General features: G+C 45.1%; 1 protein-coding gene across 1 annotated transcript; it reads right to left on the minus strand.

Moving 5' to 3' along the window:
• Positions 1-593: 593 nt before the first annotated feature.
• Positions 594-32,242, minus strand: TFCP2L1 (transcription factor CP2 like 1). The gene is made up of 15 exons (XM_086615477.1): positions 32,181-32,242; positions 27,631-27,782; positions 13,679-13,755; positions 11,987-12,092; positions 11,608-11,714; positions 10,687-10,839; positions 9,695-9,805; positions 7,914-8,005; positions 6,530-6,578; positions 6,340-6,433; positions 5,358-5,448; positions 4,578-4,678; positions 3,424-3,566; positions 1,084-1,135; positions 594-631 (listed from the first exon to the last, which is right to left on the minus strand). The coding sequence occupies exons 1-15, from the start codon at positions 32,240-32,242 to the stop codon at positions 594-596; spliced, it is 1,428 nt and encodes a 475-aa protein (XP_086471603.1).
• Positions 32,243-57,118: the final 24,876 nt, after the last annotated feature.

Consider the following 57,118-nt stretch of genomic DNA (forward strand, 5'->3'; position numbering starts at 1 on the left):
CTCATCTACAGGTGGAGAACAGTTAAAAGCAAGCTTCCAGCGTTGATGTCATGGGTGAGGACTGGGCACCAAATCCATCCACTGCCTTGCCCAGTCTGGTTTTGGATGTAGCCCCAAGCCTTCCACCTCAAAAAGTAAAAAAGGAGCCCCAGGGAGCCTATGTCCATCAGCAACAGGGTGTGTGTTGAAAGCAAGAGAGCATTCAGAACAGTAAATAAATCTATTCACCCAACCATGAGGGGTCTAGAGAATTGGGTTTTGTTTATCTTTCATTTCCCTTTAGTACAAGGCAGATGTTTCTAAGTAATAAGCAGAAACCTCGACAATTTTTAAGACTGAAGAGGAGAGGAAGGAGGAAGAAACATGTACAAGCTTTGAGGATGTTCTCAGCTCCAGCTTAAAAGAAAAAAACAAAACCACACATCACCAGAAATGTATATCTGTAAAAGTAAGTTTTTCCTTAAGCTGTTTGGTGATTCTTAGTTCACAGGAGCATTTTAACCAGAAGGTTCTTCATGTTTCCAGTCTAGGTTGTAGCAATCTCAGTGAGGCACTAAATTTTAGGCTGTTAAAAGTCTTTCTGTGCAGCACGGTCATTTTAAAATGATGTGGTAGCCATCATTGCTTTCAGCTGTAAAAAAAGAAATGAAAAGCATTTTTTCATTGCTTTTAGAAAACAGCACCGATACAGAACTCCAGACTTTCTTCTTAGGTAGTTTGCAATAGTTTGTACTTTTGTTCCACAACCCACACATGAAAATCAATGTTGAATGTGTAGGTCAATGTATTTACATAAAAAAAATACAAGATAATAGCTGTTATCTTTATCATTTTACTAGATCGTTTTCTGCTCATTTGTGTCAGTGGCATCAATGGATTTATGGAAGTTTTATAACGGTGTAATTGAGGAAAGCATGGATCAATCAGTCTATCACAGTGTAAGCTGATGCAACACCTTGACTTACACTGAATTAGACTACTTATCTTCTCAGGATAACAGCACCGAGTTTGTGATAATGTTTGGTGCAAGCGAAAGGAGAAATTATCTTTAGAGCTGCATGTAATAGTGGCAGCAATACATACCTTTTAATGTGCTGATAACAAAACAAGATTCATCTTGGAAGTTTTGCACCATCTGAAGGGCAGAAGGAAAAAAGGCAACACAAAATATTTTTAGAAATCAAATTTAAGTTTCTTTCAGTGACAGTACAGACTTTAGGTCAGAGGTATCAAACACAATTTGGTGTCCAGTCCTACACAGTCCTGAGTAACCCTGCTCATAGGATTATTAAAGTACATGACTGATTCATTAAGATCCTTGCAGCTGCTAATGTGCTTAAGAGAAGCTCATACTAACACGCTTGCCTGGAACTGATCTACCTTGTTCAGCATTTTACCATCCTCTTTGCAGCTGTTGATCCTGCAAGTTCTTATACTGCTCCAATTAGTCTATTAAAAAACAAGCTCTTAATTGTCTTCAGTGAAGCTATACTAGTTTAGACAGGATGAAGACAGTTCCTCTCCTAAAATCTAACAACGGAAACAATGGTTCTTCACTATCAGGGTGGTGAGGCACTGGAAGAGCTGTGGATGCCTCATTCCTGGAAGTGTTGAAGGCTGGTTTGGATGAGGCTTTGAGCAACTTGATCTAGGGGAAGGTGTTTCTGCCCATGGCAGAGGGGTTGGAACTAGATGATCTTTAAGGTCCTTTCCAACCCAAATCATTCTATGATACACATTCATCTGAACGATGAAGCTCAGTTGAGCTTACTTCAGCATCTGAAATAGTATCTAGAGGTCGTCAGCCCTGAGAAACAGACTCCTTGCCACACAAAGGAATATTGCTACTGAAACGTCATCTCAGCAGCGTTCACCTGGTTCTTTTGACCAGACAGTAGTATAGATGCTGTGCTTGCAGGAATCATTTACCTGTTCATATTTTGCTGAGGCACAGGAATCTTAATTAAACTGCTATGAGAGGCAAGGCAGATCATGGGAAGCAAGATCGGTATCTAAAGCTATTTGAGTTATTCATGAGAAATAACTAGATTTTCAGAACACGTGCAGGTTCTAGTGAGGCCCCTAACTAACAAGGTGAGTTAAGAGATTCAGCTGACTTCAGATCCAATCTGAAATGCTCATTTAAGCTTCATTCTTTGTCAATGCGTCTTCTCATCTTAGAGTAGCTGTGTGGGACAGAGGAAGTTAATTACGTTCAGGAGGAGTCTCATACAGTTGAAGCAGATGCTGGACACCTAACTTCAGAGAGGAGGTGATCAGAATCTCTCTGATCAGCCCAGAAAAATCCAGATTTATGCAAAAGTCTTCTCCTAGCTATTAAATATCATTCAAGTAGAGCACATTCCAGCTCTAAGTTCTCACACCAAATATCCTTTTCAACTTAGACTAATCTCCCTATTCTCTTTTGGGCTTAGCATCCACCCCCTGCTCCTGCAAATCAAACTTCACTAGCTAGTCTGTGTGTCTGTGCCTAATGATGCATGCAGTACGTTCATATAGCGCCTCACTCTTGCCACTATAGTACTAGAACAAGAAAAAAAAAATATTAAAAAACCAATAGACATTGTTAATAATTGACTTAAATAAATACTTAAAGCCTTATACCCAAGCTGGTTCAGGCAATTCCCCTACCAAGAGTTGCCTCCAAGCACTTTACATCCATAAAGCATCAAGGTTTCAGATTTAATCAGGCTGAAATAGAAAGGAGACTTCAGGAATATGCATTACAGCCTTCAATTTAGGCTCCAGTTGAGACCTATGCTCTGCTTCATTTGCTTTAACAACGTTTCTTATAAATGAAGCTCTTTAAGTGATTCTGGTGCATGAATGAGTAAATAATTTAGTGGGGGGAAAAGAGGAAGAAGGGCAACTCACTATTAACCTGCAAGTTAATGGAATAAACTAAATTAATCCATCATATAATGGGACACAAACAGCTAGCAGAGGTCCATTAAATTATAGCGTGCACTTACACAGAGCTGACTGACCCAGTGGCTGTAATCACTGGCCAAGAAGTGAGACTAATTGCCCTACAGATTTTCAAACTTGCCTTCTTTAGGAAACTTTCCTATTTAATTTTAAAGGTTCTCACTTTAGATCCTCACTTCAAAATTTGTTTAAGTAGCCAACATGAAAAGGAAATGACTAATTTTGTTGTGCTTTGTTGTGTTTTGTTTAAAAGAAACAAACAACACAACTCTTTTACAAAGCAAAGATCTTAACACCATACCAAAATCAATGGTATGCATGAATGATTTGCTTTAAGTGTTTGCTTTAACTTGTTGGGATTAGTAACTTTGCAAAGCTTCCTTGAAGATTCATTTCATAATTTAAAAGGTCATTCTAACCTCAAGAAGTCAGACAACTGTTACAGCTCTGACAGAGTTTGCATTAACCCCTTACCTCATTGCTCACTAATACATGGATCCCTGTGGGTCCCTGCCGATAGATTCGATTTATCTGCTGTGGAGAAATGCTGTACAAGTTTGCAATTTTCTCGATTAATTCCAGCGTGGTCAATTCTTCCAAGAAGATTGCATGATATACTGCAACAAGTTGAAAGTAATTACAGAATTCTAGAGTTATTATAGAATAGCAACTATGGATAACACCAAAATGCTCAATATCAACAACCAAATGGGTTTAAAATCAAGGTTCAAATCTTGACAAGAAATAAACAAGCTTAGTACCTTTAAAGCAGCCACCAAATACCCAGTTTGATGATTTGTAGAAAAATACCCAGTATTTGGATGCAGCGGGCAAATAAAGCACAGGTCACTCTGCCCAGAGGAAAACACAGGGACTAACGACAACATGTATCACGGGCACTACAAAAACCCTCTCATAAATATGCTAATTTTTTTTTGATAAAATACTGTTACTGATTTTGACATTTTAAAGTAGATCAAATCAAATTGTCAAGCATATGATATTATGTTACATAAAACTAGTATGTTATTAATGTTATCCCACTGATCCCATAGACACAAACTAAAGACTATGATGTACCAAATAACTGTAGATGACAGTGTTATTTTTTAAATCCAATCCAAGTGGTAGAAACAACCAGGCAGAAAAGCTGTGCCTGGCTAATACTTTGTTCAAGAACTAAGGACAATTTCTAGTCTCATTTGATCGTACATCATGTCATGAGGTATAGTTAAGAGTAGTGAGTCCCCAAAAGCTTTGAACTTCCAAGAATTAGAAACTCACTTTAAGATATATCAGCCTCCTATTTCCTAGAACATTTTCAAGCAAGCCATAATCTAAAGCAAATTGTGGATTGGAAGGTAGTTTTTAATGCTATAGTCGCTATTAAGAACTGAATAGAGATTTTGCTGTGGTGTTCTGCAGATAGCTTGTAAGTTGGGTTTGTTCCCCAGGCCAACAGTACCAGTTCAATCCTGTAGCCCTGAAACTAACCAAAGTGGCAGAACTGGGATAAACAGGACATCTTTAAACACTCAGGACACCAAGCTGTCCCACATAGGAGCTCAGGCAAAAAGCAGCACTCTCATCAGATAAGAGTTTAACAAAATCCATGCATACAAACTTACCACAAAGACTGCCATCTCCATTTTCTCGTTTTTGGTGGAGATGAGACCTGTTTTGCTCTGGTTCTTGACAGACATAAATTGTCATCTTGGGCCTTACATTTCTATGAATTATTAAAAAACAGTAGTGAGTTACTTAGTAGATCTAAAATTGTTCCAGTCAGCTACCAAACAGTGAGATGGAATCATTCAGGCTGTGCATAAATAACCAATTAAGGGACAGTCTTCATGCTGGTGACTAGATGTCTTATGAGGTCTAGTAAGAGCCCCCTGCCAGGTGGTGGTACAGTGCAGAGCACTTAATCTCTTCAGGATCAGATAAGAATAAACAGTTTACAGCACTTGCCAAGCAGCTTATCATATCTGCCTTTACTGATTTGAATGCTGCCCAACTGTAGGATTTATGATGTTATTGTAATAAAAGTAAGTTTAAGAGTCATTTGAGGCTCCAGCAGTTGGTTGGTTGGTTTGTTGTTTGTTACTTCTGATGGAGATGCAACACAGGGTATTGTAGGCTGTGTCTCATATGAAGTGGATGGAAGCTATCAGCTGGTAGCATATAAGCCACTGGAGATGCACACTATGCTGCTCCATTTCAGCAACATTTCTGAGCTGTGCTTGGATTTGAATACCACTGTGATCTCCAGTTTCTGAAATTACCTCTCTGAAGTGTTAAAAGGAAGTCTAAATGCTACAGCTCCAGGATTAACTTCTAGTTATCACTGAAATTACCAAGGGATGCCACCGTAACAAAAAAAAAAATAGGAAGGAAGAAGTACAAACCTTCCTTTGATTGCATTAAAGAGCCGAATTCCATCAGCAGGCCCACAGATTTGAACAAAATCTTCTTTGGACATCTTCAGTAAGTCAGCACCTACGTATTTCAAATTGATTTTTTTTCAGAAGTTAAGCAAATCTTAGCTTCCAGATTGTGCGTATGGACAGCAGGAAAGGGCAGAGGGAGAGAATTCACAAAGCTACATCAGACAGATTTGCCCAGAGAAGTTGCAAACTCAGAGAGGTGCACACTGCAAATCAGTCATTGTGAAACAGAGAGCTAGAAGCTGCCAAAAGAGCAGTGCTGCACTGGACGATATACTAGCCAACTCAGACACAAGCTAGGTATTTAACATTGGCCATTAAATGGCCTAATTTTCTATAAATGCCATGTTCACCAAGCTACTTAATCACATTGCAAGTCAGAGGGAGGCTCCTCAAGGTTTCAACATCTTTAACAACTCCCTCTTCCACCATCTTACTGCTGTGTACAACTACCTAATGGGAGGACCCAGTGAAGATGGAGTTGCAGGCAGAGTCAGATTCTTCTCAAAGGTGCACATGGACAGGATAAGAGGCAGCAGACAGAAGATGGAAGATGGGAAATGAGGTATAAGGAAAAACTTTTTCACTGTGAGAGTAGTCAAGTATTTGAAGAAGTCACCTAGAGACATTGTGGAATTTCCAACCTTGAACATACTCAAGCGCAACTGCACAAGGCCCCGGACTTGCTTCAAGTGGAGGGTTACACCTAATGAACTCAAGAAGTCCCTTCCATCTTAACTTAGTCTCTTCCATCTTTGCTTATTCTATGTTTCTACAAACTGTTCTGGCAAATGCTAACTAGTCTAAAACCAAAAGAACAACCACACTGGATCAGACCAATGATCTTATTAATGATGGCCAGCAGCAGATGCTATTGATATAAAGCATGAGCTGCGCTTACACAAGAGAATAAAGACAAAATAATTGGAGTGTTTAAACTCACCCGAAAAACTTGAGAAGAGTCTACAGAATGGAGAGAACCTATTACGATGAAGCCACTGCTGGGCATCTTGAATAGAAGCAGAAGGAAGGAGATGCTACATTGCAAAAAGAATAAGAAGGTCTTGAAATGAACTGTTCACCAGAGTCCTAAAAAAGAAAAGCACCACATTAACATGATCTTGAGTACTTACATCATTGCTGGGAGGCAGGAGCTCCACTTGGTGGGTTGGAGAACTGTTGCTAAAAAAATTATATAAAGTTGAAAGAGAAAAAAAAATATTATTTTAAATTTTACATTGCAGTGCCCATCCTCTTTCCCCTCCTACATTTGACTCAACTATCACAAGTTACGTACCAACTTGGCTTTTTTTTTAAAAAGGTGTCCAAAATCTGGACCAAGAAAAAGAATTTAAAAAAAAAAATCCCTTCTTGAGCCTTTTATTGGTCAGTTGAGGTCCAGCTGAGGTTTTGAGAGAAAAAACTCAGTGTACTGACCTCATTCAAACTTTTCTATACAGGTGACTTAGAAATCCCCTAACTAAATCCACTGTCTAATAACAATTCTTCACAAAAACTGAATAAAGAACCTTATAATTCAACTCTGGTGTTACCTTAAACATGGTAAATTGCAATTTAACTGTATTACATAAAACCACATTTCTATTAAATCCCCCTAAAACATAGACAGGACTTCAACACATTAAGGATTTTCCCAGAGAGTTAATACCCCTGGAAGAAAACGCTCAACAGATCTCTCTACTAACACCAATTTTTATCATTTCAGTCTCTGTCCTTATTCATAGGTTGAGGTCACTCATTGAAAATTTGTGATACAACATTGATTAATTAATACACTGTGAGGGAAAGGCGACAAGGCTTCAGAGTACTAGAGGAGGAAAAGAAAGGCCTATGCCAAATTCCGAGGGGAAAGCATGCTGCAGGGAAGACTCAGAAGAACCAAAGGACCCTGCTGAATACTTCTGTCATCAGCTATCATCTTGGGTGTTTCAGGACCACTAAAACTATTCCTTTATGATGGCTATATTTTGAACTAAACATGCTTCCTGTTAGTTCTTTGTTCTGGAATAGCTTCTCAAAACTCAGGCTGTTTTGTCCCAGACAGGACTTCTTTACATCCAATTCAACTGGGAATTCAGCACCTCAGACTACCTCAAGACAGAAAGGAAGAAATAACAACTCTGAAGAGGTGCTGAAGGCTGAAAGTCTCTAATGTTCTCACCAGAAGCTACTGGGAATTTCCAGTATGGGGCATGGTGTGTTCTCTGATCCCCACAGAAGAGTAGAGAGGAAATTCATGGCAGGAATTGCCCTGATAGTCCTCTGATGCTCACCTCCCAGCCATCACATAAGCAGCGGACATACAGAGAGTACTCTGCATTACAGGGAATTCCTGGATGGAAGGTCATAAAAGGCTTTGTGGGAAATATTTTCCCCTCTCTAGGAAGGGTGGTCCTCGACCTCTTCTTCCAGAGTATGAAATGCATGGACACAAAACACATGCACACAAAAGCTTCCACATCAACAGGAAAGATAAAGCATTTACTTGTTACATACCCATCTCCAAGGTTGAAGCTGTTGGGAGAACTGTTGTAGCTTGGAGATGGAGCATTGTTCATTTGATAAGGCACATCTGGCCAGGGAGAGCACTGTTGGAAGAAAGGCAGCGGGGATACTTTCATAAGGATGGAAATAAAGGATTTGATTCTCCTCTCATACCACATTCATGCTGTTGCCACGCCACTAAGTTCAGCTCATCACTCCTGCTGGGAGGAGAAGATGGGCCATGGATTTTCTACGCTGCTCTCCAAGTGGGCTGTCAGGGGGCCAGATTGATTCCAGTTGTGCATTCCACATTTCTCCCATTTCACAAAGCCTGTCCCCAAATAACACTGGGCCAAAGTGTGCACAGCTGTAAGTCAGAGCAATGCCAGTAAGTCAACTCAGACTGAAGGCAGCAACGACACAGAAATACCCCTGGTTTCAATTATAAATCCATAATTAAATCCAGGCAAGAGTGACAAATATGCTCCAGTGGCATTGCTTCAGGTTTATACCGGTGAAAGAGCAGAATTTGAACCAGCCTGCTAAAACCTCTGGCGAAGAGCTTGAGTTGTAAATAGTTATTACATGGAGAAAATTTAAGATAGACAGATACAAAGCTACTAAAAGCCTTCACAAATATAGGTCAAACTCCATATTCCATTACAGTAGTAACCAGAGTAACCCAGCTAGAGTTGGTGACTATTCTGAATTTAAGCCACTGTAATCAGTAGGAGAAATCTAGCCCCTTCAAGAGCCCTTCAAGCCACTGCCTTCAAGAGCTCAAGAAGATGCTCTGTAGTATCCTTGTTTGCAATGATAAAAAGACGACAAGTGTAGCTTTGGAGTTTTATCATCTCTACAAATACTAGCAAATATTTAACTCTTTGGCAACTCACATTTCCCCATGCAATATGTCAAAGTGCATCAGAGCTCATAGGGAGAGTTTGGGATCTGCCAACTCAGTAGAATTAGGTCTGGGTACACAAGAGCCTCGTTAATAACCACCATGTTGAATTAGAAAGCACGCTGGTCCCTCCTGGCAACGTGAGGAAAATTGAGTGGGAGAGACTGGATCTCACAAACAGGAAGTTTATTTAAATTAAGAAAAAACCCTCATTTTTGGAAGTCCAGCAAGCCACTTCAAAAACAACAAGAACTAAATCAAATGACAAGACATTCCCACAGGGAGATGGAACAGCACTTTTAAACCACTGTCTTGAGCCCTGTTGCTTAGTAATTTTGCAGCCTCGGGGAAGCTTATATATACATCTTAGTAATACACCTCTACACCAGATGCAAGAGAGTAAAAGACATTCAAGATATTCCTAGAGCACAAGCTAGAATCTTCTGAGATCTTGTATGTAACAGTAGCTTCATAGGCATGTTCATAGAAAAACAGATTAATAATTTAATCAGACAGCCTATTCATCTGTTCAAGTGTCCCATCTCCAACATGAGCCTTTGCCAGACAGTTCTGAAGAAAATGCCTCATACAACTGGCATCTAAGTGCCATGACAAGTGCCTGGGAGCACAGCAGAAGACATGAAAAACATTTCTTTTAAAGCTAGGCTGTTGAGGGTTGGTTTATAACCTGAAACATAAGAAACTTTGGCATCTTTTATTAATTTCAACAGTGAGAAATATTTTATAATTTCACTCTACTCTCAATTTTAACCAGATCTAGGCATACATGTCTCCACGAGACAATCTCCAGGGCTCAGTTAGACTGCATTTTCTATCAAATCTCTCTCCCAACATGCTGAAGTGCTATGATGTGTCTAAAACACTTTACCTCTGTGAGAATAGTTGTCTCATAGGAAGGCTGATACTTCTCCTTCTCTTGGGTGGTCTTCTTCTCCATTTTTTCCCTGTCAGTCTTCTGTTTTCTGTCTGCTCCTTTAGGCTATAAGCACAAGCATAAGCTTTCCCTTATGCCAAGTATTAAAAGTTTGGAGACAGAGGCCAACAGATTTTTTTTCCTAATCTCTTCACAAAAGTGTCCTTAAGATTTATGGGGACTCTACATATCACACAAATCAGATCTGCATTTTCTAGACAAAAAAATTAGGCAAACATCCCTACTGTTTCTATAACATCTCCCCATTAATGCGTATCGTAATTCCAAAATAGGCTGACCACAGTCCTGAGATTTGATACCAACTATTTCAGACCATGCCCCCATGAGTTATGCACCTCAACTGGTATTTGTACCATCTCTCCAGGAACAGGAAAGACATTGCTCACAGGACCAAAACTGAATCAGCAGATCCTTCGAGAAAACAGCCTTTTGAAAAGCTTGTTATGTGGCTATAGGTCTGCCATGACCAGATTAGGAGCTTCAGAGATGCTTTCTCTCCTCCAGGTAGCATGGAGAGGAACTCCGCTGCAACAAGCAAAGGGTATTTAAGGTCTCCAAGATATACTCTAATTGTTCATGGAGGATTGAATCAAAGAAACTGGGGATGCCATAACATCTTGATTTCCTAAGAGTACCAAAACACAGTGGATACTCTGAATATCCCAGTATTTGTATAGTGTTCAAGGCACAATGGACTGGCATAAATCTGGATGCAGCACCTGGGTCATTTGAATTGAACAAGAATTGCTGCGTAGTTCAGTGTTCATGTCACTTTGTGAACAAGGGTCCTGTTCAAGATCTTAAGCATACCCGGTTAAAAGTCTGTTCTTTTATTCCACTGTTTGCATCACTCCTACACAATTTAAAAGCTGTGCACGTTCTTGTGTCTTAATCTATTTGAAGACAAAGTCAAAACTACCTCATACCTTGAACACTTTGATCTGGCAGCTTGCAGAATGCAAGTGTTCTGTGTATTCACCATTTTCATTCTGCTTAAAGGTGTCAATTTGCACTCGGAAGGGCACCCCTTTCTCTCCTCCATGTTTCCGTGGAGTAAATTCTGTGCTGATGCAATGTACCTGGCAAAACAAAAGCTATGCTCATCTCTGGAGATAGTTAGAAGCCATGCAAATCTGTATTTCAGATTTTGCCTAAACATAAGGTTTTGGCTCCTCCTGAGAAACTAAGAGAGGCAGAAGAGTTCACATGTTTTCGTTCTTATTCCTCAGGACAAAACCATTAGAAGATCAAGAAAGAAACAGGGCATCAGGAAGAGCATCCTTTGACTTCAGTATATACAGAATATACAGAATATTACAGATATATACATATCTGTATACAGAATAAAAACAGATAGTTGGCACTTGGGACAAGAAATATTCATGAAAGAGGAAAGCAAGCTAAACCAACAGGTTGTGAACAGTTTCCTTCAGACAAAGCCCATGCTTAGAAAGCAACATTATTTTTTTTTTAAAAAAAGAAAATCCTAGATGTACCAGGTGATACTCCAAAGCTAGCAAATAGCTAGCAAGTTGGTTTAGCAAGTATCCTACAATATAGGCTGCCCAGGGAGGTGATTGAGTCCCCATTCCTGGATGTGTTTAAGAATAGGGTGGATGATCTACTTAGCGATACGGTTTAATGGGGACTAGGGACGGTTGGACTCGATGATCTCTAAGGTCTTTTCCAACCTAGAAATCTATGAATCTATGAATGAATGAATATAATAATACATGATTGTCACTTGAGTTTGTATATTATCATTAGCATCTTTCTCTCTTCATGTTCTGGCTACCTTAACTCTCCAGGTCTTTTTATTTAGCACAGGAATATCAATTCTCCCTTACCTGAATAAATGCTGAGGCTCTCTTTGATGGATCCCACAGAAATTCAACAGTGTTCAACTGGGTTGGGCTGGCCCTGGGATCCAAGATACCAACTGACAGTGGAATATCTGTAGAAGAAAACACCTAAAATTTTAAAAATACTAAATTGAAGAGAGAAAGCATTTCCATACAATTACAAGATTCATGTGAAAAGACAAGCCACCAATGATACATCTATTTGGGACCTATAGTGCTAGATCTCCTTTCCACCCAAAGACAAAGGATTCCTAAAAGTGTAGGATATAAAAAAAAAAAAAAACCCACACATGCAAACACTCCATACATCATTCAGCATCTCACTTCCAAACACTGCACAGGAACGATAATGAAATAGTCTCACCTATATCAAGGATGCGGTCCCCAGGCCGACTCCACCTCCAGCCCTCAAGCTGCTGATGCTCTGTGTACTGCAGGCGTCGATCGTGGAAAACTACACGAATTATGCTCTGTTAAGAAAAGACAGCAAGATGAACAACGTGATCCAGAGGCCCTTCTCTTGAGATGACTTTGGTTTTCCAGCGTAGAAGCAAAAGCTGATCTGTTATGTTTCTCACCCCCATTCATGAGGAGAGTAGAGGGTCCACCTAAGAGACCCATCACCATGTTTATCAAAATCATAAGGGATCCCTGAGTGAGAGAGCAACACACTTCCCCCTTTACAGCGCATGTCTACGCTGTGTAACACAGCTCCGTACAGCTTTTTGGGATTCAGTCTGGAAGCACTATAGCAATGTCCACCCAATCTTAGGTGTCATGCCATGTAAACATCACTATACTGCCTCCACACCTAAAATGGCTCACGTAGGGGTAATATTTAATGTGTCTGTACCATGTCCCAACCCCAGTATATTCCACTCTGACTAGCAAACTTGAAAGCCAGCTCACCTGTCCCTGCACCGGTGGAGCTGACATGCCCAGACACCTTGTCAGTGGGAATTAAACTTGATTCCAGCCATTGACAGCCAGTCATTGGTATGGATTTGCCCCAGTTAAATGAGTGTAGAATAGGAAAGCTCTGTAACAGCAGAATTTTCATCTCTAGCCTGCAATGGTGCAGCCATGTCAATAACTGGAGAAAAAAGGCTGGAATAAGGGCAATCCCCAGGGCAGACAAGTCCAAAGTACACCTAACTAATATATATTGAGAGTGCTACGCTAGCATGAGTCAATGACTCCTTACTTCCCAGTTTCTCAAGTCCATGCTCCTGGTGAGGACTTCTATATCAAATGAGAGTGAGCATTTTTTGTCAATGAACCTGAGAAATGCCCAAATCTCCTAGCTCTAAGAAGCAAGCAAGCCACAGTGAGAACGCCTGCAAAATTGGAATCCCAATCCACATGCTTCCTGAAATGGCCCGAAAGACAAACAGGGAACTGCCTAAATTTGGACAACATTTGAAATCCAGATTGGAATTCAAATTTTGCAACTAGTTCCCACTTCTCAAAAGAAATCCTGAGGCAGAACAACCAAGAATTTGGGAAAGGACAGCTTGAAAGTTGGATCCGGAACAGAGATCCAGACCCAAGTTCTTTAATTTGAACTGTTTTGGGAGGGAGGAAACAACAAAAATTCCCCAGAAACAAACAACCAAGTTCTGTATGTTCATAATTATGCTCATTACCAAACCAAACTGGAGCTTTGCAGAAGCTGCATGGCACAACGATGTAAACACCAGGGTCCTCCATTTGACGTGTAAGAACCCAGGCGTGTTGCTGGGGTTAAGAAGGGAGACAAGTCTGCCTCTCAGCGGTATTGACCATGTTCACCTCTGAACTTTGGGATTCTCCTGAACCCAATATTCACAGGGAAACTCTGGGGTCATGATCACAAACAGAATAAAGGTTTCCCTGAAGCCCTGTAAAGCCAAGCTGCATAGTCCCATGAAACTAGCACTCAACAGCTCCATCAGCCCTGCTCCCATTAAAAACAATGGCAAAGTACTTTCCATTGTCTCAGTGTAAGCAAGGTCAGGCCCTTCATTAGAGGCTGTATGTAGTAGCAGGAAGAAAAGAAATCTATGTTTCTCCTTACCTTTACATATTTTGTGTTTAAATCTTGAAACTCTCCCAATTTCCTATTCTCAAGTAGACGGATTTCATAAGACTGACCTAGAGTTTAAGGAAACATTTCCAAGGTGTTTAATATGTTGTAGCAATGAGAGAGTCATGCTGGCATTTATGTGGCTAATAAAGCATAACGTTTGATCAGGGAAAGCTCATTTTGGGTAACATAATGCATTTGCCCCAGTAATCGAGTAGGTGCTAAAGCACAGCAGAAATCTGAAAGGAAGGTTTGTCTTTTGGCTGCTAAAAGCTCTCAGTCAGGTATCGATCATTGTCTCCCAGGACTGCCACAGTTTTCTGGTCACCCTTCAAAAGTCACCAAGGAGTTCGAGGCAGTTGTCCCCCCATGTCACGTGGCTGAAACAGTGCTGCCTTCATATGTCCCTTCTGCTAAAGTGAAGGTTGGACGACGAGCTGCTGGCACAACAGGCTCTAGGCAATATTCTGCAGAGGATAGCAACATGGGCAAAATCCTGCCTTCTTCAAAGAGCAGTCAGGCCTGTAAGTGTTTTGGTGAACCAGAAATACAAGATTTCTTTCATAAGGCCTTGAACATGGATGCCCAGGGCAGAAATACTCCTTCAGACATGCGTGTGGAAGCAGCAACGGGTATTACAGCATGTGCAAGGACCAACTCCAGGAAGGAAATTCATATTCCAGCACCCCACCACCACCCCCCTCAGCATAAGGTATTTAGCCAGGTCAGTAGAATTTAGCTAACTGGTTTATAAAAAAACATCTTCCTCCACAGCTGACAAAGGAGACTGATGTCTCAATACCTTATGCACAAATGGCTAAGACAGCACAAAAGCTCATTGTATAACACAAATACTTTACAATAAACCTACAGCTGGTGCAGAGGCAGGACAGGATCATTAGGATAAATGGAGCACATGTATACCTTACAGCTAGTTTTTCTTGTTCATCTTGCTATCCTCTCTTCTACTGAAAAACGTACAGGGTACAAGACAGGCATCAAGAAGGAGATCAGTTTGGGTTTTCTGGCTCAACCAGTATCTCCATGAAACTGGCCCTGTGCAAAACTGCAAAGCAGATATATCTCCCTCTAAGCAGTTGCTACCGGCAGAGACAAAAAATGCTACATTCCTGGATCTAGAAACAGAAGACTTATGACAGCAGACGTGTCAGAAAGGGACCGTGTTTCAGGCAGATTCCCTTTTGGGAATCCCAGTTCTTCCAGTTGCCTGCGTTGAGTACAGACCATATCACTAGAACGCAAGGATAATTATGCTTATTCAGCTGGCTACAGGAGATTAAAAAAAAAAGGACAAGAGAGGCCGTATTGAAGCCCCAAATGATTGCACAACGCTCCTACTGATGTCAATAGGAGTTCTGCAAACAGGAAATGACCCTTGAATCCAGCAAGTGGCTTAGGGCATGGGGACAGGGGAGAACAAATCATGCAAAGTACCAAATTAAGCATTGGAAACATACATAGATCTTAACCCATCTCTTTGCGCATAAGTAAACAAAAACGACAATCATGACCTTCCTTTGAAGATTGCTGGACAACAAAAGTGGATTTTGTAAACCACAGTCCTGAAATTGAGGTCTTCCACACTTTAACTCAAGAGACTTTCTAATATTCCCACTGATACACACTAATATTGTTCACTTGGAAATTTTCAGAGAGAGATACGTATCTCCCCACATAACCAATACTATTGCATTAGCATAAAAAGATCAGGCTCAGAACTGGTTTTCTCTCATAGAACCATAAAATTGTTTAGGTTGGAAAAGACCTTTAAGATCATCGAGTCCAACTGTTAACCTAGCACTACCAAATCCACCACTAAACTATGTCCCTAAGCACCATGTCTGTTGTACTATGTACCTGTGTATATGTTGTACACATGTATCTATGTTGTACACATGTATCTATGTTGTACACATGTATCTATGTTGTATGAAGTACTTGCCTGCTAAATTGTTCAGTTCAAGGTTAGATTTCACCAGCTATAGAGTGATATAGTTCATTGCCTCAAACAGATTTACACAGCCAAGCATCTCTTGCACTTACAGATCATTCTCATGCAAATATGAGGCTAATTTATCCTTACAGAAAATTAATTTATGATTTGAGACCATGGGCATCCAAGAGAGTAAAATATATCTATGACTGTACTCAGATGGGGTAACAGGGACAGAGAAATTAAGTGGCATGAGCTATGCTATAGAGGAAGGCAATGGTAGAACCAGAAGCACTGCCAGCCATTCAGCGAGCATCTCAGGAGCGAGCAGGTTTTTTAGGACCCCTTTGTGCACTGATACACTCCTACTCTTTGGTCACTTCAATTTGCTTATTTGTAGTGTCCAATGAGACAAAAGAAAACAATGGGCACAAAACCATCAGCCGTTGTTCCTTTCAAACTAGCACCAAGTACTCAAAAACTTTGCAGCACGCATCTTCCAACCACTTGCAGGGGATTGGCACAATACTGCAACCTGGAAGACAGTGGGCACCGCACACCTCTCTCCTGACGGGACTGATAAAGCTTGGATGGAGTTGGAAACAGGTTCTGTCCACTGGTAAAAAAGAAACCTCCAGTAGTGGAGATAGAGTTAATATTAAATGGAAATTCAAAGAGGAAATAAAACGCTTTGATGAAAGATATATGGGTCATCTGATGTAAGCCCTGGAACTCAGTTTACACCATGAAAACCCTCAATCAAAATAGTATTTTATGCTAACTGCTTTCCCCTTGACCTCTGAATGTTTAACTCCAGTTACTATACAGAATTGTTATGAAAACAAGATTGCTTCCAGCCAAGCTTCAGAAAATATACAGTTTATTTCCCTCTCTGTGGAACTCTGTCAGTGAGAATTTGGTCCTAATTCCTCGCAATTCCTTCATATATAAATATTTTGGTATTGATTTTGAAAAATTCGTTCTCCTTACAACTTATTCCAGCAAATTCATTGCTTTGTGGCTAATGGTACCTGTAATTCATTGCTATAGCATGGAGAGCATTCAGATACTCGTACTTTTATAGCACCAAACTGCTTGGATTATATTTTTCCCCTCGAAAAATACCTTCCAAACTTCGTTTACCCTATATTTTCCACCATCACTACCAGCAAAACTCCTGAAATGGCGAATTATAATCTAAGCCCTGCAATTATAACAATTCCAGGAAAAAAAAAAAAAAAAACCCTAAAGAATCAGTATTTGGATGCTGGAAAACAAGATCCCTTTGTAAAATAAAGTGAGTAACAGTGACCTAACCTGAAGAAAGCTGAAGTCTCCCTGGCATCAAAGAGGGCAAAGTCACTCAAGGCTCCAACACATAGATCATCTCTGAATCCTGCATCGCTGACTCACCAGCACTAGCAGGCACAGGCTGACAATTTTCTGCTACAACTAAGTCAGTAACAGATCATTCTTACTCCAGTACCTAAATCTGTAAAGAAACGTGGCTGCAAGTGTGACCGAAACAAACTGTATTCCCAGTTCCCAAGACAGACTGCGACCAGCTCAGCCCAAAACATACGGCTGAAATATAGAGAGCTGCCCTATACTGAGTTTTTCCATCTGTCTCAGATGGAAATATAGATGAATAAGGGTTAAACTACATCTTTCCAAGTCAATGCTTGGTAGTAAAGCTGTAGACAGGGGCAGAGGGTACCAATGCTGAGACTCTGCAATGATTTGATTGAACGGTCTGATCTTGACCAGTGTCAGACCAATATCTGGTCTTCAGCTGACAAGCTTCAAAGCTGGTGACCGGCCTGGCCTCTGGTCATGTTGTAATGTTGGACACATGCAGACAAAGGCACTTAAAGCATCTCTGTCGTTACCTGAAACAAAGAGGACATTTTGCAAGCAAATCCCCAGCACAGGTGAGGCCAGAGCAGCCTCCCGCCTGCCTGTGCGACCTGGAGCTCCCCTCGCTCCGAGCCTGCCACGACCCTTCTTCCCTACCTCAGGCAGAGAACAGAACGATGATAAACATTTAGAAAACTACAGTAAATTCCTGAGATGCAATTTGTCTCCCAGCTTCACTGAAAGCTTCAGGGGCACCAATAAAAACCTGGGCGGGTGATGATACACTGTAATTTGTATTTTGAACAGACATTCCCTGAGCAACAGCAAATTCATGCAATCGCCTCCTAGGCTAGGGTTCAAGCAACCCTGCTTCGCAAACAAGAGTAGTATCTAGCAAAGTAGTAACCACCCAAGTCCAGAGAGTTCTTGCTTGGTGATTCATAAAGCAATTGCATCTATCTTAAAGAGGATTTATAGACCGTTTACGTTTTTAACTTTTATTGTCTTTGGTAATTAAGGCACATTAAATGCAGGCATGACCACTTAGTCTGGGGACAAAAGAACTGAAAGTCAACAATTTGGTACGGATGAAAAATTATTTAGTTCAACACGGGAACGCTTTCACCCACTCAGAAGGTACAAATCGTAACAGCTTAACTGATTTCCATTGCTGGAATTTAGTCAACCATCAGGAATTTTAGGCAATTTCTGATTATAAAAGATGATCATTATTTCAAGCTCAAAGTTACATTTTGTTCAAACGTTATTTGCTACACAATCACAATATCCTGCTTGCTTTTTTTTTTGTTTTGGTGTTAAGTTTCAAGGGCCACTTGCACTACATGTTTTGTGGTTTTCTGCACGACACGCTGATACAATACACCAATTTCCAATTAAGATGCTGATGTTCCAGACCAATATGACTCAGGCCTCACTTAATCTAGCTAAGTAGACTGTTTGCCTTTCCAGCAATTAAACAAAACTTAATGTTAGACTAAGCAATATCCTCAACAAAAAGTCTGTGGAAAGAAAAAACCACCGTGAGTCCTCTTTCTCTGAATGGATCCACACAGCACTAGACAGAACCAGCCTGGAAACTGTTTGATTATTAAGCCAAGCTGGCCAATAAAAATTCCATTTAGCAACTTTATATGGACATCCTAAATAGTGCATAGATAAAGGCACAGGAATGCTGACAGTCAGATGCAGCAGGCAGAAGGAGGGGGAGGAAAAAAAATAGAAAGCATTTATCCTCCCAAACTGAAGCACATCCAGCAAGCAGGACTGATCACCTTTGAAAGAGCCAATGCAACTATTCAGGGCATCAGGCACACACAAGAAAGATTAATGAACCCCCCAGGCTAAACAGCCTGGAGTGACAGAGCTGGCATCTGAACCTGCATGCTTGATTGCCCACACCTTTTAGCCAGACAAAAGCAAAAATCAAACTTAGCGTAAGACTTGCTGAAGCGTCCCGCGTGCAGACACCCTGCAGGACAAGGAGCAAGAGAAGAATCCTCCCTCCCTGGGCCACAAACGGCAGTGGATATTCTGCAGTTGCTTACTACAGCCTCATTTGACAAGATGCTGTAGGAGATGTTTATCCAGTGGATATTATGAATTCACCAGCTACACAATAGGCCACCCTGAAAGCTCCCATTATGCTAAGAACATGGAAACCCTGCAAAGAAGGAACAACTGTGGGCCAGGAAATGCAACGGGAATGCAAGAGTCAGCCTGACCCTGCAGGCTCATCTTTCCCCACATCTCATCTTCAACACAGCACCCAGTTATAAGCACCCAGTGATGGAGCACAGTGAATACAGCCAGCCCTTTCCTGGCCATATCTTCCCATTCTCTGGTATTCAGTGTCCAGACTGTATCCGTATCAAGCTGCTCAGTCATGACCAATGCTCACAAACTCCTCTTTTGTTTGGTCTCCTTCTGAACTTGCTTATGCTGTGGCAATAAGAACAATAATTCATGCATGTCTTGCTTTAGTATTCACTGTCTTGCCCTTCACCTGCCTCCTGCTTGTTTCCCTTTGCAGCAAAGCTACCTTAGCTCCACTGTGTTTCAGTACCCATCTGAGTTGATCGCTAAGGACACCTGCCCTACTTGCCACTACCCCAGGGTAGCAAGACTACATGATCACAGCAGAGCAATTCAACAACTAATTCTACTACCACATCATAGAGCTTCCTATGGCTTTCCTCCTTTTACAATCTGTCCCTAACTTGAGAGGGTTTCTTTGTCCCCTTCTTTCTCTTTCCCTACATCTTTCTTGTGGGAAAACCAAACACATGCCTCGAAGCCAAGTTTGCTGGAGGAAAATTTCAGTGCTCATTCAGTATATGAACATTTGGCTGAGCCCTACTCTTCCCAGACTTTTGAAGATGGCCTACTTTGCAGTGATGACACTTCATAGCTAACAGGCACTAACAGAAATGCTCCTCATTTACAGTGGTTTCCACTCAAAAGAGAGGGATGTACATTTAGTTCCTCCAAGACTACAGTCTAACTTTGAATCAAGGACACAAACCCAGCCAGTAGACACAGAAACACTCCCAGTTGCTAAGTTCACTGCATGCACTTGGGCTTCTCTTGCATAGACCTCGTCCGCTGTGATGGACTCCACCTAATCTAAGCCATGATATAAACTCTGATTTTTAATACAAATTAATCAGTGAAAAAAATTATGGACTTCTGAGGGAAAGCTGAAAAAATATCTGCCCTGTGAAAATAATTTCTTCCTGTATTTCCACTTCTCTAGCATGTACTTGAAACACCTAGGACTATCTTAGTCACATCTGGCCAGCTCAGAAAACCTCAGTCCCCTCTGTGTAAGTAAAAAATACAGGCTTTTTCTGGTTTCAACCTGTTCTAAGTCAATTTGGACAACGGGTTTTATAGCTCTGTAAGAGTAGTTTTGAGTGTATTATTTACTTGAGTTTCAGATAACTAAGAAGAATGGTCCCAGGTGAGGGTGCTGAAGTGGGATGCAGAAGAGCTGAGCACGATTCCTCACTCCACCTAGCAGCTCCCTCAGATGCCCTCAGGTAAGCAGCTTCCTTCACCACATTTCTGCAGTAAGAAAGTGGGATAAAGCCAGTCCCACTCCCACACATGGCTACTCAGTCAGTGCCTACCCCAGAGCAGGGGGGAAAACGTATTTTGCCACTGTAAAATCCCAGGCAAAAATTTCACTATCATAATTACAGGAATCTCAAAACAGATATGGATTATGGAGGAAAGTAAAAAAGTGACATGGAATATAAGGAAAAAAATCTTACAGATATTCTTTTACTTTCCACTATATTCAGAAGAACTTCTGAGCACTTCCTTCCTTCACAGATATTGAAGATTTATGGAAGTGGGAGAACAAAACGCAGTCTAGGGGCTTCCAGTAGGAGTTGCGTACAGGCTACAATCCACCAAGTTCACAATCCCATTTGAATTTCATCCAGATGTTAGCAACAGAAGAAAGGATTATAGAAAGAATAGAAAACAGTCTCTTGGTTAAAAGACAACTGAGATTCTAGCTTCCTAGGGACAACAGAAGTCAGATGCTCTACTTATACAGAGGTGCCCTGTCATCTGAAGCAAGATTCATAGTGAACTTAGGGATGGTGTGGTTTGGAGACAGGGTTGTTTATCCTGGGCTGCCAAGCGAAGACAGAGCTGCCAAACATATGGGGAAACTGCTGCTAGCGCAATTAACGGCTTCAGCTGAGGCACCAGAACCTACTCAGAGCTGTCTTCAAAGTCAGGCAGGAGACAAATTCTTTCTCCAAAGACGAAGAGGTGCACCACAAGAACCAAAAACACCAAGCAGCCAGTCTCAGAAATGAGAAAGACAAACAAGCTTTGTTAGCCATTTTTTTAAGCCATCCAAATCCAGGAACAGAGTGGAAATGGGTCAAGGAGCAGTACGGCACTCCACAATGATCAGAGATCAAGGATGCATAAGAGGGCAGCCATCAGGCAGCACCTGATATTCACAGGTTCAATGACACAAAGTCATTGTTGTGCCTACGATCTCAGGCAAAGGTGGAGGGCATGTTCACATGGGAGACGCCACCAGCAGCAGAGCTCCTTGAAACACCCAGGGCTTAGTCAGTAATGGCAGCGATTGTTAGGAAAAGAGGCAGGACAAAGCAAAAATATCCCCATAAACAGAGCTATAATTAAACCAGAAGCACACCCAGGCAGAGCTGGTCACTCAGCCTTCTCTACACTTCATTTAGGCAAATAAAGAATTGTTCCAGGAAAACTACAAACATTCAGACAGTTGTGACCCCATAAAAACTCAATTACGTAGGAGTTAACGTCAATACAAAACAGCTTTTTTCATTTACTGTAAATCTCAGTGTTTAAAACTAGGTTCTCTGGCTGTAGAAGATTAGACAACCGAATTTGAACTTTAGACTTTTTAAAGGAGGCAAAGGTTCGCTTTTGTCTTCTATTGTAAGTGACTTCATCTCCCACCCAAGCAATTAGCAATCAGTTTCAAGGTGTCCTCTTCAGCTGCGCATTGCCCAGTGCTTTCCACACCTTTCTTTGGAGAAGAAACCAGAACATGTCTGCAGCGAAATGACGCAGGACAACTCAGCAAATTTTAAAAACAGCACAGTTTAAAGTGGACCAGTTTATGCACGCATGCCTTGAACCTGGATACGTGCCTTTGCACCTGAGAGCTGAAATTTAGAGCTGTCATTTAGGTGCAACCCAGACTAAGTCCATCATTAGCCTCATGAGGCATTTGCTGTTATGTACCTCTACATCAACGCTTCCGATATCATCACAGGTTTTCTCAGATGTTAGTGGTTTTCTCTCATGGTTTGGGTTTTTGGCTGGTTTGTTTTCTGAACTGTCTAGGACTGGCAATAAAGATGACTCCTGGAAGACACTGTAAAGAAGAGATGGCCAGCCTTCCTAACCAGCTGTATACTAAAATCCTCGCACATCCAAGAACCACAAGTCACATACCGCAGATCTAGAGAGCTGAACAGAGCCCAGGAAAACTTTACAGGCAGGTGACAGCCAGTTACTGTGAAGTACCATTGAGGGACAGGACTGGATTTGTCCCACAGCCTGCTCTCAGTGACCCTCTGCCGACAACCTTAACTGCCCTCTATTTGGAGCAATTTAGATCTGAGGCTCTGAGCCAACCCAATGCTGGTCATGAAACAAAAATCATGACTTGAACAGCTCACAGTTCACATGTGGTTCTGGCATTACAAGCTGATTCCCTTGGGCAATGACTTTCAGGTTTTTGTGTTTTTTGGCTTTTTGTTTTGTTTCTTAAAGGAATGATTTTATTTCCTTCCATTTACTAGCATTCAGATCTACTGTACAGTGCTTGTTTCCTCTGCATTCCTCCTGGTGCAGTTTCCAGAACCACCTTCATTCCTCCCATTTCTGTCCGTGTTTGAAACTAGTTTCAACCAGCCATGGTCAAACCACACCCCATATGACTGCAGACCATGGAATATGCAACTGCATCAAGCCCTCTTGCTAAAGCAGTGGTTTGTAATATGGTTGCTGGTTGATTGTTTGTCTGAAAATCCCTATCCACAAGAGACACTGAAATAGTGCTAAAAGGCGGGCTAGTTCCAAAAACGTTAGGCGATGTTTGTGCTGCAGACTTCTGGCCAGCATAGCTCTGTTGACAGACACGATCCCTGACCAAAGGAGTGATGCCAGCAGCAGTTTCTCATCTGAGGACAGCACCTTTACCAGTTTTGTGGACTGGAGGTGCAGCAGTGTTAAGACACCATACTAATAAGTCCATACTTTGTCCCATTGGATGAGTAATCCTCCTGAGGTCCTACAAAGATCTCAATGTAGGAACTGCCCTAATGATTAGCAAACTAAGATCATGTTCAATTTGGGCTAGCAGGACTCTGGCTCCAGCTTCCCAAGGAATGTGGGAAGGCAGGCAGGGAAGAAATCGGTAAAGACAAGTGTAATGAGTCAGTCTTTGGAAACTAAGCTAAGGATTTGACTCTAGTTACTTCATTTACAGGCTGGTTCTAGAGCTGCAGCCAGCAAGCACTCACAGTTTCAAACTGGAGCAGACAAGCTTGGGAGCCTGCCACTGCCTAATGTCCCCGAGTCAACACAACAGCTAAGCTCACTCTCTTATGCTCCCTCACAAACGCTTCCCCTGTCCTTGCTGAAAACACTGGTCTCCACCTCAGAAGTCCTCTCAGCGTTCTCTTTCACCCTTGTGGAGGGCCCAGGCCAAAGACTTCTTCCTCCTCAATGCCACTGACCATCCCTCTGCGTCTATCCAGCAACAAGCAAGGCTCATGAGAACTCATTACACTCCATAAGCCTGGAGCACTCTCCCATCCCTTTCCCATTTGTACACAAACACAGCCACTGGACAGCCCTTCTTCCTAGCCCATATGAAACCCTTTAAGATCTCACCTGAATCTCTCTACTGGTTCTTCTTCTATCTCTGCTATGCAACTTGGCTTTCAATTCACTACCCAGTTCTTTCAGCTTTCCCCACTCCATAGCTCTGTCAGACCTGAGTTTTCTTTTACCCTGTTCTGCACATGGACTATCTCTTGAGCTGGTCCACTCACCAACTACCATTGAACCAGTCATGTGTGGAATAAGCCATTCAGGGCAGGGAGCAGAGCTGCTTCACGGTGACAAAAGGTCAGTTACTAAGTGGTGAAGAGCTCGAGTCAGGAAATAACATTTGGACAGCAAGTGGCAAGAGTCACCCAGCAAGCAGAAAACCCCAAACTCAGTCTTCAAGATTTGGATAAGTAACTACTCTGGATGTGAATGACTTTGCTGACACTGGGACAGCCACTGTGTCTTTGTATCTGCCTTACTAGGAGCCAGCTATGACTGACACTCTCCCCAGCACAGACAGGGCAGTGGGACATCCATTAATGAAGTTACCCATTTGCTAAAGTAATCCATCACAAAACTCAAGCACACAAGGAAGAAGGGAAGTTTTATGTAACAGTGTTTGGCCAGACCATGATAAGCACAGAAAGAGGGTAAGGTGCAAGAGGTGTCCCTCTGCTTACAGCCAGCATAAGACAATAAGGTGTAAGGAATGGGCTTAGTTGCTGCACGAGATGGCTATGGCACTGCAGCTGGGTCAGTGCTCTGCAGTCAGTCAGCTCTTCTGCCATGCCGTGAGTATTGGCTTCAGAAACCTGAGCTGCCTAGAGGTCTCCTCAGGCTCATACAACATAATTCTACTAATGGGATTTATTTTCTGTCAGAGCCTTTAGCTTGCACTTTGTTCTAGCTCAGGCAGGACAATTCAGATCAGTGTGGCAGTGTCTGGGTGGAATTCCCTGGCTTGTGTCAAGCAGGTCAACGTAAGGTGTTGCAGAACCCTTCTCTGGTTCTGGAGAAGGGATGGGAAAATATCTACACGACAGGTACCTACTAGGAAACTACATAGCTCAAGAATCAAAAATGATTCCCACAGAGAAGTCTTGCTGAAAACAGAAGAAAATTTGACACAAGGACTTTAATTTTTGCTTTTAAACAGACACATTTCTTATTTTTTATTTCAGAAGGTCAATGCATGAGGAACATGTTTTTGACATAGATGTCATGAAAAAGACCAAATATCCTTTTATGTAGATGTTCCTCAACAGAAACTTCTAAGTGAAATAGGAGGTTACCTGCCAACCCAATCGATGTCCCGGAATTGCAATACAAACCTTCATCACTTTTAAACCCCAGGCAATGTCCTCACTGATATCTCACCAATAGAAATTAGACTCTCTAGCTCTGACCACAGCTGGCTGAAAGTGTGTACAGAATCCTGTTCTCCCCATATCTGTAGTTACCTTCAATGAACCCACAAGCTTCTCACAGCAGCCCATACCCATAAGAGGGAGCAGAATCCAGTGCCTTTTTCTTAACTAGCATAGGCAAGGGATTTTGATCTAAGAGACTCAGTATCAAGGTAGGCTACACGTCAGACAAATTTACAGTCAAGACCTGCCCTTGCTATGGGAAAGGGTCAGTGCTGGGAGCAAGGGTGCAGCCAATGGTGTGGACTCTGAAGCAACATGCTGGAGTGGAGCAGAATGGCTTTCTAAGTAGGTACATTGCAAGATCTCAAGAAGAAATAAAATCCATCTACATATAGAGCGCCTTGAATTTCAAGAGGTCTTTCAAGAAACCCAGAGCATCTCAGTGTAAGGAGGAAGACAAATTGCTTGGGAGCTTAAACAAAAGAGGTGAGGATGCTCCTGAGACTGTAGCAGGCAGATGCAAAGCTCCTGCCAAGAGGAACAGAAAGCAGTGAGCCATTCAACTGTCAGGAGACATATCACCTTTTACCACTAATCACCCCAAAGACTCTCTAGGAAAAGGTGCTGTTTCCATTCACTGTGGCGGCAAGCCAACAGTACTAAGGAGCGCCTACTTTTTCCTCCAGCCCCTTCCCAACTCTGGCCCACTGCACAGCTCTTGCCAGCCTCATTCCTGCTTTGTTCCTCCAGGCCTGTCCAGCTTCATGCTCTCCAGGGTGTATTCTGCAAGGACACATCTCACCCTCCCCCTTGAAGGTTGAAAGACAGATGCAGAAGATATCCAAGAACTGGTGGTCTGCCAAGGAAACAGGTCAGTACTGTGTCAAGATAGAGCAGAAGACAACTCCTTGCAATAGTAAGCAGGAAAAAGCCTAACACAACATGGTCCATCTGCAAAGGCAGTAACAGTCTTACTTTAAATAGGAAACCATAGACTGCTGTAGTCACACAGTTTTTTAAAACATGGTATTGTGTAAAGATTTGTCTAACTTTTGCCCTACCAAGGTAAAAAAGCAGGCACTGCCTCATGTATGCTAAAATATTTGGCCATCAACTGCTTTTCACAACAAAAAAATCTTTTACTCTGAAACAGGAAATAATTATGTTCCACAGGAAGATTCATCTCCACCTCACCCTTGATATGCCCCGTCTCACCTCCTGGGGTCTGCAGTATTTGGATAGATAAACTGGGAAGACACAATCACAAATCTCAGGCATCTTCCAATCCTGGGAGACAGCACAGTGCTACCTTACATGACAGGAAACATCTGACTCTTTGGGTAGAGCCTGCAGCACGTGGTTGATCTTTCTACAGGGGGCTCCATGGATCTACCAGCTAGCAACACAGATCCAGCAGCCAGCTGCACCTGAGGTTTAGAGTCCAAACGAGGTCAGGGCTCTGATTTGTACGAGCGTTGAGAGAAACCTAGCCACAAAGGCACCTGAGTGAGCTTCATGCTCAGTGCGCAGAGCTGGGGAAGTGCCCTGAAGCAGGAGAGGGTCTCAGTAACAGGGCAGACAGCATTCAGCTCGTTGCCAGGCTAATGCCCTTGTTTACAGCCTGGCAGAAAATAAGCGTAGTAAGTTTTAGCACAATTTGTGCCTGGAGAGGTCTGATGCCCTCAGGACTCACATGCAGGAGGTGCTGCAAAGTGACAGCCAAATTCCAACCACAGATGTGTCTGCACAAATTCTGCCAAAAGGGAAAAAATAAAAGCCTAGAGAAGCACACAGTGCTTGTTTATCCAGGAGTAAAAATTAGCCGATGAGGTCAGTTATAGAGGACCTTGCTGCACTGAGCCCCAGCAACTCGTCCAGTTAGGGACTGAGCAGAGCTGCATCATCCAGCCAGCAGGAACGATGTCACACTGCCCAGGCCACCAAGGAGCCCTTGGTCACCTGCTAACTCATCCTCCGGCAATGCCCTCCAGCAGCACTTGCGGACTTGCAATATTAAGAATCCTCCCCAAGCCAAAGTCTGCCAATCTGCGTAATTAATCCGGCACTTTCAGATGAAGGTAGGAAGCTGCAGTTTAAGTTGTCCGAGATCAAAAGCCAGTACCTGGCCACAGGGAACCGTGCATGCTATAATGCTGCTTCAGGTCAACAGTCATATTGGTGGTACTTCATTTTTTTTTAATCAGTTGACAATCTGGTATATAAATGTGAAAAATTAAATATTCCTCCTTTCCTCCATCCCTCTCCCCATCTCTATCCCTCTTTTTCCCATCCCACTGCCCTCCCAGTAAAGCACAAGATGGGATTTAATCTGTCTTATGAATTGTTCCCAGGAAATACACCCTCCTTCAGTGTAGTACAAACCCTACCTTGGTTGAGGTAGGTCAGGGTTTCTTCATGCAGTTTCACAGCAGGTGACGTGGCTGTGCAGAGGACATACTGGAAGGGTGGCAGTTTGGCATCATTCTCAGGAGACAGCTGCGGTTCTTCCTGCTTGAAGATCGGCAGTGCAAGGACATCTCTGCAACACAAAATTCATGCACATTTAGTTACAAAGACTTTACAGAATATCCTTGCCTCAATCTGCACTTGATTCTTATACTCTGAGGTAATGGAGGTGGTCTCTGGAGAAACACCAAGCTACAACGGCTAAAAGAGAATTTGGCCTGTATAATGTAACGAGGCAACTTCTGCCTCTAGGGTGTCAGCACTGGACACAAAGAACTCAGCATTAGCAAAACATAATACTTCTGAGAATTAATTTATGTTTTAAAAACATAAATCAGATTTACTTTTCAGTTAAGTAGTCTTCCTGATGAGGAAAAAAATTATCAATAATAGATTCTTCATCCTCGTGGAAGTACATTTGTTTAAGAGTTCTTGGGTTCTCAGATGAAAGTCTTTCAGGAAAAAAAAAATAAGAAGGAGCACTTTATTTTGACAGCCGAATGTCAGACTAGTAAAATGTCTACAAGTAGCAGCCAAGAGTGAGGAGCAGATAGAGCTCTGGTGTAAAACGGAGACATTCAGGTAAATGATGGCATAAACTGCTGAATTAATTGACTCATAACATCTCCTAAACCTGGTCCCAAGGAATTGCATAGCTCTGAAGTCAGCATTGGGCTGCCTTCATAAACGCACACACAGGTGCTCAGGAGCAGCTTCACAAGGACCTGCATGCAGTCCTGGTTCTTGTTCCTTCACAAGGTGCTCATGCTGACCTGTCTGCTGATTTAGTGTCACCCTGATCCCAACCCACACTAATCCCCAGGCAGAACGGGTATTAGCCAGGCTGAGAGCACAACAGTGTGATTAGCACAAAATGAGGTGTCAGGAATAAGCATCCTTATCTCAGCACATCTGGCACTGAAGAACCACATTAGCTTTTCCCATGTCACTAACAATTCTGATCATTGATCAAGCCTGCTTAGGACATTAATATCCTTCCAAATTAGGAGGATTATGTTGAACATAGAGACAGTTCAGAATAAGAAGTGATTCTTTTTTTTCCTTCTCCATTTCCTCCAGAGGTTTGAAGACTGAAGATTCCCATTACAGAGGCTGCTGTTCTGCTCCTTTCTGTAATCCTGTGCACAAAAAGCTTTAAGACAGACTGTTCAGGAACATGCCACCATGTACAGGCATGCTCCCTATGGAAAGAGCATTGAGAATTTTTCCCTTGCCTGTTCAGTTAATGATCCACCCTGTGTTCACTTGTAGCACCCACAACCTTGAAGGGTGCCCAGGTCATGAGTGAAGCAGTGCAGCAGCTTATAGCAAACTGCTGAAGTGCCTGGTTCAAGCACAGGTACTCCTATTTATGGCAAAATAAAGCCAGAGAGCAAACTGTGCCATTTCAGATACAGAAAGGAGAAAAGAAACATCCATCTCTGTTTCTGCTCTCTTCCAACCCCACCCCCTCCATAGTATCACCAACTGGAAGGCATCCAGCCCCATTTGCTTACTGGCATTACTGACATAATCACAGCTTTTGCCTAACTGCAGCCATAGAGAGGGTTGGTTGTTTTTTTTTTTCCTTAGTATGACGATTTACTACAGTAATGAAGTGACAGAAATGCCTGCAGTAGATTTCCGAAATAGATAGCATTGCTACACACACACACAGGATCTGATACGGCTCCACAGAGTCATCTCACTCAGCCTGGATGCCAACGTTTGCTCTTAATGTGCTCATCTGCACAATGCTATTGGAATGCATGTTGCTTTGTAGACAAGAACAGCTCAAAAACTCTGAAGCCTGAAATCTTCTGCAATTCTGCAGAAAACAGCACACAAAACCTGGCTCAGGTTTAACAGTTAAGGGAGAGGAATTTGTACACCCATTCAGCTGAAACAGTTGAGAAACGTAGGCAAGGGGAAGTCAAAATTCAAATATCATCTTTCACATCTGGCTCTTGACACCTCTACACTTGCTGGAGCAGCTGTCAGATCATTGAAGACTAAGCATGGAAGAATCTGTAATTTGTTTTCTGAAAAGCTTCCTCATATTAAAGCCCTGAAGTCACGCAAGTTAATCACGTTTTTATTCCTACAGTATTTGAACTAACAGCCAGTGGTATCCGTAGCTTTGGATCAAGCCCTTCTAAAACACTTCACCTTACTGAAAGTGCTTGGAACTTAGAAGGATGCGAGCAACAGATCAAGGCTTAAAAGAATTTCTAAGCTACAGATATATAAGCCATCACAATACTTGTTCAACTCTCTTCACTAAAGAGTTGCAAATCAAGTCTTGGACAAAGCAGGCTTTTACAACAGTGCCCATCCTTAAAAAAAAAAAAAAAAGGGGGGGGGGAGGGGAGAAGCCCTTAAAACTCTCCCAAGTTTCACCTTTATGCTAAAACTTTACAGTTCTGGTCTTAACCGACGGTTAAGTCCACTTACCTGAGAAGGGAGAAAGTTATTTCAGAGTTCAGTCAGCTGGCAGAACAGAAAGTAAAAAATATATGCCAGGTTTCCATAAAAATGAAGATTTACAAGGATTTTTCTGTAGTATTGTGTTGCTATAACTACAAATACCACTGAAGAATGGCAGAATTTACAGGGATGTCTCAGAAACTCACAAAGCCTTCGATCTCTGCAAAGTATAATTGATACAAACTTTTCCTACAGCTACTTCAAGGATTGTACTTTCAGCTTCCTCTGCAAAGTCGCTACAAGTGGGTACGGGGAGCCTCCAAAAAGGCACAGCTCAGCAGAAAAATGCCCCTCTAGAAATGCATGCCTTGACACATTCCCATGGAGAGTGAATTGGCCAGAATTAGAGATCTCTACAAAAAACAAGGGTTTTACTTAACTGATCTCCTCTGAAACACCTGAGATCATTGCTGCCACAAAACTAGCTTTAGGGCTTTCAGTCCCAGGTCAAAAACACCACAGCCACAGCAGCAGATACTCACTAAAGCTGGTTTGTTCCTAAAACACTGACAAATTACCTTCATACTAGCAGCCTTCCTGCCAGATCAGGTACCCTTTATCCCCCAGCTAGCATCAAGCCAGCAAAAATAATCTTATGTGTTTTCTGGGCAATTAAGAGGAATTTGAACTGTGGGCTCAAGTCTGACCCAGACTTGATCTTATTATACTCATGCAACAAATCCACGGAGTTACTGAAGCAGCTTGAGCACCATAAATGCTCTCTAACGCAGAGAGAGCACGCACAAGTACCAACGCTGATGCTGCTCTGCTACTGCCGTTCTGACCATCCTAAACTAATCAGGTTCGCAAGCATAAAGTAAGAGAGAATAAGACTTTTGCCACATACATATTGCTAAAACAGACTTCCTGGCATAGAGGGAGGAGGTGAAGAACCTTGCATGAAGTGGAGAAGCTGCCAGAAAGCAAGAATCTCACAGTATTGTATCATTTGATAACAGGAAGTTATTATTTAGTCAGAAGAAATTCCTTTGCAAATACACCGATAGAGAGCAAGAATAGTTAAGATCGCATGTCTCCTTCAAAGGGAAGTATCATCGGTGTTCGAAGAGCTTCACCAGACAAACTCATTGTCTCAACAGTGGTTATTTGGGGGTACATTTTGAAACCAAGGCTCTTGGTTCACAGGCCACAGCCAGGTTCTCCACTACTGCAATTCAGCAAAACCACACTTCAGCAGAGCAGCAGCAATTGACACCAGCTGAGAGCTCAGCTTTACATACCCAGAAAAAAAGAAATTATTCATAAGCACCCAGCAGAAAGGAAACTCCCAAGTTGTCTGCTTTGTTGTCTTTTAGAGGGAGGAAATACGGGTTTGTGCTACACATGTTACAGACTATTGTTTAGCAGCCCTTGTGCTTAAATTAGGCACATTTAATTAAACGCAACTGTGTGGAGGCAGGAAAAAGCTGGTTTAGACAAGTTCAGAAAGTGAAATTCTGAGCTTTTTACCCATCGGCTCAAAAAGAAGGGAAAGAAATCCCATCCTGAGAAAACCGGATGCCCTCTTCGTTTGCCAACAGAGGTTTTCCAGAGACTTGACAGTGCTCCGTAACTGTCGCACCTTCTCCCTTTGAACCGTGCTACCTAAGCCGCTGAGAAGAGGGAAGGCGGCAAAAGCGATAAAGCAAAACCGCAGAGAGTTGTCTAACTAAAAATAAATAAATAACTTAAAAAAAAAAAAAAACCACAGAAGGAAAACAAGAAAGAAGCGCCCACACCTCTCAGAAAGTTATTCTCTGGGCACACCGGGCTCCCCGAGGCCGCAGCCCCGGCGCAGCGCTAACCCCGGGCGATGCCGCGGCTCGGCTGGCGGCCGGGTACCGCCGCCGGGTACCGCCACCGGGTACCGCCCGGGCAGCCCAGCGAGCAGGAGGCTGTGGGGACGGAGGACAACCCCCCCACCCAACACCCGGGCCGAGGGTGCCGGGCACCCCCGGGGGCCCCGCGCCGCCCGGGGACTCACCGCAGGTAGCTGCCGGTCGAGTGCTGGTTGTAGTGCTCCGGCTGCGTGTGCCAAAACAGCATCTTGGGGACGGCGGGCGGGGAGGGGGCCCGGCGCGGTCCCTGGGGCTGGGGGAGGCCGGGCGGCAGGAAGGGGCCAGCCGGGCTGCCCACCCCGAGGCGCGCCGGGCACAGCTACGGCCAACTGGAGCCGCGGTGCCAGCGGCTCCCGGCGCTTTTATGGCTCAGCCCCGGCGGCCGCGGGTTGGCCGGGCCGGGGCGCCGGAGCCGGCCGAGCCCTCCCCGGCCCCGCCCCGCTCCGCTCCAGCGCCGCCGGCCCCCGGGCACGCACGGGCCGGGGCAGCCCCGGGGCGGAGGGGCGGGCCACCCGAGGGAAGGGTGGCGGCGGCGGCGGGAGGTGGCCCCGACCCGGGAGCGGTGCGTGAGAGAGCGGGGATGTACACGGCAAGCCGCGCCGCGGGCAGCCGGCGCCCCCGGCCGGGCCCGGCGCCCCCCGGCCGGGCGGCAGGGCGGCTCCAGCCGGGCCCGCGGCAGGGGGGGCTGCGGACCGGCTCTGCGGGAACTTGCCGTCTGTCCCCCAAACTGCTCATGTTTAAATGTAAAGGCAAGCCTCCTCACGTCGGGCCGTGGGGTGTCCTGGCAGCTCCGGCTGACAGCGGTGAGGCTGAGCATGAAATCGCTGCTCAGATTCCGCTGAAGTCCCGTTTTTGAAGGGAAGGACAGCTGATAGTTTTAACTCTGCTGTCTGTCTCGTACGCCAGCGTGTGCCTGATGTTAGTGTGAACTTTGTGTCAGGAGAGTATTTTCCAGGTGGGAGACTGAAAGACAAAGTAATTTACTGGAGGACATGCAGGAACAAGAGGACAGTGACAGAACTCACCCCTAACCCATCCAAAACTCTTCTGTCTTTCCTAACACGACTCCCTAATCAGTAAGATTAAATCTGTTTCTTTACCATTTCAAATTGCAGATCCTGATCCTCAGCTACATGACTGTCCGTACCCATCATTTTCCTAACCCTCTGCTCTCAGGACGTCTTCCTGTCCCATCAAACCTTCCCATGTTTGATAGTTTGGGGAGGAGGATCAAAAGGGTAGAAAGGGTTCCCCATTTGGTCTTCTCCTATTGTCTATCCACCAGCAGAAATGGAAATGGGCCCTTAATTACTCCGAGCCATTAAAAATCTTCCAATCCATTCTGCAGTAGAAGGCTTCCTACCCGCAAGCTTCCTGGCCAAATTTCAGCTGAGAAAAAGGCAGTTTACTCAGGGTAGCTGTCAGCATATATTATAATGTACTGCCGTATTTTACAGCTGAGATAGCAGCATTTCACTGTCAGATGAAATTTTTATTATCCTGCTGTGATTATTGAATATCAATATTGTCATAGCACCTATAGATCACCAGTAGGTCGAGCCCGAGAGAGTCAGATGCAGTTAAACTATAGGCATTGGCAGTTTGTATCCTGATGTGTCATGAGGTGAAGAACAAGGTAACCTGAACAGTAACTAAGTAGCTTCACAGAGGTGCTGTAAATCTTAAAGTTTTTTAGATGCATTGTTTATATCTGCTCGTCTCAGTTAGCTTCAGACTAAGAAACAGCACAAACAAATGTGCCTTTAAGGTAGTTTCTCTTACTACTCAGCTAAACAAACTCCTGGTTCTTTTCAAAGCAAAATGGCTTGAGTTATCTTGTCACGTTTTTATACTCTTAAAAATATTGAGCTCTGCTCACACAACATCCGAGCAGCAGCTGCTGCTCAGACCTTGATTGAGTAAAGTCTATATATAACTCTCAGACAAAGAAACAAGACAAAGTTTGCTGAGGTGTCCAAGGACTTCTCTGAACAGTAAATATCCTTCCCCAGTTTGAGTAGTTTGCTGCACCAACTGGAGAAATATGCAGTCCAATGTGGGAGTAAATGACCACACCGTAGAAAACAAAAGATCCCATCAAGTCTGGCATGTCAATATTTTCTTTACTATCTTTCTAGAAAGCAAATATGTTGGAGGGAAAATGACTTAAAAATAATCCCATTCGTTTCTTCTCTGGTCTGTTGCTGAATGTAGAAAATAAGGTGAGAGCTGCTAATTAATTTTACAGAGACTCTGCCAGCAGCTCTATCTTCTAAATCTTCCTGTCCCTCCCATCCCTTTCTTAGCCAAATCTGATGAAGAAAAAAAGACATCTTTGTTCTTTGCCTACCTCCCCTGAAAGAAACATTAGCCCTCTTCGGGTCTAACTCCTGCTCTTCCCCCAACGCAGAAGTCTGCATTACAGCATTAAATAGTCTCTCCTGATCTTCAGAATCCACCACATCACACAGACCAAGTCCTCCTCTGCTCCCCTCTGGGGCTCCCTTGACTGCCCAGCGTCTGGTCTTCCTCTTTCCCTAACACAGCCCCTCAGTTAAGAAATCTTCTCCACTGCAGCTTTCTCACCCAAACCTCCCTTTGCTCTCCTGCTTCCTCCCAGATGAAAGTCATTTCTTTCCCTCCGCTGTGCTGATTGTGCTTCATATCTCTTTTTAGACGCTTGGTCAATTGGCCACGGTAAAATGTTTTGCTCATATGATTATAAGGGATTGAGTAAATATTTCATTTGATGGATTTTTCTACTTGAGGTAATGCTATGAAGGGACCTCAGCATACTTTCTGTGTGAAAAAGTGTTTAAAAAAATAAGTATCTTTTCCTGTGGACATTTGTGCCTGGGCACAAAAGAACTGTGCCAGTGAGCTCAAGCTGGCATAAAGAAAAACTATATTTTTATGTATGTAAGACTAAAAGAAACCAAAACTAAACAAAAAAAACCACACACACACACAAAAAAAACACAAACCCACAAACACAAAACCTTCATGCATTAATATTTGCACTTTCAGTTTAAGATGTTATTGCCTCGAAAGTTTGTCCTGCTGCTTTGCTGGTCATTACAATCCCTTTAGCTGAGCACTGAGTGGAAAACATGTATGCCCTTCATCTGCTTTGCTGGAGAGTCCAGAGGTTTAGCTCAGTGTCTCAGCACTTAGAGCCAACCTAGCAGACTTTGCACTGAAGTGACTAAGACACAGTCACATATTCTGTTCCCTTTCTCCTCTGAGGAAAAAAAAAAAGATATTGCCATTAGCCAAGGGGCTAAAGAGATGTGAATGTGGGAGCATAACACTCCAGAGATGGCTAAGTAAAAGCTTAGATCGGTAAAAGTAATTAAGCACTTAACTGCCACCAAATTCAAAGGAAACAAAGCATCTCTACACCTTTATTAATTCCACCACAAACATCTGAATTGCTTCTGAAAAGTCTGACAGGAGCTTCTACCTCAGACAAGCGATTTTGTGTTCATGAAGCCCAAAATAAACTTAGTTAAAGGATCAAGGTTGACCATTACACTGTATTGAAGAGCTTCCAAAAGCTGCCATTAGCTCATTATGGCATTAGTCAAGGTTATTCAGAGATTACCTCAACTCTCTCCTGATGCATGGGCCATAGTTACAGCCTGTCTGGATGAGCTGCAAGGATCTGAAATGAGCTGCAGAGACTTAGGAAGACTTACTGGGATGGTCACCCAAGCGCTGAATATACTTAAGTCAAAAAAAAAAAGGAAAAATCAGCGTGGTGCTTTTTGCGTTGCCTCTGTGTTTTAGCTCACAGGTTTCCAGCCTCTGACTTGGGGATCCTTGGGGGAACTGTATTTAGGTAGACTCTGAAAGATAGCCAAGAAAAGTGGCTGTCCTGTGACTGGTTAATTTGCTCTACCTTCCCTGGAAAATGCTGAAGGCACCAGAAACTAGAAAGGACTAAAACCCCAAGGTTTTAAGCAACTGTGATGTTCTAGATGAAGAAAGGAACACCTTTTATACAGCCCTTATTGTTCTAAAAGCTGGAAAATCATGCTTTTGCCTTTGACAAGGTTTGGGACAGCTTCCAGTGGCAAGTGCAGGCTCTTCCGGGTAGCCCACTGGCCCCTGAGGTCTCCTCATCCATTCTTTCAGATCCACTTTTCTGATGGAGATCAAGACTAGATGGGCTCCCATTGCCCTCTGCTGAAGAGCACCTCAGTGCGTGGCTGGTGGCCAGCAGTTCAGGGCAATGGCTACCACCAGGAGTATGAATGTAGTCTTGGTGTTACACCTGAGGAGGAAGACACTGATCTGGAGAAACTGAGAATGAACAAGATCTTGAAAATGTGCCTTAAAGTGAAAGAAACAAGGAGCTTAGTTTGGTTTTACCCAGAGGAAGATTAACAGGTGACTCAGACATGATGTATAAATACTCACCTGGGAAATGGACATTTCATAACAAATGCTCCTATACCTCAGAGCAAAGACACAAGAGCCAGGGAATAAACACTGCAAAATGATAAACCGAGGCTAAGAAGAGATGGCACAATTTAGCAAGGAAAGTAATCAACCATGAGAGCAACTTTCCCAAGGTCTGTGGTTAAAGCCCCCTTTCTCCATCCCCATTTCCTAGATGTAAATCAAGATTAAATTTTTCTCCTAAAAAAAAAAAAAACTTAACTGAAAGGAAATCATTGAGGTCCCATGGCCAGTTTGACAGAGGACAACAAAGATGCTCACTGGGACCCTTTCTAGCTTTCCAATCTCTGACAGGGCCTCACCAAAGGCTTCCAAACACCTTCCTGTTGCAGTCACCTCCCTCTTCCACCTTGTGTGTCTAAGGCGAGGTATCCCCTTCCCTGACAGCCAGACTGCCAGCAGCGCTCACATGTCATGATGTGCTGTCAACACAGTCATCATGACACAATGAGAACGGCATTAACTGAACTTAATAGCAAAACAAATATCAGGAAGAATACCGCACAGACTGGCTTATTTATTTTCTTATTCAAGTAATTCGTTAAAACCTGCATCATTTGCTCACTTATCAGCGGTCACCATCAAATTTCCAGATGCCATTGAATTTCCAGGCACAACCAAGCACGGATGAATCCACGAGGTCTTTTTGCCACAGAAATTAAGCCTCATTTGCAATGCTTTCCCCAATATCATATTAATCATTCTGACTGTCCTGATTTTATCAGCAGAATCAATTTTTTTTTTTCTTCCTGGTGAACCTTTCTTTTTTAAAGTCATTTTGTTGTGGAAACAAAAAATATTTACACAATGAGGAAGATCGATGATTGGATGACAAAATAAGCTTTTCTTAAATCCTCATTATACATCTGTTGGTGTTGGCTGTCTCATTGTGAGCTACAGGCTGCAGCTCCGGGGCCCGACGCTCTCTCCGATGGAGCGCGCACAGTAGCCGTGTTTGCATCACTGCAAGAGGGGCCTCTGGAGCCAACAGCACCAGTAGGAAGGCAGCGCATGACTTTAAAAAAAAAAATAATAATACAACAACAACAACAACAAAAAGCAGCGTGTACTTTCTGGCCAGCAGCAGACACTGACTCTGCAAACAGCTGTGCCCAGTACGCGCCTCGGGGATTAGTTACGGTCCCTCTGCCTGAGGTCACCGGGCGCGCTGCCGGCTCCTGGCAGCCTCGGCTGTCCTCGATGGAGCCCGTAAATACATCACGTCCTCACACACTGCCAGAGCAAGGGGGACCGTCACTGCCCAATGCTTTTCTGGGAGCAGCAACGGGAGGTGAAACATCATCATGCAGAGCCAAAATTAGACCAGGTCTGCTCACGACTCTGCTATCTGAGGAAGCTTTGCTTCACAGTGAAAAAATAGTAGCCAGGACAAAAATATCAGGGATGGCTGGGTGTATGCCACGTCCACCCACCAGTCTGGTCTTCCACTCTGCCCCAAACACTGGTGTCAGCACAGCCAGGGAGTGGGAAGGGAGGGATGGAGCAGGCAGGGGTCAGGCTGCAGCAGGGATGGCTTAAACCAGCTTTGCCAGAGAGGTGGGTGGGTGAAAGTGCAGGAAGAGGTGCCAGATGATGTCTAGTCCATAGGTCCCACAGACCAAGGCTGTGTTCTCTCTCCTCATGGAAAGGGAGTCTGAAAAGCCTGAACAGGAGGCAGAAGGCGCTCTCTGCAGATTGCTGGCAACACCAAATCAGGTGGGGCGATTGGCATGCCGAGCACCTGCCTGTGCTTCAGTCTAGCAGGACCTTGGGAAACTTGAGGCCAACAACCTCATCAAGTTTAGCAGAGACATGTGAAGTACTGCACTGAGCAGGAATAACCCCCCAAGCACCAGTTCAGGCTGGGAACCAACTGGTTGAAGAACGGCCCTACTGAGAAGGACCCGTGGGTTATCTTGAAATAGGATCCTATCCTTAAATAGGATATAGCAGTTCCCTCTCACCACAAATGAGGCAAACCGCTCCTTGTAATGCAGGAGATCAAGGGAAGTTATTGTCCCTTCTGCTTGGTGCTGGTGAGGCTGCACCTGGCTGAGCCTCCTCTTCAAGAGGGAGGTGGAGAAGCTGAACAGGATCCAGCAGGTGAACTGCTAAGACACTCAGGGCCTAGAGCACATCTCCTGTGAGGAGAGCTTGAGGTCATCAGGCTTCCTGAGTCTAATGGTGACGAAGTTGAGACTGGATGTAATAGTAGCCCACAAACTATGCAAAGGCAGTTAAAAAGCTCATGGAGCCAAACCCTTCTCAGTAGCAGCAGTGATCGAGGCAATGGCCACAAGCTGTGACTTGGAGGTTAAATTGAACAGTAAGAAAAACTTCTTCACCAGAGGACTGGAACACTGGAACAGGTTACCAGACGGGCTGTGGCATCTTGATCTTTGGAGGTGTTCAAGAATCAAGCAGACAGAGCCATGGCTGGCTCAACCCAGTGTAGACTCCAGCCTTGTTTTAGGGTGGAGTTTAGATTACAGACTTCCAGAGGTCCCTTCCCACCAACATTTCAACAAGTCTGTGAAACCTAGCTGCAAGGGATGCTAAGGTCCTCATACGGGTTTTACTGTTCCTCACAGTCCCTTTCCTGCTCAAGGCAATGTCCAGGTCTCACCACAGAGGTAATGCCCAAGCACACGTGGAACGTCCACAGCTTCCCAGCTTCTGAAGAGACTCGTAGTAAAAGGTCTACATGCTGCTCTACTGCCTGTGCTTTCCTGCACCTTTGGAAATTCTAAGCAAAAAACATTTGAAAAGTGATTATTTTTAACTCTGGAGGGAAGGCATTATTATAATTTGGACCTGGCAAAGCAACAGTGACAAGCAGATGCATCCTCTCCAATGTAAACTCCTCAAATGTGAAACGATTCCAGGATAATAATTAGACACAGTTGAGCATGTAGCAAGGTCTGAAATGCTCCACCCCAGGGCATTTATTTGTTGTAGGATAGCACAAAGCATGAAGAAGTATATTGCAGAGCCTTTCATCTCCCATTAAACACTTTAGAGACAGTTTAACATCCTTGAAAGAAAAATATTTTTAGACCCTTCATATAGTCAAAATGTCCTTCAATAGTCCCTCAGAGAACTCTTTGTACCTTAGCAGAATCACAATTTACAGCTCAGAAGACTGCTAGCCCTTCACAAATACTATGACTTGTAAAAATTCAAAATATGAGAAAACAATGAGCATTATTATTATTATAATATTTGGTCTTTGCTTCAAAGCTCCCTTCCATCAAATGAGGTTTTTCTTCTAGAAACACTCTAATTAGATGATTCACACAACAAATTCGTAACCAAGAAGAAGATAAACTGGAAAAGGGAGTGTGGTTTTCTAGTATTAGCTACGTATAGCCTGACTGTAATTATTCCCAACTGGTGTATCCATACATAAAAGCAGTTTTGCAATGATAGTAATTTGCACAATTATTCTAATAACATGTTATTCCTTTAACATTTGTAAACCCAATTTAATACTCTTTTTAATTGTGTTTGCACAGCAATTCCTAAATCTAGTAACAAAGCCTCCCAAGTCTCCTGCGAGGTAAGGTAAGGTGAGTAGAGCCTCAACCCTACTGACTAGTTACAAATGCACTTATTTCATGGAATCATAGAATCATAGAATGGTTTGGGTTGGAAGGGGCCTTAAAGATCATCTAGTTCAAACCTCCCTGCCATGGGCAGTGACACCTTCCACTAGATCATATTGCTCAAAACCTCATCCAACCTGACCTTTCAACACCTCCAGGGATAGGGCATCTACAACTTCTCTGGGCAACCTCTTCCAGTGCCTCACCACCATCACAATGAGAAATTTCTTCCTTATATCTAATCTAAATCTCCCCTCTTTCAGTTTAAATCCATTGCCCCTTGTCCTATTGCTACATGCCCTTGTAAAAGTCCCTCTCCAGCTTTCTTGTAGGCCCCCTTTGAGTACTAGAAGGCTGCTAGAAGGTCTGCCCAGAGTCTTCTCTTCTCCAGGCTGAACAGCCCCAACTCTCTCAGCCTGTCCTCATAGGAGAGGTGCTCCAGCCCTCAGATCATCCTCGTGGCCCTCCTCTGGACCTGTTCCGACAGCTCCATGTCCTACTTTCTCCCCTCAATACCCCAGATGTCCTAGTTGTACAAGGTGTCACCTCTCATCACTGCAAGTCCTGTGGGGCAAGTGAATATATTTGTATTAACTTTATACGATGGCATACAGTGTGGATGCACCTTACATGTGCAAATGTCCTATCAGCATTAGGTAATGAGCAAGTAGTCCTACCTTAGAGGTGAGGAAATGAAAGGGTAAACTGACGTCCCGTCACCGAGACAGTGACAGACCTGTGAATAAATCCCAGGGTCATGAGTCTCCATCTATGTGGTCTGGCTCTCTCTAATAGCCATACAGTCAGACCAGGGAGAGGCCATCTCCTTCAAGGTGGGATATGCTATACTGAAGTCTGCAGCTTCACTTTCTTCTTATGCATATGGGGATAAACTTCAGAATTGTTTGACAAAAATTAGTGGAGTTACACAAATGTAAAAGCCATGTAGGAGGAAAAAGGCTCAGATCCTTTATCTTTCTATGGCAGCAGTGGGGTACCTTAACCTGTCTATGCAAGAATCTTAGCGAGATCAATAGAAATTTGTCAATTTTCGCTCATTCCCACACAACCCAGGACAGCTGTGCTTGCAGTGGTTTAAGACATTGTTGTTTCCAAATCAGCACAAATTTTGTCTCTCTCTAATACACAAATCAGCAGGCTGCTGAGGTACCACTGCGGCATTCCTAAAGACTTCCCGGAGTGGGATGGGATGGCAGGCTGAGGGCATGAACCGTAATGAATATCCTCAGATAAGACAATCCAAGTGACCAAAGAGCAGAACTGCTACGTCCTCACTCCCAAACCAAGGCTTGCTGGTTTGTTTTCGTAGTGAAATAACTAACCTCACTGCAAAACCCTCCCCAGGACCGTTGCTTTAACTTTTCTCATGATGCAGTTAGGCAAGGTCAGCAGCAGTTCAGATGCACAGTAGTCAGTACCGCCAGCTATAGCATGGCAAAAACTACCTATTTCTTGTCTCCTTTAGGTTTGATTGCAGAACAATGTTGGACTAGAGAGATAACAGATGCTGAGGATATCACCAAGGCTCGGTGTGCCAAGCAGAAACCCTTGTCTTCAGTAGGATGTTATCTCAGGCAAGAAGCGCTCCTGTATTTCATAGTAAGGATGAGCCTCAGACTTTCAGAGGACGTTTTCCTTTGTTCTACTTTAATCAATCAGTGCCAATTACCAACATTTAGTTTCAGCTCGAGGAAGGAACGACAGAAATAATTATCTCCTGAGACACACATCTCATCAGCTTCTCGCAGCCTATTAACCATCTCAGATAAATTGGCAATCAATTAACTGAGATTAAAAAGTCTAACCCATGAACCATCTTCTTTACAACCCTCTTTATTTCCATCTCTAGAGCCAGGATGACACAAAATTACTATCCAATCTCTGCATATGTTCGTATAAATGCAACATTACTCTGTCCATAAAACAATTTTGCTGGTTCATCCCATGACATGCATTCCTCTGACACTGCAATACAACATGGACTTGTTCCAGGCTGCCCTGGAACAGAATAAGGAGCTCCTGACGTGCCTCTTTATAAGACACCAGCTAAACAACTGTATTATTACAGAATAGTTAAATCAAGAGTTATGTGCTAAAGGTTCCATTTGCCCATTGTAAAAGAAATTTGCAGTCTTGAAGACAGGTTATTCTAGATAGATTAAAGATGTGAAAAATACAAATACTAGTGTGAAACAGGAGGGTAAAGTTGTTGTAGCTTTAGGCATTTACAAGGTGTAGGTCTGCCTTTCTTATTTGAATTAACGTAAACATCTGTTTAGGATAGGATGCACGCTGTCCTAGACCCCTGTACTGTTCCAGTGAGATTCCACTGTCTGTAAACACTGGAGATGAATCAGACAAATTCTGCCAAACATCTGCTTTCATTTATCAAAACAAGGTTAAGAAACTTAATCATAGTTTACAAACATCTCTTGGGAAGGGACTTTTCGTAACACAAACAGAAGGGAGGCAGTAACGCTGAGCGGGAATCTGACCCCATCCAGCAGCGTCCAGCTCACAGCACCTGGTGCAAGCAGTAGCAATCACCGAGATTATTACGTGAGACAGCACCATTATTTTTATTATGAATAAATAGAATAAACCCAAAGTGACATAATCTACTTGGTAGTGTCAAGCAGTCAGATTTATATCTAATCTTCATAGTTGCTTTTCAATAGTCTGCATTTATTTGGAGCACCTGGCATTTTGATTTTGTCCTTATACACGCCACTGTGGTTTTTTTCTTCAAATACATAAAACAAATTATTCTTGAGTTCTCCTGCTTGCAGGTTTCTTGTTTGGACTCTTCTAACTTAGCAGTGAGTAAAATTACACTGTTTTAATCCAGCAAATCCAAGCATAAACTTCACTGATGAATGGTCTGTACCATTGGTGCCAGTGTTCAGCGTGACTTGGGATCCATGGGGAATTCCAGAAGAAAACCCATATTGTGATAATATTTACAATAGGAGAGGGATGGACTCCTTAAGTAGCTTGCTAACTTCCCAAATCTAAGGAATTGAACAGTAAATAACATGATATGGGGAGATGGCTCTTGGTGGAGACCATCAGAGGCTCAGCAGCAGACAGTTGGGAACAATCACAGACTGTCACCTTCTAGCCAAAAGAGACATACTTTTAGTAAAGGTAGTTCTTATGCAGACCTCTCAATCTTAAATATTAATAGTTTTACCACCACAGCTCTCTCTAGAAGCACTTAGAAAAAAATCTAAAATCTGATTAACAATTCAGAAGATACAAAGATTGCCTAAGTGATACATACCAAGGAAGACACAGGAGAGATGCCAAATCTCCTAGCTCAGAGGCCAAAAAAACCCAAATCCACAAAACCAAGTATGTTTTAATACAAGCAAGCAGGAGCACAGGAGATGGGTAGGGACAGAGAGCATCAGCCTTACTCACAGGGGGCAATCTGCAGAGGAGATCATAGGGTATACTCACCTGTTGCTTAATGATGACAAAGCAAGTCTCAGGATGAAACTCTGGAGGAGGGAAAGGGGATTTTATTTTGAAAACAAACCAGCTTTCACTCACACCCTCGTACCCACATACTCCCAACCAGGAAAAAAAAAAAAAAGCATCTGTCCATCATCCAGGCACCAAGACATGGGTGTCCAGGGACTGTAGTCCTCATCCTGGCTCCTTCCATGGCTGGCTACGTCTCATTGCTTTGGAATGGACTTTTTGAACCTTAGAGCTGACAGCAACTGCCTTTTTTTGTCTCTCCATCCCACCCCACCTCTGTGGGTCACCAGGGCTGGCTCACTGCCCTTTCCCGCCTCCCTGAGTGCCTCCAGGCTCCAGTCCCAACCTTTATTCTCCTGCTCTCCTCCCTTTGATGGTCTGAGGCTTTGTTTCAGCCTGGATGTAGGTTGTCCTTTGCTGTAGGCCATCCCTTGTTTGCCTGATCCAGCCTGAGAGTGTATTGTTGCCAGTTCCAGCTCAGCCCAGCTTTGCACGGATAAACGTGACCAGAGGTGTTCCTCCGCAGTGTCACCTATGGGGATTTAGATGCAAGTGATTGCAGGTGCAATCCTATGGATTCTCCTAGATGGGAGGTCACACTATAGCAGACTTCAGCCAGCGACCCAAAGATCCTGCAAGGGCCCAGGCTGCTACTAAGGGGTGCGTGGAAAGTGATTGCACGGAGCCAGCCAGCTGGCTATGGAGCTGTCTTTTGGGGGATTCCTATCTCTACTGGAAATCAAAAAAAAAAAAAAAAAGGTTGAAAACCATAGAACTAGATAATGCAAGAGCCTTCCACAGGCCTTGAATATGCTATTCATTGAGGTCGGAAGCTGTTATGGAATTTTTCAATACACGATTTAATCCCAGCAGCCTGAGCTCCAGAAGCAGAGGGAGAAAACCGAGTGACTCTGGAGCCAGGGCCCCTCGGGCAAGGAAAGGCAACATAGTCAATGGCTTTTAGAGGACGTGTTGGCCAAGTCACACGTTACAGCCGTTCACTGGCCACATTACAAAGCTAGAAAAGCAGTGTCAGGTGAGCTTCCTAAAAGGGCAAAAACTACTCCTTCCTCTGCAACATGCTGATATCCCGGCATTCATGGGTTTTAACTGCCACACCAGCAGAAGGCAACCTCTTAAGTGCAGGGTTTTGGTGCCCATCCTAGACACATGCCGTGGTACTGACTTCTCAGCAACCGAGGTGTCCCACAGCAGGATCTGGGGTGAGGCAGCTCTGCCCAGGCACCCCCATCCACCCACGGCAGGACGTGTCCGTCCTCTCCCCTCGCCTGCACCAGCAGCGCCGGAAGGCGACTGGCTCCTCCTGGGAACTTGTCTTTCTCCATGAGAAAAACCCAGCCTTTTTTTGGTCTTCAGTTTTCTCCTCAGCCAGGTCAGTCCCTGGATCTGAGCACCAGCGTGGCCATGCAACTGGTGATGCCAGAGCAGCAAGAGGAGCGGGGAGGGAGGAAGCCAAGAGAAGGCTGGGGATGGATCCTTCCCTCACCTCACTGAGGGATGAGTACTGCTGAAGGTGTGACCTGATGTCAATTCCAAAGAGACTGGTGGCAAAACTGCTCTCCACGAACCACTTCAGCAGCTCTATGCCTCAATGGTGTTCCTTCCCTCTTCATGCCTGGAGAAGTTTGCTGGAGCTTTCTGCAGATGGTGATTTCTTGTCTATTCCAGAAAATCTGGAACTTTATTAATAAAGCAAACAAACCTGTGAGCCCTAACCTTCACTGCTTTGTTTCCTTCACTCCCAATGGAAAATAAAACAAAATGTTCACTGAGTGGTTCCCGCAGGGTGTGGGAACAGCTCGCAGCGGGGAGGGGTGGCCCGGAGCCGGGGAGAGCCCAAGGGATACCACAACTGTCCCTCCTCACCCTGCACTGCACAGCCTTCCCAGGCCCTCTGAGAAATGCATATTGTAACAGATCTTCAAGGGTGACGTCCCCCAGACAAGGGAGCGACATCACCATGTTCCCACCAAAGAGGGGACTCATTAAACTTTCTGTCCCTCAAACGCCGGTGGCCTTTTTGGGGATGTCTTCAATTTTAGAGACCAATAGTGCCCAGATATTTATACTTCACACTCAAATACATCCAACTGTTTTTAAAGCAGAGGGCATTGCCAACCAGAGAAATATAATCTTATCCCAAGGCCTTGAGAAACTCGGTGGCTGTTGTGTAAGTGTCTTCCTCCGTCCAAAGCAGCTCCTGGTCAAGGGCACTTGAAGCTCACCAGCGTTGATAAGAGACCGCATCCCCCGCCGCTGCACATGGTCCTACTGCTCAAAGTGGATCAGGCTCTATGTTTTGCTCAATAAAAAGACCATGACAGCTTGGTGGAAGGTGTTGTGCAGGCCGTGTGTGAGGCAGAGCTTCCTGCCCATCTCCAGGTACCCTCGGCATCGAGGGACAACAGAGACCTCAGTTCAGGCTGTAAAGTCTCTGTGCCAGCTTTAGCCCCAGGGACAGCAGCATTGCTCCACACAGTCAGGAACCATTGGTTGCACTACCCATCTCGGGGCCAATTAACCTCGGAGAGCCAAGGGGAGGACAGCAAAGCTGCCCCTGGCAAAGGTGCCTTCTGCAGTATCCATGAGATGGGGCGAATCCAGGGTGTAAGCGAGGTTAGAAAACAAACCTTGATCAAAACAGAGCTGAAGTGATGGTTGGATACCATTTAAATGTGCTTAAACAATAGAGAAAGCCCATGTCTGAACATGTGTTTTGTCTCCCTGCAGGTATGTAATAGCTGTGGTGGGATCTCGAAGTGCAGGGACCTTGAAGGAGGATGTGCTCCAAGCCCCCAAAGACCTTGCAGTGGTCATAAATGCTTTGCTGAATTTTGTTTTTTGGATGCAAGGTTTGCGTGGCCTTCTCCAGAAAGGGACCCTGCTACCGCATCATCCTGTGCCTCGGTTTCCCCACCTGCACAGCCACGTAACTGGGCTGTCCCCACAGGAGCACTGGGAAGATGGATTTGTTAATATTTGCTTAACACTCTGGAAACAGCACTATATATGTCTAATTACATTTTATGCCCTCATGTGATAAGGATGTCATCTTGGATTAGAGGGGATTAGTTGTTAATGCCATTCCTGCACATACCGGTCCCCTCCAGGGCTTTGATTTCTGCTGAGAAGGTTTTTCACTCTGCTTTCAAATCAGCGAGGACCTCCTGGTTATGTCAATCAAGGAAATTAATGGGTTTTGGTGGCTGAAAACAGAACTCGGTGGGTACCTGGAGATATCTCCAGCCAAGCAGAGGTGTGTGCTCAGCGAACGCCGGTGCGCACCCGGCATCTCTCTTGCTTTGGCGTCTCTAGACCTCTAACAGGGCTGAGGGAAGGGGGTTGAGTGCGCCCCTTCCCCGTGCGCTGGGCTCCAAACACATCGCCGAGTTACTAAGTACAGATCTAAGTTAATGTTTAGCGCTCACCCGAAACAGAGATTGCCGAATGCCAAAGGAAATGGAGTGAGAAACCACATGCCGGCAGCGATCGCAGGGCGAAATGCTACGGAGCGGACATCCCCACATCCCAGTGGCATCGCTCCCATCCACAGCGAGATCCCAGAGCGGGCGGGCGGGAGCCTTGCTCCCGTGATGCACGGGGAGAGGCGCGCTGCTCGCAGGGATTTCGCTTTCCTAAACCTGCTGCTGGGATGTTTGTATCCTTACACCCGCAGTCACCCTGGCCGCGCTCAGAGGACTGCCTGGAGAGCCAGAGTGCTCTCCCCTGGCTGCAGAGCTATCAGGGATTGAGCTGAGATCCCTTCCTTTCCAGTGCTCCCATCTGTTCCGAGCACTGGCTCTACCCCTGGCGTGGGCTGGATTTCGGCCGCTGACTAATCCTGTCCCCACCTCGCTCCCGGTTTGTCCCGGAGGAAACCCTGGATCCCTCACCTATTGGTGACCACCCAGGATTAGCCAGAAGAAGGACCCAGGCTCCTCTCAGCAGCAGAAGGGGAAGGGGACCACCGCCCAGCTCTCAGTCCCTGGCTGACGGGAGTGGCTTTGGCCCGCCAGCACCACGAGGAAGCTCAGTGGAAAGGAAAACCTCCAGGGACTTCTTAAACTGTGTTGAACTTCCAGAGTCAGATCCCACCGTGACTGCTGAGAGGGCACAGCTGAGAGAGGCAGAAGATGGCCAAACCTTCAGCCCCAGCGCCGAGGTGCCCATCAGGGCTCCAAGGAGCACAGTGCAGGAGCTGAGCTCCCCTGCTGCTGCTCCAGGATCAATGAGATGCAAAAGCAACCGGGGCTTTCTGCTTACCTGGGTTAGCTCTACAAGGCAAATAAACACCTCAGTTTATTTCTTGCTGCTGGCCAGCAGAGCCAGCCTGTTGCAAGACAGGGACTAAATCGCTCCCGCGGTCACACCGGGTACGTGCTCCCTGTCTCCCAGGGAAAGAGGACCTGGGGTCCGGATTGGGGCATCCAATTTAACTGCCTCCAGCGCAGCATCCTTAGCTCAGGCCAGTCCTGCAAGGCAGAGCTGAAGCTGGCCAGGAGACTGAACTTTCATTCCTAAAAAAATAAAATAAATGAAAATTAAAGATTTTGAGGAAAAAAGATTAGTTTGGTGTCTGAAACAAGACACGTTCCCTGGAAGCCAACCTATGGCGCAACGAGCACTAGGGGCAGCTGGAAGGTGGGGTGCTGGGGGTCACAGGGCTGCAGACGCCACCAGGATGCCCTGGCTTGGCGCAGCCCATCCAGAGCCATGGCGGAGCCGGTGCCCTGGGAGCCATGAGCATCACGCTCCTTCAGCTGCGAAAACCAACCTCCCTCTCAGCAGCTGCTGCAAGAGCGGGTGCAGAGCCAAGCTGTCAGGGAAGCCAGCAGGGTCCCATTAGCAATTTTATCAGACTCAACAACTTTTGGCAGAACATTTCCATTTCAGCGAGTCAGCAGCCTTGGGAAGTGCCCATCAGCATTAGGGAAGCTCGAGGTGGGTGCGTGGGGAAAGGCCCCTGGGACACCCACTGGACGTGGCCCAGACCCGGCTGCACCAACGCCATGCGCAGAAGGAGCCAGGCGATGACCTGCCCATCATGTCAGCTGGTTCCCCTCCAGACTATCCCTTGTCCATCAACAGAAAAACTCATGCAGGCTGAGCTTTCAGGGTAAGTGGAACAACACACATCAGGTCAAGAAAACAGAAGGATTTTCTCCCTGGCTCATTCACTCTTCATGAGTTACTTCCCCCTTCATATGCTTGATCAAATCATCACTTTGCCAAAATTAGGCCTGGAAACAAGTTAACTTTATTACCCCAACTATTAACAAGTTTTCCTCGCCTGAATTTTTCTTGCTAAGCCCAAGACTTCTTGCCCCATCAACAGAGAAGGGATCGTCCCCCCTCTCTGCGTTCCCCTCTGGCATGTTTGAGGGCTGCTCCCATGTCTACCTGGGCCCCTTCTGCTGCCCATTTTCCAAACCAGGTGGAGCTTGCTGGGAGTCATCATGTTCTCGCTGATCTCTGGCCACCCACCAGCCTGCCCACATCTTCCTCATCTCAGCGTGAAACCGGCCCTTCTTTACAGCCCTCGTTTCCAAACCCCCAGTGCCTTCTTCCAGCAGGTCCCCACGCCCTTCACAAGGATTTATGGCCTGACCCCTCGCTAGGCAGGGATGGAGTGGTTAGTGCTGCTGGAGAGATGGAGGAGATAAGGCAGGGGATGCAGGCACAGGGGGAGCCGGCAGATGGGAGGCTTGCCAGGAGCCCAAAAATGCTGCTAGCCCCTGCTCCCTGCTCTGTCTCCAGCTGCCAACCAGCAAGTTTACAGGCAGGGAGCAGAGCCGGACCAGGGATTCACCTCTCTCAAAACAGGGGATGGCTCCAAGGTGGCTCAGAGAAGCAATGCTGGGTGTAAAGCTGGGCTGGGACTCATGGCACAGCCCGGGGAAGGGCTTTGTTTCTCTCGTCTCTTTTTTTTTTGGCTTTTTCATCAGGATGGGTTACTGGAGGACTAGCAGACAGCGAGTCTCGCTGGGCGGGACTCGGGCCGCTCGCCTCCCTCTCCCAGCAGCATCCGTGGGGCTGCAGACCATCAGCCGCAGATACCTCCTTACAGGAAAAAGCAGGAAAAAACTGGCAGGGAGTGGAAAACAGTGGCCAGCAGATTAGAAATCCAGCTCCTATTTATAGACTGCCATTCGTTTAACCCTTTCAGCTCTGAGCAACAACCATGAGGTGCCGAGCTAGTCCTGGCCCATGCCAGAGGGGTGAGGGAGCGTTTTGGCACAGGGGAAGGAGGAGACCTCACGCTGGGTCACCTCACGGTGCAGAGAAGGCAGGAGGCAGATCCAGGCATGATGGACCTTACAGAGCTGCTCCTCAGCAAGGATCATGGGGACAGAGATGGGGTTACAGGTGTAAAGAAGTTGGGTCACTAGGACAATGAAGAGAATATCCCATTGTCCAGCTGCACAGTTGCCAGAGCAAGCCAAAAATATTTCCTCTAAAGACGAGGTAATGAAAAGGTTTTAGGGGCAACTCCAATGTTTCCAGCCTCTTTTGTGACCTTTGAGCTTTGGCAGGGTTGAAGGCTGCTGCTTTGAGGGCTGCTGCATACATGTTGCCCACAGGTGGCTGCTGATGCTTGTGGGGGGCTGCTCCATCCCACGGGAATGGGTTGTGGCCCCTACCCCCTGCTGCTCCCCACTGTGGTCACCCCAGAGCTTGTCAGCAGGAGGACAGTCAGACTTCGTCACCAACTCCCTGTCAAGTTCACAGTGATTTGTTAAATCTAGTAGTGTTGCCACGGAGAGGTCACGCAAACACCAAAAAATGTAAGAGTTCACATTGCAAGTGCCCTGTACGCCCAACGGCTGGGACCAGGAGCCAAGCAGACCATGGGGTGAGTCCTGAGAAGAAGCAGTCAGCACATCTCCAGGTCCCAGGAGCACACTGGTGCCATCTTCCTGAACCCCCCTTTGACTACTGCTGTACCTGCTGTCGTTAATGAGTGCCTTTATGCCATATACAATCATTAAATACAGACATTGGGTATCGCCAGCTTGCCCCTGCTTTCCCAGGTCTGGATTTCACCAAAAGTGGTGGCAAGCAGAGACACATCTGAGGAGAGTGAGCTTCAGTATGAAAAAACCAAACCCCAATATTGGTCCTCAGAGCAACCTAAACAGAATAAAAGAGCTGCTTAGCTCTGCCACATGACGTTAGACTTCAGCGTGACCCAGTTTATCTGCAGGAGAAGAGAAAGGACTGCAACACTGAGAGGGCAGATTTAGGCTGGACATAAGGAAGAAATTTTTCATGATGAGAGTGGGAGACAATGGAACAAGTTGCCCAGGGGTTGTGGATGCCCCATCGTTAGAAGTGGTCAAGGTTGGGTTGGATGAGGCTTTGAGCAACCTGATGTATTGAAAGATGTTCCTGCCCACAGCAGGTGGCGTGGACAAGATGGTCTGTAACTGCCCCTTCTGACCTCAATCACTTGATGATTTTGTGAAAAAAAAAAAAGATGTCCTAGCTTCTTAGCTGGGAGTTGGGGTTTGGTGCCCAGCCAGCAACTGCTGCCCGTAAGGGAGATGTCTGAGCACACAGCTGCTGCGTGCTGGACACACGGGCTGTCCTGTGCCATCAGCGATGCAGCTCCTGCACTGGCAGCGAGGAGCATTTTTCACTCCGTTTCACCTCCTGCAGCTCTGGCAGCCGAGCAGCTCCCCGGGGTCGGCTGGTCCAGGGTCACCCCTGCTCCCTGCCCAGAAGTGGCTGCACAAACGTGGGGCTGGACACGGGCAGGTCCCATTGCGATTCTTCATCATTTACGAACCAAACCTTCCCTCCCCTAAACCCGCTCAGCTACAGGCCTCTGCCATTTGCTGCCTTTGCAGGGAGAGACTTTCCATCTGTTCTCCATCTTGCTTGTGCCAATAGCTATTTTTACAAAATTGCTTTTCTTTACTTCTTAATTGATTTAAATCCTTTCCCTTATCTTTCTTGTTAAAGGTGGATTTAAAGAGAAGGAGTTCATTATCTCGGCCATTTTTGAGTCATTATGAATTTCATCCCTCTCCTCGTTAATTACTCATTACTCCTCGCTCTGGAAGGCTGCTTTGTCCCCAACAGGTTTGCGAGCATCTTCCCTGGCACCCTGTAATCCCCCCGGCCCTGCGTTGGCTCGGTCTGGTTTTCGCTGCCTTCGCTCTCCCCTCCGCTGCCCGCTCAGCCACTCCCCGTCTCCTCCGCTCCCCAGCGAGCTCTCGCCTTTTCCTTGCGCCCGGGCAGCTGTTTCCTGCTGAGCCCTCCTGCAGCCGCCCGGCCCGGCTCCCGCCACGTGCCAAAGTCCCACGAGCATCGTCCTCGTGCGCCACGCCTGCCCCAAGGGACAAGCGCCCATCCCCGCTGGCCCCCGTGCCGGGCAGCAAGGAGCATCACTGGCTCCTGGCGAAGGGGTTGGCACTGGAGTTTGGATATAAATAGCCCTTTTTTGGAAAGCAACAGCTTTGCCTGGCCTGTTTCAGTACCTGCCAAGTTATGACAGAGCCGAGTAACATTGCGTAAGGACCTTGGGTTTAACGGGCCAATATTTTCCGAGCCTTTGGCTGCAGTTGGATCCCCAGGGAGAACCAGCATCTCCTGTGCTGCAGCGTTCCAGGGGAGTGCAGCAGCTGCAATGGTGTCATCATCCTCCCATCCATGCATGAACACTTCCCCGGCAGGGGAGGTCCAAACATGGGATGGACACTCAGAGACCGACATCGCTACTGAAGCATCTTCTCCAGCCCCACACATGTATTAGCTATAATCCCATGTTACCCACAAATGGACCCATGACTGAGGATCACAACGAGTGATGTTTTTTCTCTAGACCTAAACAAACACACCACCATCCAGTGTCTGCTGGCAAGAGACTCCCTTCATCCCAGCCTGATACTTGGGTTGACTGCCATGCCCATGTTGCCCCAGCAGCTTCCCAAAAGCCTTTCTGGACTTTTTTCCCATCATAGCAGGAGATGAAGATTTATGGTCTGTGCTCTCCTCCCCGAGGTCACTATTACAGGCATTTCTGCACTGAGCCTCCTCCCAGCAGGTTCCTGCCAGGGCTGGGGTAAGACCGGCCCTTTCTTTACTTCGTGGATGTGTATGAAAAGGCAAAGCAGGAAAAATGTGTTGGGCTGGTAAAGGGAAGAGAGGAGTGTGCAATATTTGCTTGAGGAGGGTAAACGAGGGTTGCACAAGCAAGTAATTGGGTTGCACAATCAGAAGCTGTGGAATTATTTAACTTAACAAGTCACCATTGATCAACTGAGCTGCACTTTCTCAGAGGTTTCAAGCCAAAACATCTTATTCTTTAACCAGGGCAAATTAAGATAAGGCAACTGGTCCAGGAGTGCACATCTGCTGACACGCTCCCAGCTGCTCCTTAGCGCATCCCTCGGTGGGAGGGAAGGGGTCACAAGATCGTTTGAGGGCAATTGCAAAGAGCTGGGCTGCAGAGACATCAGCAGCAGTTCAGACCCTTCGGGACAGAGAAATGAACTGAGAACAGGCCGCAGGTGCTTAGAGCAAACCTTCACGCTTGCCAGGAATCTCCTACCTACCTTTAATTGCTGGCAGCAACTCTGGTCCTCCACCATAGGGGAGAGCCCAGCAAAACCATCTAAGCCAGCAATTACAGCCATTCCTCGTTCCCCATCTGTGAAGCAATCATGTGGCTTTGGACAACAGGGGACTTTCTGACAAAGGAGCTACAAGGGATAGATACTTTGAGGTGGTTCAATAAACAAACACCCCCTTGTCAACACGCTGCAGTCTCAGCCCTAAAGGACACGCCAAAATCCAGCTCAGAAAGAGCTGGGAGACTGAGTGAGAGGATTATTGTCTTCTGCTTCTGTATTTCATTGGGATTAACTGCTCTGGGATGCTCCTGTTGAGCTTTTCACTTGCTGTGGTTCCACCCTGCAAAACTGTTGCTTTCTGCCATGCTGCTCCTGCAGCAGAGAGGTGGCCTGTGCTGGCACGCTGAAGGTGCAAGTCTTGGCACCAAGGCCCATGTTTGTGTATTTTCCAAGGGGATCAGCAGAGGGTCAGACCCTGGCAGTGCCTGCCTGGAGGCACAAGCCATTGCTGGGAGAAGACAACTTCCCCAAGAGGAGCTCTATGCATCTGGCGATGGTGGTGATGAGCCAGCTGCTGCAGCTCCATCCTGGCCTTCGTTCCTCATCACCTGAGCAACAGTGTGAAGGTTTGATACAACCCAGTCACAGGGTACAGAGAGGTGCTCTCAGGAGATGGAGTAGGTGAATACATGAGACTTTGAGCAACCTAATCTGGTAGAAGGTGTCCCTGCCCATGGCAGGGCGGTTGGAACTAGATCTTTAAGCTCCCTTCCAACTCAAACCATTCTATGATTTTATGATAACCCTTGCTGCCTGGTGCTCTGGAGGGAAAGGAGACTTCCAGCCATGCAAACAGCTCTCTGCATGAGTCTTGCACAGACTGCCACAATGACCTATTTCTGCATCTGCGGGATGTCCCTCTCCTCAACCCCCACAAAGGGTTTTGTAAGGACTGACCATTTTAAGCACGTGTCAGTGAAATCCAGCTCCCAGCCCGGTTGTCTCATACCACATTTGCAATGCCTCAGACTTCAGAGCTTTTCCAAACCCCTCAGGGCTGTAAGGCTAATTTGGGCCAGCATCTGGAGTTTCACAAGGCACAGACGAGATAGTGCTCTATTCATTCTCTTCTCTTTCTTATAACCACAGGTACCTGGCACTGCTCAAGAAAAGACATGTGGGAAGTGCTCCGGGAAGAATCCAGGGCCACTGGGCAAGGCTGGACCTTCCCTTGTACTGCTCTGACATGCAGCAGAGTCAAAAAAGACCCTGCCACCACAGGGGCAAGATGGTCCATTTGCAGCAGGGAGAGCAATCGCTGCTCCTTGCTCCCAGCTGGGCCCCTGAATCTTGATGCAGAAGGGTCCCTGGGCTGGCATGGGCAGGACTTGGTGGCAGCCATTAGTGTCAGGACAAAGGAGACACCAGTGAGGGCTGCTGAGGCTGTGAAGGGTCTGCAGCTAAACAAAACTACCACTTGTCTGAAACTTCCCCCAAAAATTGTCAAACTTGTTCTAGCTCAGTAACTAGCTGGAAAGTAAAAAGGACTGATAAAATAATACTCTTGCAGGAGGACAGAGAGGGGACAGTTTAACTAGCAATGCTTCATCCAGCATGGCCAGATGCTCCGCATCCTGAATGCTGATGCTGACACCCCATAACACTCACCATGCACTCCTCTGCCTGGGAATATTCACACCAAAAGCCTCCCATAGGAAATCTGAACCTCCTGTGCTCCCCTGACTCCCTGGGACCTGTGCAGTTCCCAGCACCCCTTCACCTCCCCGAAGACTTCATTACCCAAATTTCTACTGCCACGTATTTTAAACCCTCTGCAATTCTCTTACCAAGCCTCATAACACCAGCATCTTCTGAAGCCCTTGCTCCTTGAGTTACGTGACTCTGCACGAGACCATCAGTTTTCAAACAGCATCCGTCTCTCCAGTTTCAGAAGAATTCCCTAAAAAAAATCACAGACTGCCCAAAAGCTTTTAAAAGCCGACAGCAAAAGACCAGCACCCCAAAAGATCAGTTGCCCACTGGCCCCACTGTCACTCACAGGAAACAGCCAGCCCACCACACACCCTCTAATTAACACGTGAAAACACAGCAGCCAGGGCAGGAATGAGAGCAAATCCCTTCCAAGCAAAGGCTGCTGGAGTGAGGAGCTGTGTTGGATAATGAATCTAATTTAATATTTCTCCCCCCAAAAAGAAACCCAACTTCCACTTACTCTAGGGCAAACTCAAAAGGTTTTATTTTATTTTTTTTTTTAGCAAATTCTATCACATAAATGTTAACAAAAAACATCTGTACAATTGCCATGATACACTCAAAAGTGAAACAAATAAGATATAAATACAGATATGGATGTAACATGACGAAAGCAGAAAAAATAGAAAAAAATACATGCGCATGAACACGGTGCCAACAAAGTCATTTCTCATGGCTGGCATTTTTCAGAGCAGTTTTTACTTCCCACTTAAAACATTGTTAGCAACGTCCTGCTGTATACTACAAAGGTCTATTTTTCTGTCCCTTAATATGTAATATTATGCTTGATAAATAAAGGGGTGGGGAGAAAAGGTTTTGATGACAGAGATGCGAGTTACATTACTCATACAGGTTATCGGTAAGCTGGTAATAAGCAATAAAAAAGACAGTCTTGTATTGTATTGTAATCCAGGCAAGCACACATAGTGTACCTTAAGAAAGCCACATGCCTCGGTATTTCTGCACTACATGAGAACTACAGTACGTAGACCTGTGGGGCGGATGGATCTGGTATTTGCCCATGCCCACGGAGCACTGGTGCAGCCAATGGCAGAAAAAAACATCCACATCTGAGATTTCGGCAACTTTGCAGCCAGGAGCTGCTGTCTGCTGAGAGTCTTCTCCCATTCAGACTTTTAAAGCATGGTTGGCAAAAAAAAAAAATACAATTTTTTTTTTCTTTTCTTTCTTTTTTTTTAAGGTACGAAAAATTGAAGCCCTGTATACTGGGCAGCAAGGAAAAAAAAAGGCAGCTGCAGTAAGTGGCTACTGCCGGGAGAACATGAACACAAGCTTCACCGGTGCGGTGAGGCACTGCCAGCATGCAGATCTTTCTCTGCAAGCGTGCGTGGACACTGTGATCTGTAGCCAGAGAGACCTTTATGCTTGCTGAAAACAAAATGATTGTACAGCTTGTTGAAGTCAGAACACTGGAGATCAGAGAGGTGACATTCAGAGCTAGCCCTTTGAGTACTTCAAAGGAAACACACACACAAAATAAAAAGCAGGTCATGTTCAACATACTAAACAACCTTACTATGTACATTATACGCAATGGTTTATAAATATCTAAGCAGAATGCTCTCTACCGTGTACAGGTATAACATACTTCTAGAGTACTCAAGGGATGAACAGTCCTCGACTGACTCACGTAACGAAATTAAGTAGCACGTTCATGAGCATCTGTTGACAAACAGAACAGAATCTGATTCAGAAAGTAAGGCCTGGTTCTACCGTTTGCAGCCCCGAGTGTGCCAATAACACTGGAAAACAGAGGCTCGTTGACGGAGCCACAGCAGGTCGCACGTGTCTTCTCAAGGGCGAGCTGGTGACTCCTACCGTGGTGCCAGCACCCGTGCCAGGGTCAGTTCAGGACGTTACAGTGCGTTCACTCTCAGTGCATACTAACAGGATTTTATAAAACATACAAAATCATTTGAGAAGGAAATCAGTTCCTGGAGATTTGCTACAGTGTGCCACTCAAAAAAACCCAAAAACATAAACAAACAAACAGCAAATAGTGATGGACCAAGCTCCACCACAGCTGGGAGGGACTAACTGCCATCTGGTCAGCTATGCTGACCCTTTGAAGCCCAGAGCTGGAACAGAAGATGCTGAACTAAGATGGGGAGCAAG

Source organism: Tauraco erythrolophus, chromosome 8 (assembly GCF_009769465.1).
Source record: "Tauraco erythrolophus isolate bTauEry1 chromosome 8, bTauEry1.pri, whole genome shotgun sequence".
In the NCBI taxonomy this organism is placed as follows: Eukaryota; Metazoa; Chordata; class Aves; order Musophagiformes; family Musophagidae; genus Tauraco; species Tauraco erythrolophus.

Coding starts and splice junctions, on each gene's coding strand:
- TFCP2L1 (XM_086615477.1), bottom strand. CDS start 32,242: ATGCTGTTTTGGCACACGCAGCCGGAGCACTACAACCAGCACTCGACC. Junction 27,783..32,180: donor TCGACCGGCAGCTACCTGCG/GTGAGTCCCCGG, acceptor TTTGTGTTGCAG/AGATGTCCTTGCACTGCCGA. Junction 13,756..27,630: donor CCTGACCTACCTCAACCAAG/GTAGGGTTTGTA, acceptor CTTAAACTCTAG/GTCAGTCTTATGAAATCCGT.